The following is a 61,125-nucleotide window of genomic DNA, read 5'->3' as shown; positions in this document are numbered from 1 at the left end:
TGCCGCCAAAAAACACTTCTATGGCAGCCATATTGAAAAATGGCGATAAACTAATGTTGATCACAAATTATTATCAAGCACTCCTAGAGACTACTACTACGACTAGAGACTAGGATCAGAACAATTTATTTTCTACTGCCAACAAACGCTCGTATTATTCGCCATATTTGGAAATGGCGAAAAACCAATTTTGAGCACAAATTATTATATGGCACTTCTAGAGGCCTCGATAAAACAAACAGAGCGAGTCTCTTTCGGCAGCTATTTTTAACGGAAATAATACTTGTATGGCAGCCATATTAAAAAATGGCAAAAAAAACGTTTGACCCCAAATTATGATTAAGAACTCCTAAAGACGAAATTTATTTGAATTTCGAACATACTTTAATTTTCCGCAGAAACTGACCAAGGTGTACAATGTATTATAGTTTTTGCAGACCGTTGATCACTCGTTTACATTTTCCACAATCAGGCTTTCTCATATTTGATTCTCTGCCTTGGAGCCTATCCGCGTACAACGCTATAAATATCTTTTTTCCACCATATCGGGAAGTATGCGTTCTATTTTTCTAAGTGAGTCAGGATTTGTAGCTTTATATATACAACTAGATGGCGCGCGTTGCGCCGGCCCGCGAGGGCTTTTTTTGGGACTTGTGACTGATTGGGAGTTGGACTTCATATTTCAGTAGAGAATCCTCTTTGGTTGAGTTTGGATGGGAGGGAGCACGGTTATTGACTGCTCCAGTTGAGTTACATGTAGGGGTAGTTGGTATGTTTTCGTCACGTTGTATCCTTAAATATCTCAGAACAGATCAGTCGTATATCATTGACAGCTGCGAAGATTCAGTAAAGTCAATTTTGTATGGTGGCCATCTTGAATTCACCATATTGGAAAAATTTTGATCCCGGTAGAACCTGACCAGCGTCCTTGACAAGTTTTGTTTGAAAGCCATATACCCATCTCTGACGCTTTGACCGGGCCGTTTATCAAGAAGACCAGGTCGACTTGGATGTTGCATGTTACGCTGGGCCACTAAAGCGGCCCGCGAGAGCTATTTGTGAGGCTTGTGACTTTAAATATAGGAAAGACTTCGTCTGTCGGTTGGTGAATGCTTTGCTTTCATTAGTGATTTTTTAGTCAGGTATATTTGGGTAGGAGGGATCCAGGTATTTGGTATAATAGCGTCAAATCGTATCCTTATATACTACTCGTATATCATCAATAGTTGCGAAGATTAAGTAGTTATTTTTTTATGGAGTCCATCTTGAATCGGCCATTTTGAAAAAATATTTCAACAGCCTGTTGAAATTTTCAGTCAGCCAGTTAGCCCCTACCGCCCTCTACGATATTAGTTTGAACATAACTTACCTATCTCTAATAGTTACGGAGATATAGTCCCCCGAAATTTATATGGCGGCCATTTTGTTTTGCGAATTTCGAATATTTTTCACTATTGGTAAAAACTGCCCAGGGTGTGGACCAACATTTGGAGACCTTGGGGCCAAGACGTATACTATTACCAGGCAGCTGGGGTCCTACCTGATGCGGAGCACTTTTCGAAGGTATTGATACTTTCTGATAATAACGAAATTCACCCAACCATTATTCGTATACATCACTCTGACACACTCGCTCTTCTTTTGGAAGTAAAATGCTGGTCAAAAAGCCGAAAATTCACTTGTATGGCGGCCATCTTGGAAAATTTTCAAAAAAAAAAAGAAAAATAAAATGAAATTTTGAGTCCGCTATCTTGAAAATTTTTCTTACCTGCAGTCAGCTCGTACTATTCTGTACGACATTTGTTCGAGCGCCTCCCATCTATCTCCAATATTCGCCGAGATATGGGCCTCGAAACATAGTTAACGGTAGAAAATGTGTGGCGGCCATGTTGATCTACCTATCTCCAACAGTTTCCGAGATACTGGTCGCCGAAACTTGTATGGCGGTCATTTTGTTTTCTGGATTTTGAATTTTTTTCACTCCCCGTAGAAACGGCCCAGGGTGTGAATAATCATTTGTTTGGAGATTTTGAGCCAAGACGCATATTTTGGCCGGGCAGTTGGGGTCCGACCTGATGCGGAGCACTTTCCGAAGATTACGTTACCTTCTGATACTCATCAAACCCGTCCGACCATAATTCTCCTACGTCATTTTTACCCACCCGCCCTTTTTCTGGGAGAAAAACGACGCCAAAGGGCAGAAAATTCACATGTATGGCGGCCCTCTTGGAAAATGCGAAATCAAAATTTCGACCGCATATTCGTATTATGGGCTTCCATACACGGCCGGATGCCAAATTTCAGCCGCATCAGACGACTTTTTTTTTGGGACTTTTTTTTTGAGGCGGCTATTTTGAAAAATTTTTGTCACCGGCAGTTGGCTCCTGCCGCCCTCCATGACATTTGGTCGAGGACCCCCCGCCCATCTCTAATACTCGCCGAGCTAAGGCTCCGCCATTTGTATGGCGGCCATCTTGTTTCTTCGAATTTCGAATTTTTTTCACTTCCGGTAGAAACTGCCCAGGGTGGCGGCCATATTTAGTTTGACGACTTTGCCGGTAGGTGTTATAGGTTGGCCGCGCAGCCCAGGCCCCACCTGATGCAGTCCATTTTTTGAAGGTTTCGGATTTTTCTGGTATTCACCGGACTCATCCGACTACGACTCCCGTACATCATTTTTACCCACCACGACTCCTTCTGGGAGAACAATTGTCTAAATCACAGGATCTTCGAGTATACTTTGCAATCCAAAGTATTCGTTTGTGTTTGTACGTACTTAATAATATACATTTTTGAGACTGATTGTAGTCTGTGAAAAGTTCTACAGTGCCATCTGTTGTACAAAGTTTGTATTTATTGAATAATGCTGTCTCTTTCTTACTATATGAACATACACAAATTGTGCAATAAAATCGTGACTGACTGTTCTGGCGAATTTGCGATTCGTTGTTGGTAAATTGGTAAATTTACTTTCATAGATTGAGATTTACTTACTTTGTTTTGCCATTTGCAATTTGCGTTTGCACCCTAGAGGATGAAAAAAAAAATAAAGTAATAATTTGCACTGTGTAAGTGTTCAAAAGCTACAGAATTTGTCACATTAGAGTGGAATTAAAGACAAAATCTGTTTCGTAAGTGGAGCAGAATGCGGTGCCATTATTTAGCGTTATCAATTTCAGTTTTCATCATAAGGTAAGTTTAATTGATCATCTGAAAGTTGCTTTTAATTGTAACTTCACTTTGTCAACAATAGTTTCTATGTACCCATATTTTATGTTATAAATATGGTCTAAAGTCGATTTGTTACTTATTTGATTCTACAATATGCAGGTATGATGTGTAATTTATTAATCGAGTGTTTTCTTTTTAAGTATTGGCTATGCAGTCCCTTTAAGATCGACAGTTAGCCCTTTCAAATTTTTGCCTGAATTGAATGAACCGGATTGGGACTTGTTAATTTTCACTCAGCAATGGCCTGTAACAGTATGCAGAGAGTGGAAGGACCATGACTCTAACCACAAGTGCTCAATGCCAGACAATCCCAATGCTTGGACCATACACGGGATTTGGCCCACCAAGCTGCATACTATGGGCCCTTCTTTTTGTAATAAAACTTGGCATTTTGATCCTAATCTCATTCAACCTATAGAGAAGGAATTAAATTCGAATTGGAAGAATATTGAAAGTGGTAAGAGGAACTGACGCTAATTCTATTAACTACAATAATGTAGGGCCTACATTGTAGGTGATAGATAGGACATACATTCTTCCTTTAAATATTACGGCCCCATCAAAAAATTCAATGATTTGTCAAGTGAAAATTACTATGTAGGTAGTCTTGTAAAAATGATGGAGGTCGACTCCATTAGTAAAGCTGGTACCTTGCATTAACGACCGACAGAGAAACATTAGTATAAGGGAGCATTCATTATGCTGCATTGCAGTACACCTAGCTGTCTGCCGCTTAATGCATGTTTATGAATGTTGTCAATGAATGTATGAGCAGACTCCTAACTGCGCGGTGAACTTCCATGTAGGTAGTGAATGGGGTGTTTAAGTCTGTTTATCAATTAACTCTTAAGGACAGATATAGGTACAGACAGCAGCAGATTAAGCTACACATTGGCGGATCTTGTTTTGTTGCACTGGAGGTGATATCAAATTAAAGTGTATAGCTTGACTGTCCATGAATAGATTATTTATTATTGTGTTATCATGTAACATCATAAGCAAAAAGTTTTTTTTTTATTTATACCTTAAGGACTAACATATTATTACAATATAATATAACAATATTATAAAACACAAATTATTTATTTACACTTACTGCGATATGTCACTGTGATGTAACTTGGGACTCCGAATCATCGATACATGACACCATATACTATCCACCATATACTTGATTTGATACATTATTATTACATTACTGCAATTTGTGAAGCCATACCAAATAAAAAGGTTTTATTTTTTGAATGTCAGGTAAAAATTTTAAGTAGTCACAAATATCTTGTATGAAATTTGTTATGAAATCTGATTCAACTCACACAGACTGGTATTTACAGTAACATACAAGCATAAAAAAGTTATTAATAAGTACAATCTAACCTATCTAATCCTCATGTTACAAATTCTATTGTGCTAATATAATAATTGTTTTCCCAGAAACATCAACTTATGCCCTCTGGGCCCATGAGTGGTTGAAACATGGAACGTGCGCAGCAGTACTAGATGCTTTCAACTCTGAATTAAAATATTTCAGTAAAGGTCTAGAATGGTTTAAGAGATACAACATACAAACTACATTGGAAAGTCGCCAGGTATACCCATCTAATGACAAAAAATACTTAGTCAAAGACCTATTCAACATAATCAGCATGCATTATAAAGTCACTCCAATGATAGAATGCCGGAGGGAACATGGTAAAAATTGGCTTTCTGAAATTCGGTTTTGCTTAGATAAGAATCTTGAGTTGAAAGACTGTGATGGAGTAATGAACATGCGAACACAAACTATTGCGTATATGAATGGGTTTCATACCAAAGTGCTTACAAATTGCATTATTGATGAACCAATACTTTATCCAAAGTCTGAAGATGCTTTTCAACACAATAACAACGATTTGTATGTGCAATTTTACTTGCTAATCAGTTGGTTACAATGGTTCACATTTTAGACTACTTAAGATAAGTATAGGGTTTTTCAACAAGAACTTTGTAAATCATAATCTCAGTACAGAGTACTAAAAAACCGACCTCAAAAGTACGTGGAATTCCTTCTATTTGCTAAGTTTTATTGAAATATCCTTAAATTCGCCACTATACAGGACTTGACACTGGAGGTAATAAAAATCGGTTCTCACTACCCAAAGAATATTGAGAGAAACACACTTTGAATTGGAGAAATAGAACTAATAATAAATAAAATAATAGGAAAAATCAACCATTAAAATAATTGCTCCTTAAGAAATTTTAGGCGCTATTTATAAAAATGAATCTTCATGCGTGAACAGCCACCCTTAGAGGTGGATGATTTCCTTCAAAATGAAATGGGACCACTATGGAAGTACCCCCTTTCCAACAAAAAAAGAATCATGAAAATCGGTTTACAAATACCAGAGTTAACGCGTAACATACATAAAAAAAAACATACAGTCGAATTGAGAACCTCCTCCTTTTTTGAAGTCGGTAAAAATAAAACAATAAATTTAGATGACAATCATTCAAATTTTTATTGTATTAAAAAAAGTGAAGTTTGGCAATTATTAATGAAAAATGATATCTGATAAATGTTCACCATGACCACAGTTCCAGATATCGATTCTTTCATCAAAGTTTTTAATCACTTTGACAAAACGGTGGGTCTATTTCGTGTGCCGTTGGCATTGGACCGTTTTTTTTTTCGAAAATTCGGCTGGAAATGCGCTTACGGTCAATGGATTACGCTATCAAGAGTTGTTAACAACTCAATTATTTACGATATGGATATCACTAACATGTGGTTTCAACAAGACGGTGCCACAAGTCACACAGCCACTGAAACAATGAATTATTATTGCAAACCAAATTTCCCGATCGGATAATTTCACGAAATTCAGCCGTTAAGTGGCCAGCTCAATCATGTAATTTAACACCGCTGGATTATTTTTATGGGGTTATGTTAAAGACAGTCTATACGGAGCCAATCGAATCGATTGCAGCCTCAAAATTCGTGAAGTGATTAACGAAATAGACCCACCATTTTGTCAAAAAGTGATTAAAAACTTTGATGAAAAAATCGACATCTGTAACTGTGGTCGTTGTGGATATTTATCAGATATCATTTTTCATTTATAATTGAAAAACCTTACTTTTTTAATACAATAAAAATTTTAATCATTGTCATCTAAATTTATTGTTTTATTTGATTTACAAAACAAAGTTCTTGTTGAAAAACCCCTTATAAGTGTCAAATTGTTCAATAATGTAACATTAAAGTTGATGTCATACTTATTAATTACATTATAAGAAACATTTTTTCAATATCTGTGCCTTTTAATCAGTAGGTACAAAATGAAAAGAAACTAGTTCCTAAACTAAAAGATAATCCAGAAAAATAGAGTATATTTAATATTATAATATATATTTATGCAAAATTCAATTTCTATGTTTTCAAGAGTAAAGTTATTTTTTTTTGTGAACATAACTAGTGATTACAGAATTAGTCTGGTTCTTAAAATTTCGATTCCCGGTGCTGGGATTAGCTTGGTACTGTATGGTACTGGTATGGTTCCTAAATCCTATAACTAAAAAATACTTTGCTATGAGGATCTGATTCTGAAGTTAAAGCAACATTGTGATGCGTACTTCTTATTATGTTGTTTGTTTTTATATTTCAATGCATATTTTTACATTTTGCGCTTTTGTATTTGGCACGAAGAAAGTGTCGCCAAAGGTATGATATATCATCGAAGCCAGAGCCTCTTCAACGGCCATTGCAAATCATTATAACTCAGGACTATAAATGTAAATACATTCAGTAGCATTGTAAGGAAATCAATGAAATTTACGGAATTCACATTGGTACTTACTTTTTTAATATATGTAGTACTTCATATGATGCGTTGTAAATGATCACAAAACAGGAAAGCAACACGCGCGTTTTTCTCGGTTCGTTCATGCAAATGGGTGGTGTTTATTACTCGCAGCTCGGTATGTACGTTCCTTGCTACAACCGAGTGTACCAGGAACCTATAATATCTTTACTGGGATTGCTTGCACTTAGCCGGTACCGGGATTTTCGGAGTATTTCTTTTTTTTTAAATAAAGCCTGTAAGACTTCGGTGTCAATATTGGGTTGTGATGTCAATCACTGTAGATTATTCTACTCTATCCTGTCACCTCTTAGTGAGAGGCAAGACCTCACATACGAGTACAGAGTTTTAGCCCTCTTGACCAACAGGTCACCCAACACAACTTTTAACTCCCCAACCTGCCAAATATTCCCTAATTGAAATTGATTTGTTATAGCCACATAATGGTCAGATTCCATCACATGCAGCATATCTTCTAGTTTGTTACAAAATTTGCAAAGAGATTCCGTTGTTTTTATTACATGATAGAACTTATTTAAGGGAAGGTCGCCAACACGAAGTCTAAAAGCCAAGACCGATGCATTTCTAAAAAATGGGCTGTCCTCAAACCAAGGCTTTCGCGGTGGACGCACCTAAACAGTTTTGTACCAAATTCCTTTCACTGCATATATTTAGGGCTTGCTTTTTTTATTCTATCAAGTGACTTAACGAACAAGTCGTGCGCCTGGTGGTAAGCTACACGCTTGTCCATGACAGTTGCAGTGCCATTCAGAGCTTTAAATCGCAAAGATCTGAGGGGCACAGCCACTGTCACCCTGAGACATAAGTTGACATGTCCCATGTGCCTGTAATTTCACCAGCGTCCTTCAAAACCGGAACAGTAATGCTAACATTACTGCTTGGCGGCAGGAACAGGCAAGATGGGTGCTTTCGGAAACTGGAGATTTCCTAAAGCAAGACCTACTTGTAACGACTTTTTAACATAACAATTATGCTATATAAAAAATAATGTTATACTATAATAATAATTATATATTGCTGTAAAATAAGCAAAGATTTTGTAAAAAAATATGATGCCTGCCATGACGTATAGACGTTGCTAACAATTTTAGTCATTTCATTCATAAATCTTAATCTTAGTCAATTAAAAAAAAGTATTGATTAATTTTACACCTTTTGCTAAAGTTAGTCATAATTTAATATTAATATATATAATTTAATATACTTCCATTATAAGTTATGCTGATTTTAGAGTGCAAGGTACGCTGACCCTAGTGGTCAGATTGGAGTCTATTATTAGTAGGTATTTCTGCACTAAACATAAGCGGTGTTATCAGACACTTAGAACCAGCCTAACTGTAATTTGTGTATCCATTTTTTGTTGTTGTTTTAATAAGTTAATTTAATTTTTCTCGTGTCTGTATATACGCTCCCTTAACAGTTAACGCTTAAATTCCATTTTATACCAGTTATGAAAAGTCCAAAGCGTCAAGGCCAGTATGATGTTGACTGTTACTTTTTTGGGAGAGCTATATATTAATAATTTCTACGAAACTATTCTATTTGTAGGCATTAAACCACTATCTTGAGATGTTTTTTTATGTTTATTTATTAACATTAAATTTGTACGCATGTTTTCTATATTAAGAATTCTATTGAAGGAACAGGAAGTGCTTTAAATATAGCATTACCTAACTTTTTTAATTTAGCACAAAAAAATTATGAGGAGGCAGTTATTTACCTCGAACGATGTTTATGACATTACGCTTCCACAGAAATTGTCAATAATAAATAAAATATATAAATTGGCGTGTCTTATTTATATGAATCGCAAGTGTTTTTTTGGAATGTTAGTGTTATTGAACGCAATCGTTGTTCTCAGAAATAATAAATGAACAGTTTTTGTCGAAATGTGTCACACGCGAAATAAAATGTAATTGAAATAATCAATATACTTTTATATATTTGGTGTACATTTATTATTATATTATGACAGATTATTATAATATTATGATCTTAGGGTCGTATTCTAGAACTCTATTCAATGCTCAAGTCAGGATTGCACTGGCAACACAACCACTGGAAATACGACCCTAATGGCAGGGACTTGAGTATGATTTCTAGTACTTTGAATCATACTCAAGTTCTGACTTAAGCATTGAGTAGAGTTCTAGAATACGACCCTTTGTCACTAAGCGTTTTCTGTTAGAAGTCTATCGGTGGCGTAGCGAGTGAGGGTATTTGAAAAAGGGATAATCTGCAGCGCTAGTACGATGGGGCGAGCCTTGAGCGATATGCGAACTGTATAGAAGCGCGACATATTGCTATTCTCGCCATGTCGCTTCTTGCGCCAATCACGCTCTTGTAATGTGCTAATGTAGGAAGTGACACAGCAAATACTGTAATGCAAAACCTGTTTCATTCTATACCTACTACTAATTTGCAAGAATAAAGTTTCCATACTATTATAGGTACAGTCTAGCTTGACAGTTTGGACTTGGGACCGTTATCGTTAGCGGCATAGAGTTGTATTTAAGTCTTAAGTGTCAAGCATGTCATGCTCTTGACCATGTATATATGAGTATAATGAATTGAATCAGGTATGAAGAAATTGTATTTAAAACTATTCATAAAATAAACTTGCCCAGTGTACTTAGTACTTTTTTTAAAATAATTATAAGGGTCAAAGATAGCTGGTATAATTTTAAAAAATTATGACTCAAAGAAACTTTGTTTTTACTGAACTAACGTTTTTTTTTACTGAACTAGCAACGTTCTTCTTTGATTTGTGACAAGTGATAAATAGCATGGTTATATAATAATATGAGTACCAATGGTCGGAAAAAGGTGTTCCACATATATAAATACATATTGTATAGATGTAGCTACAAGGAGCGAAATAGAGTTGTTAAAACCACCAAATATTAATTAATTACTGTTTCGAATTCCGGATTTTCGAAAATGGTTGTCCTGCATCATAGGACAAAACTACTGACCTAAGACGTCCAAGTTGGATTTTAAAGAAATTCTAATGGTGCCATGTAAAAAATGTACTATATAACTGACCTCTAACCAGAATAGTAAGTAAAAAAGTTACGAGAATTGTCACTCTCCGCCTGTCCCTAGCTTTAAATAACGCATATTGACGGTCACCTTGATGGAACGGTGACATTTTGTAGTAGAACTTAAGAAAATAAAATATTTACAAGGGCAATTTTTGGATATCGTGATTGCGCTCTAAAAACATTTTATTTAAATTAAAAAACAGTAGAACAGAAGTTCATAAATTCGAACCACTAGCAGAAATGTTGGATTTTAAAAGGAAAATATTCACACTAGATTATTTTAATACTTTAAAAAAATACTGCTGAATGTTTAAACGAGACAAAAAGTGCCAGTTTTGACGGCACTACCCATGTATGTATCTTCACAAATAAAGTAAGGAGAGGTGTTTCTTTCGGAGAAAGTAATTAATTAATATTTGGTGGTTTTAACAACTCTATGTCACTCCATGTATCTATATTATATATGGAACATCTTTTTCCGACCATTGATGATTACATACAAAGGAAAATTTGTGATGAGAGTGCCTAAAGATATGGTCTAAGGTGTGGTGTAGTGATAAAAACACCCGGAGAAATATTATTTTTTTTTTGAAAAATATGATTTTTTCAAAATGGACATTTTTCCATGACCCAGCACCCAACACTATACCAGACACAGATCACCTAATTATTTATAGATATATATTTTGCTAATTTACTACAACGTTAAGTATCCTCTTTATTTTAAAACTATAACTATATAACAGAAATTATATTTATTTACTTGAAATAGGCATGCACACCGAATTATTACACTAAGGTAGTCAATTTTCTATAAACAATAAATATGTAAAAAGTTCGAAATTGTTTTATTCACTTCCCAAGTAATGAAAAGCATATACATACACAAAATTAATTGTACCATTATAATGTTCACGACTGTTTGTGCCCAGTCCCATATCAGTCACCTAGTCGAATCAACTTCACACTGGCATTGAGTTTTAGATATTTTACTGCCCCTTTGATACTATAATTACTGCAGAGGGTACCAGACCTATAAAGAAAAAGAAAATCGTCAAATACGTAGTACAATAACAGGTGGTGCATTTGGCAGTTTTTCTACTCGACTTGCCTGTATACAATGTTCATTGGCAACAGCTTCAAATATTAAGTACCTATACTCTATCCTAGAATCAAAGAGATTTTTTGTAAACAAAGCAATGTCATGATATGTGACTGTCAAAGTGACAGGTACAGTACGCTCGCGAGTTGAATGCAGTCGGGGGTCTGACGTGAGTAGCGGGGGGAGGTAGCGCCTCTCCTCGACATCCGCACGCCTCGCTTCGCACGCCCTCAGTGTAGTGCTGTCTTTGATATCCATCATACGCATATCGGTAGTGTACTCCAGTGGCGTCTCGTGTTATTTTTGTTTTTAAAAATGACTGATCGGAGTCCTTTATGTTCTGATATAAAAAAACGTGTCTTTATTCATCGTCAAGCACGGGAAATGGCGAAAAAAGTTCTGGATATGTGTACTCAAGAAAGGCAGAATAACTTTTTGACCTTGCCCTTAAGCGATTCTTTCGGTCGAGCGAGCGGTTATACTGGACTATCTAAAAGAACATTAGCTGGAATTAAAAAAGAAGCTAAAGAAAGAAAGAAAAAAAGCTCTTCGTTCGCCTTCTAAAAAAGGGAGATTGTATAACAAAAGCAAAAATTTAAACGTCGATGATTTTGATAGAAGTGTAATACACCAAACTATAGAATTCTATTTAACAAAAAAAAATGTCCCTACTTGTCCTAAACGTCTGGCAGCTATTAGAGAAAAAATTGAATTTCCATGAGGAGTGACAAGTTTAAGAAAATTATTAAAAGACATGGGATGTAAATGGCTAAAGTGTTATAATAAACGTCGTATTTTGGTGGAAAGACCAGCTGTCGTATTTGCTCGGTCAATATATTTGAGAAAAATACGTAAATATAGACAAGACGATCCAAATATTTTCTTTTCAGATGAAACGTGGGTTGACAATAACCTCACTTTTAAAAAATGCTGGAGAAATGAAAAGATCGGTGCAGTGTTGACGGATACCAGCTCCACAAACAGGCTCATTCTTGTTCACGCAGGATCGAGAGGTGGCTTTTTAAGCAACGCGAAGTTACTTTTTAAAGCTGGTTACTGCATCAGTGATTATACGGGCAAATGAATAGTATACATTTTGAAAAGTGGACCACTGAAATGTTGATCCCTAATCTGCCACAGAACAGCGTCCTCGTGATGGACAACGCACCATATCATAGCGTACAAGAAAATAAAGTCCCCACGAAGTCCTGCACCAAACCGGTAATGTTGGAATGGTTAAACAAAAATAATGTGGAAGCGTCACTTACAATGACAAAGGATGAGCTCTTTCATTTGATTGAGTTGCATAAACCTGAAAAATCTTTCAAAATTGACGAATTCATCAGGAGTCATGGCCATGTCGTAGTGAGACTGCCGCCATATATGTGCGACCTCAACCCAATTGAGTTGGCATGGGCAAAATTAAAAAGGATAAGTAGTAAGACGACACAATGTGAATTCCGATTTATCCTTAAAAAGACTACAAGAGGTTACGGAGCTGGCACTCGGTCAGATTACAGAGGAAGATTGGCGTGGCTTTCATTATCACGTAATCATTTTAAAGGAAAATTATTGGCAAAGAGATACATTACGTGAAGATACTATAGTTCGATTCGTGATTGAGCGAGTGACACCGATTCTGACATGACTGTCATTTTAGAATCAGATGGCGATTAAATTTCGTTGATTTTATTTCTCCTTTTAAGAAATAAATAAAGTATAAATGTGTGAAAATTAAAATTTTGTTTTATTATTATGTTAACGATATTTAAAATATTTTTAAAATATTTATACCAGTTATACCAGTTTGTTTGGGTGTGATTTATCGAGATGACTATCACTTATTACTAATTAGGGCACAGCACTAGCGCATTCCTTAGCTCTGCATTCAACTCGCGCGTACTGTACATAACAGATAATAAAAGGGTAAGACATAAAAACGTCAACAATGCACTATTGCATACGCGCAGCGAAAAAAGAACACGTTCGAATTAGGTAACGACGAGAGACAATGACGAAAAGCTGCCAAAACCAAAAATTGTTTCGAACTTCTGCTACTAGTGAGTAAAATATTTTCTACCAATGCTTCTTCATCTTTTTATAGATTTGTCAAAAAAATTGACTTCGCAAAAATAAATACGTCAAAATCAATCAAATTTTCCCTTCTATGGATTTTAGCTAGAAAATAAACCTTAACTTATGTTTTTAGACAAATTGAGTAAACTTCTATTTGGAAGGTATTTTTTTGGTGCAGTAACCCCTATGTTTACAAAAATCTCTTGGATTCTAGGTCAGAGTACAGCTTAGTAACTTGTTCTCTATTACTCATAATTATCACATTGTGAGAAAGATAAAACAAACACAAAGCTCATTAAAGTATTGTGGGCTAAAATAGATAACCAAACTGAAACTTACCCAATAGCTCCAAAGGTTTCTCATAGTCCTCGCTGGTGAATATTTTCTTTGGGAAAGTAGTCATAAGTTTGAAACTATCTTGTTGCGCGAACTCTTGAGCGTTCATTTGCAAATACAGTCTGAAAAATATATTCAAGTAGTTATAGACATTAATCAGAAACATAAAACAATAATAATAATTATCACATTTTTTCGATTTATCCTCGATATGCTACATGCTAGGTTATTAGGACAAAAATTAGATAGTTAATTATATTTATGCATGATCGACAACTGTCACTACGGATTTTTTTAGTCCCTTTAGTTTTAGAGTTATTCCGCTAAAACGAATTTGGTACTTTTCATGCGCAAAATTCAACATCTCCTGTCGCATGTCACGCGAACTTCAGGCATACATTTGTTTCACAAATTTGGGCGGAGCCAAGGTCAAAACTTTTTTGGCATGCTCCCTCTTAAAGTGATCCAGTATGCCCCAGAGATATTGGGAGATTATTTTATTGATAGGTTACAAATTATGTATTTTTATGACAAGGGCCGACTAAATAATTAATTTGTATTTGATTAGTTAAAAGTAAAAAGTATTGGTATTTAACCATGCACAATTCAATGTATTTGAAGAATGATTATCTCCATCCACTTTGATTAGTGGTGCTATACCTGACAGCAGCCAATTGCTCCTTAGCACTGAATGTATGAGCCAATGCCTTTCCATCGGGCAATCGTAGCTGGATGCGGGCCTGGTCGTATTGCGCTTTATTTGCAGCAGCGGAGGCGAGAGCTGATGCGGGATTGGACGTAGGATGTACGGGCGCGGGGATTGGCTCTTGTAACTGTGCAGTTTGTCCTGATGCAGCTAGTCTGAAATTACAAGATCAAAATTTAAGTGCAAAAAATATCCCAACATGTCAAATGTAGTCATAACAGGTAATTTAGGCATTATTATATAAATATATTATTATAACTGCCTCCGTGGCCGAATGACAATTCTCCAAAAATTCAATTCTTCAAAAAATTACTATGCTGGTCTGCCATGCCGAGCTTCCGGGTTCCATTCCCGGGAGGGAGATATATTTGTATGGCCTAATACCTACCTGTTTCTCTCGTGAGTTTGGGTTTGATTTGTGGTTTTCTATATGTGTGTCTATGTTACTTGCGATACAGGGTTTCCTTAGTGCGGGGCTATGTGTGCTTTATATAACACTATTGTACGTCTTTGAATGCTCTTGAAAATCCATTTAGTAAAATGTATTTTTTATGTGGTTGTATGTATGGGATCATCATAATTCTAATTTAAGCTATTAAAAATATAGTAAATTAAGTTTAATAAATTTGGACGTACTTTCTAGCTTGTTTATCTGCTTCAATCTGTGCTCGGACCCTCTCTCTAGCTTTCTGGTCTTCAATCTTTTCTCGACGACGTTGTTCGACTAGCTTCTTCATTTCCTGCTCTTGTAGTCTCTGGCGGGCATCTTGCATGTCTTTACCGGATTTTATGCGTAGGCGCTCTCGTTCTAGTGCCTCAGCCTGAAAAGACATATATAAAATTTAATTATTTCTTGACACCAGATATTATATTCAAGATGAAAGAATCAGGAAGATAGCATTTGGAGACTTGTAAACAATCACATTTTAGCCTTTATATGTGTGCATATAAAAATTTATTTTCGTTATATCTGTCCCACATGTATTCCATTTTATGTGATTTAGATTAAACTTTCATGAGCACTTGAGTCCACATCTGCAATGGTTTTTGAAATGTTAGATACCACTGCTGGGTACACTGCGCTGATAAGCCGAAAAGCGCTATCTCAATTGGAGTAAGTTTGGAGAAATTGACTTTCTTTTTTAAATTGTATTTTCGCACCTTCAAAAATAAATCTCTAAATTATACCTATACCTCAATTATTCATAAATTTTGCCGTTATACCTTTTTTGTGAGATACCGCTATTTTGATTATAAAGAAAGCCGCCAAATGTATTAGCAATAAGAAAAAAATGAGATATAAGAATACTTCTTAGTAGTTTTTTAAATCTTTTAAGTTAGATAGCACTATTTCTATTATACCATTAGATGCGAAATTATTATAGCTATTAAATGGCATAAAAAAAACTAAAAGAGCGTGTCTCAGATATAGTGCCTATCGGCTTAGCAGGGCGGTATAGGTCTCGTCAGTTAGATGAGCGATGAGGCCATCTTTTACAGAGTTAAAAGATATAGTCTTTCAGTGGTGTTGCAATACACTGGGTACAGCTAGTAAGAAATAAATTTAAAGTGTATGTAAAACTTATAGCTTGCTGCACTGAACGATATTGACACTTTGATTGTCTCTAGCTCTGCTATAGGCATGCTTTGCTACCTGCTTATCTTTCAATACTAATATTTATAATAACCTACACTAGGACATGACTTAATTATATTATTATATTAACAAGTATAACTTTTGATAATTAGTAAATAGTGTTACACCTCCGCTCTGATGCCAGTCATGGTCACTTACTAAAAACATTACAAAAAACTCGATGTTTATCAGAATAGTATGGAAAGAAGTGTGCTCAAAATAAAATTGAAAGGAGAAGTAAAATAAAACAATTAAAAACAATTTAAAGACTAAAAAATTTATAAATGGACAAAAGATACCATGGAATGGTATCCAAGAGAGGGGGAAAAGGAAAACTGCATGGGAAGATGATTTTTGGTTTGATGTGACATTTGATGATTATAAGTTCATTCTTGTTAATTGGTATAAAAGCTATAAATATATAAATAAAATTACAGCTTCGCTCTAGATATATTTCATTAAGTAAGTTTGCGTGATGTGATGATGAGAAATGAAGAGCCAAATATCACTGTATTAACGCGAATGAAGATATATATCATTAGTTGGTGTTTTGTAGAAAGGGCGTAAGCGAAATGTTGAAAAATCCTTTACTAAATAATATTTTTTTGTGACAAAGCTCTTTATATGAACATAGTTGCAACTTAGAACCAACCCACAAAATGTCACTCAAGATAATTAGATTTTTGTAAAAACAGTGTGAAGAAATAAATAGGTAAGTTATTTGAGATAAACAACGTGAGTTATGTGTAGCATTGAGAATGATATTATAGAGAAACTATTATATTATATAGCAATAAATAGAAAACATTATGTATCTTTTTATTTAGTTAACAAGAACCCTGTTCTAGTTTTCGTAATGAAAACGCTAAAGGTCTACAGTACTTCAGTACATGTGACATGGATCCATTTAGCATATTTTAAATAATACATTATATAGAATAGAATAGAATAGAAATCGTTTATTACTACGCCACAACAAAAATATACACAGTAATTTATTGAAGATAAACAAAAAGATGAACCTACATTAAAACAAAAAATAAAAATAAAACTAACAGGAATAAAGGAATAAAAATAAAATCATACACAACAACAAAGCAAATATTAAATATTTAACACAATTAGATTAAATGGCATGTGCGCGGCTGTGCAGTATGTAACAGGATTCCACTCAGCTATTGTCACCTCCGAGAAAAGGCTGTGACGCAGATTTTCAGTGGGCCCTAAAACTGAGTGAGTACCGGACGTGTGTGTCGCGAATATACGAGTAAACTTAAATAAATTACATAAATATTTCTATAATGTAGTGTGTTGTGTTCAGTTATATGTATAGAATACTTAAATAATGATATGTATATACAGTGATAAGTGTATGTAATGTAGTGTCCAACATTTACAACAAACAAAATAGAACTAATTTAGTTTAAAATGAAACCGATTGTAAAATTTGTCACGTGTACTACGCAAGAAGTATATGAAGTTAAGCAGCATGGTTCTTTTTAGCTATTAAAAAGTTACTTATTTAGGGTTGGTACCCTGAAGGACTTTTATTTTCTCCTTTTTGGCTTGGTATATTGCCAGAATCTTTTGTGAGCGGGTAAAGGACATGTCTGATGTTCTACCTAAATACATAACTCAATTTAATTTGAGGTGTGGGTTGGTTCTTGTTCGCATAACTATATCCAAATAAAGAAAAAAATTTTTGATTAAGAGAATTGTACAAACCTTGTCCCTCTCCTCGCGTTCTTTTCTCTTCTGCTTCATCCGCTCCTCAAGCAGCGCTAACTGCTCTTTCTTCTCTTCCTCAGTCAGTGGTTTCTTTTCCTCTGTCGACTCGGAGAAGTTGCTATGGTTAGTCTTGGCCGCGTGATATTCAACTTCCTCTTGACTCTTGAACAATTTGCCGCAATCTTCGCACTTCAAAGACTTCGCTTCAGGTACAGTCTCGCTACTGGAAGAAGACTGGGGCTGTGTTATACCTACGTCTTCGGTGCTCGAGCTAGATCCAATAGTATGTCCCGCGTCCATCGCAGGGTCATCCGCATGGGCCAACAGCCACTCCATCGCCGGTTCAACCCCCTTATAATTAGTTACCGCAAGTGCCTTTTCTCTAAAACCGGAAAACAACATTAATAACACTTAATCTTAACCTATCAACAGTGAAGTTTAGTTTTGAAGTACTTTTACTCACGCTCGTTCCTTCGGGAACCCCATTTCTATAAGTGTCTGAATTTCTGCCATCTTTCCTATCTGTTTATTGCTGTTATTCAAGTCAAAAACCAGAAAATATCATAAAATTTACTTTTGATCAGTCATCAGCTGTTTTCCTTTTTTTAATTTTTTTTGTAACAGATAATTTAATACGTGTTCGGATACAAGGAGTGCAGTATTATCCATGAGTTGGGGTTTTTCAAACAATAGCTAAAACAGATTTTAATAAACGGGCCCTTAGAGGATTGAAAAAAAAAGAACGGGCTTCAGCCTCATTGACTTTATGTAAAATTCGTAATCAAAATAATCCGTCTAAATGACGCACACAGTCTGTATTTAATATGCCAAAAAGCCAAGAACAAAAAAATTGCTGTTAGTTTGCAAAGGCGGCTTTACAGAATCAAAATATATACGTTAACATAATTTAATTTTTATACTTCCATTATAAATATTTAGTTAATTAAGAACCATGTTATCACAAAAAAGAATTAGGCGTAAAACCCTTCAAAACAGTGACCCAGGGAAAATTTTAAATCTAGTCATGAGCCTGGAAGTCGAATTATGTTCGCATTTGCAGAACAAAATCAACAGTTATGTTAGTATCTGTCTTTTTATATGTATACTGTTCAAATTCATAAATATTTCACTGTTGATAGCTGAAGTAGGTAGGTATAGACGTGTGTTTTCAATATTTATTATAACTCCTAAAAAGCTTTGCTGACGTACATGCAATGATATGGAAATGAGTTGCAATATTTGAAGTATTTAAACGTAAAATGTAAAAAAGAGGCCACAATGTCTTTGTGCCGGCCATACACGCTACGGTATACCGGAGACGTCCACCTGTGCAGAAATACCTGCGTAGCTTGTCGTAGCGTATGTGGGACTATCCGGAGAGGACTTCAGTTACTTTGGATATGGCATGGATTGAAGACGACGATGCGATAATTCCTCATGTATTTTCTTATTAGTTGAATCGGATGTTTTTATTACGCACTGCAGTATGATGCGAATGACACGACTACACTATTACCGTAGCTAGAAATCAAACAGCGCGACCTGCGCAGGCGACTGTAGTTCATGCACACACGCACAAGTTCACCGTACGGTATCACTCAAAAGAATTGGTTTTCAACCTTGCGCCGCCGCCGGTGGCCTGCGCAGGTACACAAAACTGCACAAGTCTGTTCCAACACACGTTCTGATCTGCCTACATAGGTAGACCTGAACAGGTACACCTCTCCAGTATACCGTAGCGTGTATGTCCGCCAAAAGTGTGTACAACACATTACTGTCCTGTATTAATTATTGTCTACTCCCGAATATTTGCAGTTAAAAGAAGAATGTGAGGCAGAATTGGTGCTGATGGTCGTAGTTCATAGCGAACGACTGGAAGCGTACGTCGAAGCTGTAGGAATCACACCTCTTTCACGGAAAATTAAAATAGAAGTTAGTAACGATTGTTGCTTCCTCAGTATTGTGCATAGATAAATAATTAGAAGCAGACATCCATTTAGCGTAACGAAGTAACAACGTAAACATTTTGTTTAATATCAGATTGTGTGTTTTAAGCGTGAAACACACAGAGAGCGAATCGGAGCGGACTGGGCGCGTGGTTTGTTGTCGTCCATGTAAATATAGGGAATTAGACACGCCGCGCTTCCGACCCGATACGCGCCCGACCTGCACCTGCTTTCTGTGTGTTTCACGTTTTAGAATGGACCACATATATAGAATTAGTGTATGTAATATTATTATTATTTTCTGTAATGTAAATGTAATATTATTATTAGTATTATTTTCTCTAAAGTGTAGATATACTTGCAAACAATAGCATGCAACTGGTGCTGTATGAGGAAGAAAGTCAAGTACCTAGTGATAAACACTTACCTACATTGCTGTAACCTGCAAAATGACAACTTTTCAGAAGAGAAGCTTAAAGAGTCCACGAACGAAAATATTAGTGAATTTTTTATGCTTAAACAGGCGTGTAAAATTTTACAAATTTCACATATCGTCGTCTTAGAGTGAATATCTCATATGTGATATCCATGCAATTTTTCAGGACGAAGGTAAAAATGTGGTCAATAATCTCAGTAGAGAGTACAAAAAAAGTCGACCTCAAAAGTACGTGAAATTACATATAATTACCAAGTTTTATTGAAATCGGTTACCGGAAAGTGCGCAAACCCGGATTCATCCCCTATTTCGCCACTGTACGGGACTTGACACAAGAGATAATAAAAATCGGTTCTCACTCTTCAAAGTATATTGAGAGAGGAAAACGCTTTGAATTAAAGAATAGCAAAATCAACCATTAAAATAATTATTCCTTAAACTAAAATTTAGGCGCTATTTATAAAAATTAATCTTCATGCGTACAGCCACCCTTAGGGATGGATTATTTTCTTCAAAATTATATGGGACCGCTATGGAGGTACCCTCTTTCCAATACAAAAAGAATCATGAAAATCGGTACACAAATACCGGAGTTATCGCGTAACAACATACAAAAAAAAAGATCGAATTGAAATCTCCTCCTTTTTTTGAAGTCGGTTACAATGTAGTAAACGCAATAATGTTTTAATTAGTTAAATTCTACCTCTTTCAGATACTATATTACTTTAAACTGCCTCTGTGGCCGAACGGTTACCATACCGGACTGCTACGCAGAGGTCCCAGGTTCGATCCCGGGCCGGGAGAAATATTTGTATGGCAACATTTATTTCTCCCGTGAGTTTGGATGTAATTTGTGGTTGTCTATGTGTGTGTCCATGGCACCCGCGACTCAGGGTTTCCCTAGTGCGGGGCTATGCGAGGTTTTCACTATAAGACATAGTTTCCCTGCACAGCATTAACGCCCCCCAATAGCTTCCGAGGCCCTTACCGCCCTCCAGTGGTCGCTGAAGAGTCTTAGAGGGTAAGGTAGTAGTGAGGGAGAGGTAGGGGCTCGGAAGCTATTGGGGGGCGTTAATGATTCTGTCCAGGTGCTACTAATATATATTTTTTCCTTATGATTTTTTTGTGTTAAGGTAATATAAAAAATACGTGTTTTAATAGTTGGAATGGTTGTCAATTATGTTTTGAGGCAGTGGGCGTTGAAATTTATTTATCTTGCCTAAGTGGCGTAGAACCAAAAAGTTTGAGATCGTATGCTCTGAGGCGACGATATATATAATTTGTTTCATGTATAGTTCGTTATTTACTATTTTTGTGACTTTTATTGTGATAAAAGCACTTTTGACGAGTGATCACTTATGGTTTGTAGGTCAAGGATACGATATACATATACCATTATTACCCCATCGTAGGAATTCAGTCGCGTTACTTTGGCGCTTTCCACTCGATGATGGCTGTGACTCTATTGTTTTGTAATCTGAGGCTATGACGGTATTGTTTTGCTTCTTGCAACAGGTAACACCGAATTTTGCCGAGATGTTGAAGTCGGGTATGGAACAATTCGTGTTATTAAACACTACAGGGAATGATTTTCAGGCAATAGTCAAACCTGTGAGTTATATTTTCCTATATTTGTGAGGGTGCCTTGTGCCGAGTCTAACGCACCAATCACATGCATTTTCATAGTGACTAGTTTATCTATATTAACTGACGAAGTAATTAAGTAAACTTTAACTAGTGTAAACAATCACTTAACAGCTCTTAAGTAATCATCGATTTAGTGGCCAACGAGTTAAGCAGGTTTTTCATATTTACAAAACGAACTTTGCCTAAGTGTGCGTACAGAACTGGCGAATGCACCGCGAACGTGCTGCAAGCGTACTGTTAAATACATGTTATTATACGTGTGGCGCGCGAGCGGCATGCGAACAAAACATAATCCACGCGTGCAGCTAGCGAGTCTTTCGCAAACAGGCGCATTTGCGGTGCATTCGCCAGATCTGTACGCGCCCTTAGTTGTAGCTAAAAAAGAAACCTGTATGCGCTTTAGATCCAAAGAAAGGAATAGTTTAAATTCCTATGTGTAACAAAACAATCTCGAAAACATACCTAGGAACTCAATTAGGCAAACTTCGTTTTTTTAATACGGAAAACTTGCTTAACTCGCCATTTTTGCTTAATCGAAGTCAAAGTTCGCATCGTAAATTTCAGCCTAAGTTGAATACGTATTCTCGTTAAGGAAGAAAATGGTTATTAGTAATGAAGAAAAAGTAATGGTATTCTGGTTTGTTTATAGTTTCTTCATAGTGAAACAAAATTAGATCGAAAAATTCGCTTGATGATATTGCCATTTTACGACAAACCGTTCTCCATCCTTGTGTGCGTGGTCGCTCCCAAAGTGTCGGAGGAACAAGTCGCCAATCTCACATATGAGTGTTTCTTGTACGTTGTAAATTAAATTAAAGGGTATACAAGTTAAATTGGATCCTGGCCATATTAAGGAATAACCTTAGAATAATAACGCATAGAAACCTAGTCCGCACACGCTAAGTGAGGCAAATTGAAGCGCGCCAAAAGGGCCTACACGAGCGGGCGGGCCTTCAATGCTCAAGGTCAACTTGCACCGCGAACAGATCAAGAATTTTAGCTAAAAATGACGAATTGTGCGGTAAATGAGTGTAACAATACGTCAGGCAAACATAAAATAGATACTAACATCACATTCCACAAGGAAGTAACGCGTTTCAACTTGTATTTTTATATAAATATTCACTAAATAAAATTGTTTTTTTAATTTTTTCTTCTTTTTTACAATCTATAGATAAAACTATCGTCAGCAACAATTTTATGAAAATTGGCAAATGTCATTTTGTTCAGTCTAAAAAAAAACAGACTATGCAATACTCCTTCAGAGCTTTATTAAATTCACCCAATTCCCTCCCCCACTCAAGCAGTTTCCTCGCAATCCTCTTTATTGCACTTCCTATGAAGCTCTTGTTTTCCAGCCCAACATTCTCCTTCACTTTGACATAGAGGACTCCGTTGACTCTCGAGGGATTTTTAACCATAGGATCGCTTCCGACTATTCCGGATGGCGCTGCATATTTACTGATGCTTTAAAACTTTCAGCAGTAAGTTCCGTAGGAGCAGCAGTATGGATCCCTTCTGCTAAGATAGGTTTAAGGTTCAGATGCTCATCCTACTCTTCTGTATTTACTGGTGAAGCAATCGCCTTATGTCGAGTCCCATAAACTCAATAATTCCATCATCTTTACTGATTCCAAAAGTTGCCTCCAATCCATCTTGTCAAATCCTTTCCACTCTTCCTTCCGGTTCCCAGTTATACTTAAAATTAAACAAGTCCTGTTAGACCGAAAATTAACCTACTACTAAAACTAGCCTACATAAATTTGATTTTTGCCTCACTTGTGACAGTTCGTTTGATATGAAACGATCATTCTATGCGTTATTATTCTAAGGGAATAACATAAACATTGTCATATAAACCTTAGCGTCACTATTTTAGGGTCCAAAGTAACTTGGCATTTTTATTTAATAAGGCAAAATCGACATTCCCCACGAATAAACGAGCAAAAATTTTTACACATTTTTTATCAGGCTATTTATGTTCTAAAGAGAGATGCTGATAACCTGTTATTTTTTTTAAGCGCACAGGCACTTTTATTTTTTTTTAATATAATAAAATATAACTTAGGGTCATTTTCCAGAACTCTACTCAATGCTCAAGTCAGAACTTGATTATGACTTATAGCACTAGAAATCACACTCAAATCCTGACTTGAGCATTGAGTAAAGTTCCGGAATACGACCCTTATTGAAAATATGGATTATTGCAAGTTTCGTGTAGAAATATGTTCTAAACCTGTAAATATGGAAAAATATGGAAAATAAAAGTAACTTTTTTTATTCTAAATCATTATTTATGTAGAAAACAAATTAACGAACATCAATTATTGAAATAAAATAGTAGTTAATGTGACTGTTACATAATGAAAGACATTAAAGTACCTGTGAGGGTTTATGAAACGAGCCGACAGGTGATTTTCATAAAAACATGTCAAGTGTTTTAATGCCTAATTATGTACAGTTACATACACTGCTTTATCTACACACATATTATAAGCTCTCTGTATGTGTTCGGAACCGGATATTACGACTGGCGAAATGGCGGCAAATATTTTTATTTTTAATTCATAGACAAACTAGAATCGGCCCCAACATCATATTGTTCGATATCAAGTAACGTGTGTGAATTCGATGTTCTGAAGCAATAATAACATTTTCACAGATATGAAATTTGTTTACCTTTATGCTGGTCGTAATTTGCGGTTTTTGAACACATAATAGAGAGTTTATGATATGTGTGTAGACAAAATATATGTAATTACATATTTATCCGGGCCCTAGTCATTACATTTAGCAGGCGTGTTCAATCGCAATTTGGCTGCTTGAATCTTACCTTGACATCGTGGTACAGGGTCAAGAGCACGTGAAGCTTGACACTTGAAGACTTAAAACCGACTCTATGCCACTTATGATAAGAACGGTTCAAAGTACAAAGGGTCAAGCTTGATATGCTCTTGATTTGTACCACGTAGTTAATATTTGCATTTTATTATTTTTCGTTGTACATAGATTTTTGTTTTACGAATATTTTTTTTTTTACATTCATAGGAACTTGCATCAGTTTTTGATAGATTTATGAATGGAAAATTCAAAAGTTGTAGAACCTGGTCTGTAATAAACATGTAAAGTTGTTTATGAGATTAATTTAAAATAAGTAAAGATGCATTTCGATGCCTTACTTTCTCAAGCTCGTATCTTTTGGAGTGATTATTCAGGAGATGGCAAAACTTTATATTTATTTTAAATTTCTAGCGTGTTAATTTGGATGTTTTACTTTAACGTGTGAATATGAAGGAAATGTAATGTGAAATCAGTCTGCAAAATTAGTATATACAGTCCATTATTTGCATTTCAGTAACTTTGTACTTTAAGATACGAGTTTCAGAAAGTAAGGCGACGATTTGCCTGTCTCCGCAAAAAAGGACAGATACCTACACTAAAATTAATTTTGTTACTCGTACTACCTGTTATAATTTAGTTTTGAATACTTCAGGTTCGTATGGCCTACCATGAAAAAAGCTATTGCTTATGAATACGAATGCACAATGAAACAGAAGTGCCAACATTTGCTACGTGTTGCTAAAAGGCTTTTCAGTCAGGCGAGTAGCTCATCCGAACACTAAAGGCCCATTTAGATGGAGAGAGTTTATCGTCTCGAAGATACGATTATCGGAAGTATATAAAAAACTTTCCTCGTCTAAACATTTGCGATTATCGACCGTCCACGTGAGCGATAATCGCCTCGCCTTTCAATATTGAACGTCTCCGTGTAAACAGAACTCGAAAGCAAAAATCGTACTTCGAGTTTCTGTGCCAGCCGTTACTACCACGAGTGCAGTGTGCGAGGGTGTTTTGATTATCACTGCTTTTCTAAGACAAGAATTAATGAAACGAGAACGAAAAAAATTTGGATTAAGAAATGTTATAAAATTTGAAACAAAATGTATATTTCTCTACAATTCAATGAACTTAATATTATCAGCAGTTCCAAATTTGAATGATTTTTGCGTCATTTCGATATGCCCATAGTCAATACCGCAGTAATCACTGAACTCGAATGGCGATTCTCGCACTCAAAACGATTCGAACCGATTTGTACGATAATCGTATGACCTTGAAAAAATGCCTTAAAGGCCCATTTAGATGGAGAGAGTTTCTCGCACGCTTCGTGACGAAAACTCGTACGCGATTATCGTAAGCAATAATCGCCATAAGATTATCGTATCGTAATGTTTACATTCAGGCAAGAACTAAAATCTCGCCTACGATTATGTCATACGAGATTCGCAAGCAACTTAATCGCCTCCTCGACTGTTTATACAGAGAAATATGTAGTAAGGAGATTCTTGCTTACGAGTTTTCGACTTGTCTAAACACGATCTCGTATGACATTTTTTTAAGTTCATACGATTATCGTACAAATCGGTTCGAACCGTTTTCAGTGCGAGAATTGCCATTCGAGTTCAGTGATTACTGCGGTATTGACTATGAATATATCAAAATGACGCAAAAATCATTCAAATTGGAACTGCTGATAATATTAAGTTCATTGCTCTATAGAAATATATATATATTTTTTAAATATTTTTTTTAATTTTGTAACATTTCTTAAACATTTTTTTCTTTTCGTTTCCTTCATTCTTGTCTTAGAAAAGCAGTGATAATCAAAACACCCTCGCGCATTGTACTCATGGTATAAACGGCTGGCACAAAAACTCGAAATACGATTTTTGCTTTCAAGTTCTGTTTACACGGAGACGTTCAATATGGAATTGCTTCGCTCACGTGGAAGGGCGATAATCGTGAATGTTTAGACTAGGAAAGTTTTTTTATTCTTTCGATAATCGTATCTTCGAGACGAGGAACTCTCTCCATCTAAATGGGCCTTTAATATAGCACAGTGCATAGTAATACTGAGACAAGCAATGCAATTCCCGCCTGTGCGGCGCGTTAATTCCTACATGTCGTCGTCGCTCGGAGCGTAGGGCTGTCACTAATTATTTTAGTTTATACTTACAGGTTGTAAACATAATTTAAAAAAAAAAGATATTCATCACAGTATTCTCGAGCTATACATATATAAAATCTGCATGGCGAAACGGTCTGAAAATAGTAAAAAACCAATTTATAATTAAGAAATAAAGTGCTAATTTCAAGAAATGGTCATTTCAAGAAGTGGTCAATTCAAGAAGTGGTCAATTCAAGAAGTGGTTTATTCAAGAAATGGTTAATTTGAGAAATGATCCTTTTTAATTGTGGTCATTTCTCATAGTGGCCTTAAACCGACGAAAGGGCACGGCGACGTCTCAATTCGGTTCCCATCGGAGACCATTGAGTCTTTTTCGTTTTCGTTTGTGGCGTTTATTTCATTATATGATATACTTTGATTTCAATATCTTCTAATGTAAATTGTAGATTTGCGGAATCTTTTCTTTATTAAAATTAAACTATTTCAGGTAGCATCATTAGATACGCTTCTTCAAATAGCAATGGTGCAGGCTAAGTCTTTGGTGAAAGCGGAATACTGCACTGTAAAACTTTTGGACCTGGATCGTATTGAATTGGCTGAAACTAAGCTGACGTATGTTGCTCATGAGGTGCTTATAGATAACAAATATTAAAAAATCCTGATCATGATGTTTGATTAGAATTAGAAGCCTGCATAGGAGCCTTGTCAGCCAAATTCTGGCCCCAGATCAGCCCGTTGACACATACTTATCGGGTTTTAAAGACAATGGGACAAAAATGCGAGTCCGTTCCCCGTGCAGGAGACCCGCGTCCTATTCATTTCCTATCTCTTGATTAAACGATGAAGAAAACATCACGATGAAACCTGCAAGTTGGAGGAGGATTGCAACCTTTTAAAGAAACTTGAAGTCCTCAACTCATACTGTGCCAGTGTGATCGGACCATAACTTAAGCCTGATGTTCATGTACAATACATATACGAATATGATTCATGACTTTATGAAATTTAATCAACTGATTAGTTTGATTATCTCCGTTAAAATTGACATGTTCTAGGACCCTCAACTGCTAATGCCAGTTAATGTCTATAGCGTTACTCTTCTTGTCATAAATACCAGAAATCAGTTTTTCATTTCCTCCAACATGTTCCAAAGCAGCACTTGTCAGTCTTTATTCTTCTTTATGATTTAACTTAGTTTTTTTCCTACCTATTCTGATAATATCGGACCCCTTTGCCTGTTTGTTGAAATGGAATGGGCTAACCTTCACAAAATATAAACACAAATATTTTTTCAAGGTCGAAAGGGAGGTAGAAGGTCGACGATTTCCACTAGACAGAGGCATTGCAGGCGTTGTCATTAAAACAGGCACTATAGTAAACTTGAGAAAACCAAAAGAGCACCCGGAATTTAGCCCCGAAATTGACTCCTTACCAGGAGTAGAATGCAAGTTGGTGATATTTGTTCACTTAACAATCTTATTTTACTCGATTAACTAGTTATTAGATTCTACAAAAAGTTGGATTTGTCAAATTTACCATTCGTCACAGCTGAACTGAAAATAATTTCAGTTCAGCTGTGACGAATGGAAAATTTGCAGAAATAAGTCTGCAACCGCTCTTACGTGACTCTGAGTTCTAGATTTCGAGTTTTACGTAAATAATTCATAATTTCTCTGTTTTATTAGAACTCTGCTATGCTTTCCAATTAGAGAGCAGTCTGGGATCATTGGCGTGGGACACTTGATCAACAAGGTCTGAATTATTTTTTGAATTTTCTATATCATTGAAATTGTGAGCAGTTCTAAAGCGTGAGAACTGAGGACTTAATGTAGCTTTTCCCATTATGTTATTGGTTCAGTGATTCCACTACAGGATTTATGCACTAACACAGCTTCAAAATCGCTGTGTTCGAATGTTGTCTTACGTTTCCATTGTGCATAATTTTGCTATCCTGTCGCGGCGTCATTGATGCCGCTGTCATGTTCCTCGACAACCTTTAATATTCTGAAGCAATGTGTAAGGTGGTTGATCCGTACTTCGATGTAATGGACGAAGAGATGGCGCTGGCCTTCAGCATATATTGCGGAGTGTGTATCGTGCACTCCGTGATCTACCAGAAGGTCCGCGAAGCACACATTCGCAATGCACTTGCCCATGAGCTGATCATGTATCATATGAAGGTATATAACAATTTTACTTTAGAACTTTTTCTTCTCAAATAAAGAATTGGAACGTTTTGTTGCTTTGTAGAAAAATAACTTGAAATATGAATAATGAATAACTAATGAATAACTAAAAATAATGAATAACTTTTCCATTTAATCACAAAAACCACATAACCTGGCAAACTTGGATAATTGAACTTTTTTGTACTTATAACTTTCAACTCAGTTGGTGCGACGATTCCATGGCATGGATTCCAAAACTCAAATATTTCTTGCTCTTACTGAAATCAGGTGGGTGCATCAGAAATTCAGAAGATGTTAGAGTGTACTGGGTTTCATGGCCATCCTCACATCGTGAGCCTGCATTTCAATAACAAGGCTTTGCCTAATAAGGAACTACCGTGCTACATTCTCAAGATGTTCAGCGACCTTGGATTTAACAAAAAGTGCGTGTGCTTATTATGATTGGATATTTCCCGAACTTGAGTCCATATTTAGGTACAAAATCATTATACAATCAATTTCGTATATATAGTTAATTTATTTATTCAAACTGAACACAAGATATAAAAGGCAAAATAGCATGTCTTGCAGCGGCGATGAGAGTAAATTATTCATCTCGTAGTCCTAATTTTAGGTTGATATAATAATGGACCTTTCTTGGAGCGTTCAAATTATACTTGGCCTATGATATAATAAAGCCACACGTGATCATACGCCAAGAATGCTTTTATCATATGAACCACATGAAACAAATTATCGACGCTTCAAAGGCTCAATGGCATAAGCGACACTTTTGGGTCATATTGAGTTACATATACCGTTGGAATCAGAAACATTAGCTGGTTCCAACGGTATATATAACTCAGTGTCGCCGCACTTAACGGAATTATTAAAATTAGAAATTATTGTTCTGTATGAACAAGACTTAGACATTGCTTACATCTATCCCGACGTTAAAAACAAAAAAAAATACAGTATTATATAGCTAAATAATATTTTATTTTTAAAGTGACTCGAACCATGCTTGCCTCAATTTGCAAAGCAATCATTATACCGTTTGGCCACGACACACAGTGGGCTGATTTCGAAAAGTGTGGATTTCAGGCTTGAAATTGTTAGGATCGGATACTACTAGTCAATATGATAATTTTATGTTCTTGAACTTTTTTCGTATCTTTATCTATACCAATATTATAAAGACGTAAATTTTTGTAAATTTGAATATTTGTATTTCTGGAACTACTCAACCGATTCAGAAAATTCTTTTATTAATAGAAAGTTACACCATCCCCGAGTGATATAGGCTGTTGTAATAGGATTACTATTGGAATCTCTATGCGGGGCGCAACTAGTAGTTATAGTTTTTGAGTAATAACACTTTAAAAAATGTTTGTAGAAATATTTAAGATTTGACGTAATTTATTTTTATTTCGGTATTATGCGGTACATTTTCGACACGAGAATAGGTAACACACATAAAATTAATGCCAATCAAAAAGATAATAACCTTAATAATATCAAGACGCATACCTACGAACGATCACCGTTCAAGGTAGTCAACAGTCTCATCACCCTAAAATGTCACTTGTTTTGCTAAAAAACACACGTGTAAACAATGGGGAGCTTATCATAAACCCGAACAAAAGATCAAAGTTGTTAAGAAATATGCTTAGGTATCTTTGACAATTGTCAAGTCAAGTTAGGATAATAGCAGGTAGTAATTAGGTCGGTTGGTCACTCAAAAGATCAAAGTTGTAAAGAAATATGCTTATCTTTGACAATTAATTGTGGTCAAATTAGATAAAGAGCAGGCAGTAATTAGGTCAGTTTGTTGAAAAAAAAATTCAGAGCCATATAACTATAAAATTACTGTGTCAATCGAAAATATCCACATGACAGTTTATGATTGTATTGGTGAGTAAAATCAATATCCATCATCATATTTATAAAAGGAGTTGTTTAATTTTCAAGTACCCCTATGTCCACTAGCGATCGTTTTCAGCCCATTGTGTGACGGCGTTATTAAAGTGGGTTGAAATTTGTGTTCTGTATTTAAGTTGGAACTACACGTTAAAGATCAAATTGGCTTAAAAATTTCTTAAAATGTCATTCACTAATGAGTCATACCAAAATAAATTTTACGGCTCACAGGTTAAAGATTAAGTTTTTTTAACAATTTTCTCCACATTTTTGTGTTCAGAACCAAAAGGTCGACAAAGTCGGCTTGGGGGGTCAGGTATCTTGTGTATATGACTGTACCTATTGTATACAGCGGTTTTCTTGTAAAATTTCGAGGTAAGTTTGTGTTCTTTTTTCTATCGTGAAAATTTTTGGGAATCGAATTTTCGCACCACGTACTAATAATAATCAGTGTATATCCTCAATTGCACTGTATATTTTTTCCATAGTGATTGATTGACACTTTCACTGTTCTGCGGAATAAACCAAAGACGATTTCCTTCGTAGAATTTTTAAACCTATCTCCTGAAAAGGTGTAATATTGCAGATGCAGCCTTATTACATTAAGGGTGCGATATGATTGAGCGTGAAACACATACGACAGAGCAGGTGTGGATCAGGCGCGGGTCGGGTCTAGACCGCGGCGGATCTAATTCCGTGTATTTATATGGATGACAACACACCGAGCGCGGGCACCCCGATTCCAACCCGACCCGTTAATTGACGACAATTTTATTAAAACAGATTTCATCTCAAGCTATCGAAATTGGCTTGCTTCATTCTGCACGTGCAGAAAGGCTACCGGGATGTGCCTTACCATAATTGGCACCACGCTTTTAACGTCGCGCAGTGGGCGTACGCCGCACTCGTCAACTATAAACTCGCCCAGCTTGGATACTTGACGTAAATAGCAATTATACTATTTGGTATATATTCTATGACTATATAGGGTTGTTTGTTAATTACTAACAACCTCGCAGCACTATTCGCACTGCTATTACAATAATGTTGTAACCTTTGTTGTAACTAAAAATATGTGTTTAAGAATATATTGCACTGTTAAGACAATAGTGTATTAGCAGTATTAGCTCAAAAAGTACGTATGAAGTATTATTTCAGAATCGATGAAATACGAATTCCATCCCATGATTTTTTTATTATATTATATTAAATATTATAATAAATAAGAAGTCAATTCTCCACAGTTTGTAGATAAAAGTACAGTGAGTGTTAAAATTTGCGATATTATTGAATGTATAAAATATAGGTTATAATCAATAATAAAGGTAACTTTTGTCATACCCTTTGAAGCTCAACAACGTCTGTGAAGCTTTAAAGTGTATTTTTTTCCTGCTGCCCTTCATGCCAGTTCATGCCAATTTTTTGGGTAATTATTTTTACTTCATCATCTTTGGTCTTCTACTATTGCATAAATAAAAATTTTGATACTCGAATTCCCAAAATCCAAAAGAAGTAAATGAAGCGGAGGGCAGTCGATAGGTAACAATAATCGGAGTCAAGGACCTAACTATACATGTGACCACAATTAATAAGTAATTCTTAAATAGTTATATAGATTGAAATTAAAGCTAACCTACGAGTACAAACAACACATGTATCTGCTTAATGTGTATAATATGTACATAGGTTCCTAAACTCGAAAATAATGTAATCGAAAGTAAGTCGAGAAATATAATGAGTTATAAATGTAATAGTAATTTGTTTTTATAATCAGACAGAGAGTTTTTGTACGAAAGTAAACTCTGATTAATTATTCAAAGTCATGTAACAAAACTTATTGTTTATGATATTAGTAACATAGTCCTGCGAGGTTGTACATATAATATGATCAGCTACATAAGATATATAATGGATAATTGTTAACATAAACATCAATAAATATTTTGAATGGCTTTTTTATGACACTACACCACTGCGACATGATACCATAATTGTCAGTCCGAAGTTCCGTGACTTGATGAAATATTCGCCTCATGCGTCATTTAACGTAGCCAAGGTATGATTATTCTTCCCAAACAATAAAGTAAAGTACCTGTAATGTTTGCAGTGATCTGCAAGCCTTCATGTATGTGTTAGCTGCACTAGTTCATGATCTGGATCACCGCGGCACTACGAACAGCTTCCAGATCCAAGGACGTAAGTGTACATAAAAATTTAGAATAAATAATATGATTAATAAATAATGCGACATCTCTAGCCGGGGCAAGGGTAGGGTAGGGCTAGGGGCGGGGGCGGGGGTAGCTGTAAAGGTATCTAACTGGGTGACGAAATATCAAAGATTTCTCATAGATGGCGCAACGGCTGAAAAGTCGTTACGGAACCAAATACAAAGATACGACTCAAGCACATAGAAAAATTCGTGAGGTCCGCTGGTTCGTTCCGTGGCTTAGTTGGTATAGTGGCACGGTATGCTAGACGATGTCGGTTCGAATCCGGTCGGATCGAAGAAATTTTTTTGAGTGTTCGATCTTTGTATTATTAGTTTTAACAACCTAGTGGAGTAATTTCATATAAAAATAATTGGATTCAATCAGTTCATTCAAAATTTAAATAAATAATGCTTTTAGCCTTGGTAGTCGTAGGGTGCATTTGTTCGACACGAATTTTATCTCGCTCACGCCAACCAGCGACTGCGTGCATCCAACTGTCATGGCAAAGTACGCTCTATATTTAGCTTTTACGTTTTAACTTAAATCAGCCGCACGGGCGTCCAAATTTAAATGTTGTTGCCTAGTAAATAGAATTCATATTCGCCATTAATGTACTGGAAAGCGTGGTAACTGGGCGGTCGCTGACATACCCCCGAGTAGAGATCGTAGGTACGAATCCAGGCTCTCTCCTCTGAGTTTTTCGCAATTTATGTGCGAGATTTAATTTGAAATTTACCATGAGCTTTTCGGTGAAGAAAAACGTCGTGGCGAAATCTATCGAAGCACGTTTTAACCCTCAGAAAATGTGAAAAGTCCCCAACCCGCGTTGTGCCAGCGTGGCGGACTGTGGCCTAAACCCGCGCCTCAGAGGAAACTCGTGTCTAGCAGTGAGACGTATAAACGGGTTAATGAATATTATAAAATGCTGTACAGTTCTAGCATGTCCCATAGGGAGGCACGAATCACCATCACAATCAAGGGGGTTTAAACCGTTGACACATTGAGGATTGGAGTCTTCCCATAAATTCCGAAGGCTATCTTTTACATCATACTTGTATATCTACGATATTATATCTGTTAAAACTTTCTCCTACGGTTTTCTAACCCTAAGAAACAAATTCATACACGATTGTTTTACAGAGACAAACCTAGCAGCGTTATATTCGAGCGAGGGTAGTGTTATGGAGAGACACCACCTATCGCAAGCCATGTGTATTCTCAACACAGAAGGCTGCGATATCCTCGAGTCTCTTCCTAGACGTGACTATGATCGAGCTCTTGTGATACTTAGGGACTACGTGCTGGCTACCGATATAGCTAATTACTTCAAGTTAGTAATTTGTATTAGTTTAGTGAGCTAAGCAGTGTTATAGAATATGTAGTTGACATTACTGAAAAAAACAACAGAATCAAATGCAAAAATAATCTGAGGGGCACTGCCACTGCGCCCGTCACCCTGAGACATAAGTTGACCAGTCCCATGCGTTTGTAGTTTCACCAGCACCTTTCCCCTTCCAAACCGGAATGCAGTAATGCTGACATTACTGGCGGCAGAAATAGGTAAGTTGGCAGTACTTGACTTAAGTTGCGTATTAATTATTGAAACTATGCACTACCCATAAATATAGATATTATTTTTAATGTACTGGCTTTACTTGAAGAATTCTGCCAATGTCTAGTCAGTAGTGGAAGTGAAACTTATTTTTTAATTCTTTTTGTTTTACTACTTAATACTGCTCTTTAAGTCTATTCCGGCTTTTTCTTTTATCCTCGGAATTTCGATCTCGAAAATTTGGATTCTCGATAATTTTTTGGTATTTTTGAGACTTGAATCACTTAATTACCTATTTTATTCTGGCTCATTATAATTCATCGGCTGAATTTGAAAACCTCCGTAACTCCGAAGAAATACCTTTTTTACTCTTCAAGCGCAATGTCGGATAATACTTTCAAACGCGTTTCGCGTTGCAAGCAAGAAGCTTATACATATAAAATTCATGTAGTTGCTTCATTTCAAAAATTAACTGAAATAAAAAAACTAAACTTAAAATTATCTCTTATCAAAATGCGCGATACACGCGCGCGTTTACGCGCAGATGACGCGCGTCGACAGCTTGTGCATAGGCTGTAAATGCCTATAAATATGGGTATCTACTTTTGAAACAGTCTCGAATGTCTCGTATTTCCCGGGATTTTCGAGATCGCACCGAGTCTCGGTATTTATTTTTTGCAGCGAGAAATTTTCACATCTTCGATTATCGATATTTCGATCATTCTACGACTACCTAATTTCCCTGGCAATTTGTATATGTATATTGTATTTAATATTAAAGTATATTATCGTGAAATTATTAAACAATATTTCACGATACGTCACTCGAACATTAAATAATATTGGGCGATAAAAAAGGAACACTTAAATAATAAAAATTGCCATGGAAATTAGGTACTGAACGCTAGTCCGAGAATTACCGCTTTATGTTCGACCAAATTTTCAAACTTAACTTTTATCAAACTGCAGGAATTTAAAAGACTACAAATCGATCGCCCTCAATTTCATTAAAAACAACCGTGCACACAATTCTGCCCTGATGGCATTGTTGATGAACGGAGCTGATCTTTCCGATCAGCTTAAGGACTGGGGGAGCGTGAAGAAGACTGCTGTTAGTAATAATTATTTTCGTCGTACAACTCACACAGTACGTACAAACGTAGAATAAAAATAAACAACGAGTATCAACAAAAAAATATTTAAAATTTTTATATTTAATATTTTTATGGTTCAATTTACATTGTTGCCAATGAAAGTGGAAGCGAATATTTGTAACGGAATTGTACAGTCGATTAAGATACGCGACTCTCTAGCCGACCTTTTGCTTCTAAGAGCCTTCGTATGCAGTCTACAGAAAAGTGTTAAAGGAAATTCCTTTGTGGTTGACTATTCTGTAAGTATACGTTAAATATCAAATTGGCTAAAGAAGTTTCATAGGGTGCGTACCCACGGCCCGTGATCTCAAGCTCGTCGATTTGTACAAGCGTGCTCGCGAAACAAGACGGCCTCGGGCGGAAGCGTCCAGAGCTAAGCTGTGTGCGTATTTTATATTGCGTAACAATATAAACACTACGGCACAGAGAAAAATAGTGACTTTTTGTGTGCAGTACTACTAAGTATTGTCCGCGAATGGCTTAAGGAAGTATACGTTAATGATCACTTGGTCACGTGATAACTCCTGCGCACCTGTTCAAACTCAAAATTGTTCCTGACCCTGCATGCTCATGTGGGGTCTATGGGGATCTAAACCATATCTTCATCTGCCCCTCAATTGACCACGATACTTTCATATCCGAACTCCTGGCAATCAGTGTCCCACTCCCCACCTCCATAACAAGTTTATTATATTTATGCCACAAAGATGTTTATAATGTTCTGGCCTTATTTATCAAAAATAATAATATCAAGCTTTGATATGTATGTCGATATATAATAATAGCTACCCACCTTTCCAATCCTTTTTCATCCAAATTCCGTACCTCTTCCATAATCTGTAAATCTGTTTTCCCAATCCTTCCACTGGCTAAATGCAAAGGTAAAGCCATTAATAATAATAAAAAATCAAATTGACTTAAAGAACTTTCTTAAAACGTTATTGACGTATGATGCAATAAGAAGTCATACCAAAATGCATTTTACGGCTTACAGGTTAAAGGTTAAGTTTGTTAATACTTTTATTCACTCTTATCTACCCAGAACCAGAAGGTTTGGGCCGGTGGGGGTCGGATATCTTAGGGCGTCGACTGTACATGGTATAATAAACATTGTCAAGGGTAACGTAGATTCATTTTTTGTATTTACATTACATATTACAATTTACATTGTATTTTTTTCGTAAAGGCCTCAGTACTTACGGAATTTTTCAAGCAAGGCGATATAGAGAAGAGCCGCGGTGAGCTGCCGGTCATGATGATGGATCGCGATAAATGTTTCATACCGGTTCTCGAGTGTAACTTCCTCAAGACCACATGTATACCGCTTTTCGAGTGAGTTTTGCCTTCGTGCGAATTGTGTTCACTTTACCCCATTTCTTTTAAAGAATAAATGCGCATTTGATCTCCACCTCACCTCATGGAAATTGTACATGCTCCATCGTCGACCTACCATCTAAATAAATAAAGTGGGGAAGGTCCGTTTCTACGTAATAAGCTAATTGTGGCTGAGGCCAGTCTAATTCGGCCAAGTTCTCAGATGACTGTCGTCAGACAGTATGAAAAAAACTAAATAATGCCTATTCATTCTCGCCTTCAAAAGGTGCAAGTTATAGCGTTCAGGGAATTAGTCTGAAGGCAAGTTATTCCACTCCATAGCCGTTCGCCATTTAAATGTGGAAGCGGAACGCTGTATTTTGTATTGTAGATACGATTTTTTTACATTATCTCGCATTGTATTTATTAGTCAATTTATAATTTTTGATGTTACGCAGAACGTTTTCAAAAATGATTCCAAAGGCGGCGCCTTGTATTAAGATACTCGAAAATCATATTGAAAGATGGGACGCTGCTATCCCAATTTTCGCAGAGGTACGTGTAATCAGTGAATTAATTATTGAAGATTAAATTTCCTTACTCATTTTATTAAAAAAAATTACAGAACACTATTTTCTAATTATCTCCGCAACCTCCATGCTTCGGCTGTCGTCGGATTTCTATCAGTTGCCTTTTGCGCATACCGGACTAGTATTGTGAAAAACTGTTTTTCTTTCTGAGGTGGAAAAAAACATGAAAAAATAATTTTTTTTTTTCTAGAGTATGTTTTTTTCTAACAGTTTGAAAAAAAATATGACAGGACATATTTCTTAGATTTAATTTGGCATTACACTACCTCTTTTGTTAATATTATTGTTCCTTCATAAATTGCCCAAAATAAATGGACAACACTCACTGACTTTTATATCTATGGACGGGAAATTCCCCAAGAAATACAAAGTTTTTAATTTGTTTGAGTGCAGAGCAACGAATTCTTGTCGAGTGTCACGTGATCATTAAATTGCTAATTCAAATTCAGTATTCAAACTTAGTATTTTCCTTTCATCTTTCAAACGTCAATATCATTTGTCACCTGTCAGAAGACAGGTTCCCTGTATCTCCAACGGTTTCTGATTGTCCCATACTGTCCAAGTTAAAAAAAATACACTGTATATAAATTTTCTACTAAGGTACCAATGACAGCAGGCCTCACAGTACTAATGAGCCCAGAACTGGACAACCTGATTGAACTGCAGCTTAAGGAAAAGGAGCGCCTGGCGCGCGAAGCTGAGGAACTGGCTAGATTGGCTCTAGAGGAAGAAGCAGAACAAGAAGACTGAAACATTTAAGCATTTTATAGTCCAACCAACTTATCTGGGATACTGATTAGCGATGAAAGAGACTCAGTCTTTTAAGGCGTTTTATAACGACTCGAGTCCATTTTACAGGACTTGACTCTAAAATTAAGAATGGAGATTCGAGTTTTTATTAATAAGACTCAGTCATTATACTAAAAGACTTAAAAGACATAAACAACTTATACGACTTAAGCGAAATGAACGACTTAAACGACTCGAGTTGTTTGCAAGGGACTTATACCTATTTTATGTCTTATAAAAACCGAAGTTTATAAATAAAAATGACGTAGTATGTAGTAAATAATCACGTTTATTTACTTATAATAAAAATTAGGATTCAAAGAGCGATTTAAGCAATAGGTACAAGATTTTAAGACCTAATTATATAATGATTACAAACAATATTTTTCTGCGAGTAAATTAAAATAATGAAATACAACCAATATTTAAAAGTCTATGGAAATCCAGGTCTAACGTGCTTTTTTATTTTGTGTAATATTGGTCTGTAACCACTTTTCTTATTATGAAGTCCTGGTACTTTTGTTTAAACTTCTTAAGAAACCCGTGGACAGAGTTGTAAGATACAATTTATCTGTAATACATAGAACAAATATATACATAAAAATCGCGCCTGTCGCCCATTCAGGGGTAGGCAGAGACTGTGGACCTCCACTTAATACGTTCATCAAATAGTATGTTTCATTCATCATTATGGTCAAACGACAGTATCAGACACTATAATTTGATAAAATACTTTGACTGTTGGGTTCCGTATCTATTAATTTTTGTATTAAAGAAACAAATAATTCCCAAAAAAACAAATTCTTGAATTGGTTACAATTAACTGACTTCTTTGAACAAAGCTACGTTAACGTTATCCATCAATCGTAAAATAAATATCTTGTGGGTAGAAATAAAATCACGCCATACGGCTCATGACTCGCGACTCCCGAGGCTAGGGCGCCAGTCGTTTAGACATTTTAGTCCTATAAGTCTTTTAAGCTTCCTAATGTTAAAAGGCTGCGACTCGAATTAGTCTTCAGTTTTAGTATAATGATTTAGGATTATGACTCAAGACTTGAGCATTAAAAGACTAGACTAGTCGTGAGGCGTTAAAAATTAGTCGAGGTTTTTTAAAAGGCCTTAAAAGACTGAGTCTCTTTCATCGCTAATACTGATACAGCAAAAAATTTACTCATATATTTTCAGTTACTATACTTCGTTTTTTTATAATTAGAAAAAAAACGCAAACAAAAAAGCAGTGGTCGTAAACTTCAGACAACAAGTTACAGTAAAGGAAATCACCGCGAGTATTGACGTCATACGACATTTATAAATGACACGATAACACCTCATCATTTTATATAAAATTTTCTGTTTATTGTTTGTAACCACTGTTTCTTCAAGTCTTTTATAGTGCAATTTTTTTAAATTTATTAAGTCTGTACCTAAAGATGACAGTTTTCATTTTATCTTGAGTTAAATTGTTAAAAGTTGTAAGTTATTAAATTGCTTTGCTTACAAAATTAGAGAATGAAATGGCGCTTGATAAGACTCAAACTTTCCGTTTAATGTTAAATAAAACGAAGTATAGATTTACTGCATAAATACTATTGACATTACTCATATTAAAGGTAAGTAATGATGTGGTTGTCCAACATGTCGTGCTGGTCGATTATTCTCTCGTGAATACGAGGCCTTATGAATCCACTGCAAGATATAGATGTCTGCAGGTATTGTAGTACACATTTAATTATGTTTGTATAAATCTATATTCACTTAGTTTATTTTGAAAACTGATTTTACAAATTTGTTGATTAATCTATTTGATAAAAATAAAAAACAACCAAACATTGTCTATTGTTTATTTTATTCGGTAATAATAATTGTAAAATTTGTATATATTTAACATTTGTAAATCAATTAAGTACCTATCGAGTGTAGAGTAAGTTATGTGAATCAAGTGCAACCTAGTTTCTATTTATTACATTTCTAATTAGGCTGGTCTAAACTAATATCATATTCGAAATTTTTCTTTTTAATAATAATAATAAACGGTTCACTTTGAACTTTATTTAACATTAATTGTCTAGTATTACATGTGGTGTGGTGCGAGTGACTATAGATATTGTTTTTTTTAGAATCACCGTGTATAATAATTTAGATGTAAATAACATTATGTAACACGAGTTTTTCTGGGATCATTTTCTAATTAGTTCTTACAAAAAAAACCAGAAACTTTGTTTTTGTGGCTAGCACAACGAAAAGTTAAAATTTGTACGCAAAGAAATTAAGGAAACGTACAAATTTTCAGGTTTGTTTTTATTTAAAGCCAAAAAACGAACACTATATTTTAACCAAAATTCAACACATTGATAAAGAACCTAGAAAAGAAGGGTGGCGACATACCGTGTATTTTGTAACCCATTGTTTTTGACGACGTGCTGTAAGGAGATCTATCAATACTTGTGATAGTTATCATTGCATCAAAAAAGCTAATTGGGTACAGCCTGTAGAAGCTGGAGTTATAAAGTCGATATAGGTTATATTTATATATTGTCCTGTGTTTCGCTTTATAATGTTTGTTCACAGTAACTAGTTTTTAGTTCGTTCTCAAAAATAATAAAGAACATGCTGAATATTCCCAAATCTGCCAAACTCTGCCACATATAATACAACGTTAACATGTTCTGCCGCAATGAAAATGATTAAATATTATATCTGCCCAAATTGCAGAAATCTGCTAAAATTGGTCACACTGTTCTCAATCTCAATGTGACATTGACATTGGCAAGAGGCCTCTCGTTAAAACGTTCCTTTGCTAACTTGCTTAACTCTCATTTACCTAAATATTGTCTAAACATTTTTTGTCACATTATCTTTCATTTTATGTCATTTGATTAAGTATTTCATAGCAATAATGTTTTATGTGTGTACTATAAAATAACCGATACTTTAGGTTGGTAAACATTCAATCATGCTTAAAAAGAAACAATCTATAGTCGAACTGAATCAATTGCGTTGTGTTCTTGCATTTATTTTAAAATACATTGTTTTACAATTTCTTTATTCCCGACTTCTAAAAATATACCAAAATATATTGATAACTAGGCATAAATTTAAATCATACTAGCTAAGTCCCTTCGTTGATTTTATAATTATGGGGTCAGCTTTCGCCATCCTTTTTTGTGAGATTGTGTAAATACCCACTATGTAGCCATTAATACCACTGTGACAGCCACAAAAAGCAAAGTTTCATCAACTCTTTTCTACATACTTGCTGTTCAATTAAACAGAATTCAATACCGTCAAACTCGAAACAGAGAATGTTTTACAAAATTTGTTACTACGTGTGTCATTTGTGTTTAAAAATAATGTCAGCCAATGAAATGTTACCAACTACCCATTAGATTCGTATCGCGTATTACGATCGCGTTGTACGCGAAGGTTGAAGAAGTTGTGGTGTTTTCAATAATCAGTAATTTGTTCTAGCCTCACTGTTTACAACTATCTTCGGTGATTACACCAGTAATATCACAATTATTTCACTGGTTCCCGACTCGTATCACAGAAAGGAATGTTTCACATGCCTTTGGTATTATTAAATAAATTCATAATTTAATACATACTTAGGGTATGTACGTGAGTAAATATAATTGGTTTAACTAACGAAACGCTTCACTATGACGCGAAGGAATGTCCTAAAAATTAAAACATCTTTGGTCAAAGTATAAAACTTTTAAAATAAGTTACACCACTTTTAGCGTGTCACCACACCTTATCGACACTGAATCGCATTACGCCGGTCAGAAAAATCTTTATGTCCATGAAATAAGAGCGATTATGACGTTTTGCGTTTCGCACCAGCGATCCGGGCGGAAGCGAAACGCGTAAGGCCTAGTTCCCACTAAAGATCGGCGAATTTGCCGGGAACCCGGCACTCCGACTAAGATCACATTAAGCCGGATCTCGTAAGAAAACCGGAGACTAAAGTGCTCACCTCAGTTGAATTCAGACCACTGCGCACGATAGACGACGAAATTGTGGTGTTGTGGTGTATTTGTAAGATACAGAAGGCTAAGAAGAAGAGAAAGGAAACATTGGGTACATCCTACTTTACGGGAAAGATTTTTAATGGGCCAACTGAGAAGTGACGAGTCAATCAAAGTTTTTCAATTATTTTCGAATGACAGCATCCTCTTTTCTTTTTTGACGACTTTCGTCGTCATTCACATTACTCCGATCCGGGCGTTCCGCGATGACAAACGCTCCGGCAACAATGCCGAGCTTCGGCATTTTTGCCGGGTCCGGCGTAATGTGAATAGCTTCATGTAATTTGTACAGCCCCTAGCCTTTCCGGCAGTTTTACCGATCAGGCAAATTCGCCGGTCCCGCATTATAGGAACAAGGCCTAACGTCTTTGTCGCTCTTACTGCATGGATATAAAGGTTTTCATGACCAGGTCAGGGCGATTCCCTGTGAATAAATATGATGAGTCCCTTAGTGGTCGTAAAAAGGAACGTAATAAACAAATTAAAATCACCTGTCTAAGTTACTATTGATTGAATATTAGCGCGCGCAATTAAACTCCTAAAGCCTCGTGAACATCAAAATATACATAATATGTGAAGTAATTCGGAACCAGGCAATATTATTCATATGATCACGTAAACGCCCAGTGTACATTCTAATGATTTTATATAACCATATGGTATCTAGAAAAACACGTTACTCATTCAAAACTGAAGGCGTACTTGCTTGGGTCAGAAGTATGTAATTATATTTAGTACATTTTAATGTGTATTGGACCTTTAGCGCTTTTCTCATTGTTGCTGGGTCCTAGGAGGTTAAGATCGAAGTTGCAAGCGCCATGTTTGAGTGCAAAAAACTTATTTTAAGATTAATTTTAAGTTAAAATTAAGTGTGCGCCCGCAGTAGCAAATAAATAAAAAAAAAAATCTTATTTTAAACCGTTCTCTTTGGGCTGGAGTAACTCGTCGATGAACTCCTCCACCATCTTTTCCAGCTTTGCTTTTGTGTCTGCTTGGCTCCTGTAAATATGGTTTATATTAAAAATCATTACTATGTTCAAAAAACTGAAAATGATTTCTCAAATAAATCCAGTAGTTGGAAAACTTTGCAACACAATTCACATTTTGAATTAACAAGTGACAAGTTAACATTACCAGGCGAAGTTTGTTAGATTTTTCTATTGTTTGCCTATGTTATAAGATTCTGGTACACCTATAGTAATATTTTCATTGATATGTATATTTATATAGAGTTACGCAACCCACAGGTGTGGGTTAGTTACCCTAGATAAACAAATAAAATTATTCGAACTAATATTATAAATGGAAAAGTAACTTTGTTACGTTTTCACGCCTAAATCGCTGAACCAATTTTGATGAATTTTGGTATAGAGTATGTAACCAGAAATAGAGACAAAATGTCATTTAATTTGTTTGAAAACCATTCTGCCGAATCATTACGGTAACAACTGCGCTCCGATTGGCCAGCCCGAATTCGAAACAATTGATGGGTGTCGTCAATTGTTTGACTTCGAATCGATCAGTTTAACTTAAGCTTTGCTAATGGACGATAATTGAAAAATTACATATTAATATATAATTACCGATGAAATGTGATTCCGTTTGTTTTTTGTTGATGTTTTGTTGTTTTTCCCACACCACCGAACGGAATAGCCCCCCATAGTTAGAGATATTATCTTTATCACAATATGTACAGAATATTTTTTTAATATACGGAGACACACAGGTTAGTTGTTGGCGCTGTATTTTTTCAGCTTTCTAATTTGTGATTTCAGTGCAAACGAGAACTGATATTTGAAATGATATAAGGCCCATTCCCCTGATGAGTTGCCATGGATGGATTATTTCGTCTCTATTTCTGGTTATATACTCCATGGTATAGACATAGATTGAACCTAGGAAAAGGACATAGGCTACTTTTTGTCACAAAAATAAATCTTAAAGGTGGTGATTACAGGGATGAAAGTTTGTAAGAGAGCTTTGCTGCGAACTAGTCTGTTCCAGTCCATTTTAAACGAAATGTAAACAAATCGGTTTGGTTGAATTTCTACAGTAATCGCTGAATACACCGAATAAGTAACACTTTCACGTATATTCCGAAGATTTTGACTTGATATCTCATCACTTTTTCCAACAATATTCGTATAGATAACGTCGTGAAATCGTTTTTGAAAAATGGTAGTCAAAAAGTGGGGATATTCTTTAATTAATGATGTATGAATATACATTCACTCACACATAAATAATCTATGGTTGCATAGTGAAATACGGAAAAAAACATTAAGTTCATTCAATTAAAATTTTGGTAATCGATTAGTAAATCGAAAATTTCAATCGAATCGAACGAGTATAGTAAGTGCAAGGATTTGAAGGAGGATTTAAATTGTTAATACAAAGATCGAATACCCAGACAAAATCCTTCGATCCGGCCGAATTGGAACCGACGTCTTCTAGCATATTGTGCCAGATGCTATACCAACTAAGCCACGGAACGAGCGAGCGAACCTCACGAATTTTTCTATGTGTTTGTTGTCGTGTCTTTGTATTTGGTTTTTTCAGTAACTTTTTAGCCGTAGCGACATCCATGAGAAATCTTAAGTATTTCGTCACCCAGTTAGATACCTTTACAGCTACCAGCCCTGGCTATCTCTAGACATCTCTGTCGCTATTCATTGTATTTAAATTTTTATTGAATTAATATTCAATTATTTTTTATGTGAAATTACTCCACTAGTTTGTTATAATTATTAATACAAAGATCGAACACTCCGAAAAAATTCATTCGATCCGGCCGGATTCGAACCGACGTCTATTAGCATACCGTGGCAGACGCTATACCAACTAAGCCACGGAGGATTTAAAATTACGATTTCGGAAATTTTAAATATGCTTTTATAGGTTATGTAATGAAAACTACTATAGTCCATTTGTTTAGGCACTGAACTAAATGTAAACAATCTTGATACATCTTTTTATTCAAAACACATGCTTTACAAATCAATTGGCATAAAAGTAGACATGAAATTTCATATGAAGCTAAATATTTGTATTTGAAGGTAAGTAAAAATCATTTTATAAATGTATATTTCGTTAAATAGACGTCTCTAAATTGTTTACATATAGTTAAGTATCTAAACGAATGGACTATAGCATGACTCAATTAAACAAATCGATTCATTCAATTAATGAATTGATTTGTAGTTGACAGTAAAATGGACCATCACTAAACCGTCTGTGGTCGGGTCAGTGACTTGTTTGTTTACTTTTTGTTTAAAATGGATTGAAATGAAATATTATAGTTTGCTTTATATGAGCCAATACTCACTTGCAGGTAGGAGCGTTACAAATGAGTTCGGTGTAGTACTTGATCTTGGGCTCGGTGCCGCTTGTGCGGATGGTGACGCCGAGTCCGTTGCTGCAGCGCAGCATTATCATCTCACCACTCGTGTAGTCACGGTCTAAGCCCGTGCCTAGTACGTCTGAAATTTAGCAACTTTATAACTGCCTCTGTAGCTGAACGGTTACCATGCTGGACTGCCACACAGAGGTCCCGGATATTACGGGGCTGTGTGTAAAACAATCATGTTATAAATAATTGTATTTTTATTTTATAAATAAGACCGTCAAAGTTTGTGTAATTATATCTATTTGCCAAGTTTTTTTGAAATCGGTTAGTGGAAAGTGGTAGAAATTCATTAAACCGGATTCATCCCCTAATTTGCCACCCTTAGAGGTGGAATATTTCCTAAAACTCGAATGGGACTACTACTGAGTTACTACACTAAAAATGTCGGTGTACTGGCGCAACATAGACACAAAAAAAGCATACGGTCGAAATGAGAACCATCTCCTTTTTTTGAAGTCGTTTAAAATATAACTCAGTGAGTGAACGGTGACTATTCATATCCAAATTAAAAAAACGCCGAAAAAGCTAGCTTCCAAGCAATTTCAATTTCTTAATAGGGTAATAAAACCATTAACACTTATTTTACTTAAAACGCACATGGACTTAATGATCATGGTCCATCGTACGAGTCATGGGTTAATGTAACGTACGAGTTTAAATTTGAGTCAGGAGAGGGAGGATGTAAATAAATATCTGGGGGTATACTCACTCAAATGAAGCGCATCTCCAGTAGCAGACTGTTCTGGATATTTGACGCCAGCTGTCAAGTCATTAACGTAAACGATTTCGTAACCAGCTACGTGCTTTGGGTACTGAAAGAATATGTACAAATTTTACTGAATTTACCATACAGACAGAATACAACACTTATGAATTAATGGACGTTTTTAATAAATTATTTGTTTAAATTCATAATTATAATTTAAAAAACCGAACTTAATAATTCCAATGTAAAGGTGCCTTCAAATTCGACGTTGCTGACGCCACTGTGGCGCCACTTCTGCAGACTAGATACTGTATAAAAATTTGCAGTAGCGCGGCTGCGGCGCTAAAGCTTCTACAAGCGTGTAATTTGAAAGCTTTTAATGGTGTTGCGCAAGTTGCGCTAGCATGACACGAGGTTTGGTCAATTGCCATTATGTGTATGTTATTGAACAATCAAGAACTGCAAGTTTAACATTGCAATCTTAGGCCTTAGACTAAGTAGGATTTATGTGAAAGGATATCATAAGACTTGTGTAAAATTGTTAACACTCGAAATGAAAAGTAACAGTAAATAAGCAAAGGAAGGTACGTGATACCAAAAAATATTGATACTTTTTCCGTTCGTTCCTTTAGTTAAAAAATAAATAAGAACATAGTCATTGGCTCAAAAGCTATTTGTGAGGAGCCATTAAATTTATAAATGAAAACAAATGTATTAAATAATATACGTACAACTCCCGGTCCACCGTAATTCCGGATCCGTCTGAAGATCTTGTGTATAGTCGCGGGCTCATGACAGATAAAGTACGCGTTGTGAGATACGTGATAGCCGAATTCTTTGTAAAGAGCTTGTAGTTGGTCTACTAGGCAGGAGCCATTGGTGTACAGGTGGGACGCTAGCGAAGCTACCTGGAGGCGATAAATAAACATCGATACCTCCAATGAACTTTACGCCAACAGAATTTTTGGACATGTTCTGTTTTTATTTTGTTTTATGGTTCTTTTTTTTTCCACAAAATTCGTTTTTTTGTTTTTTTCCTTTCGCATTTTGTTTTTTGTTTCTTTATTTTTTTCACGAATCACGGCTGTTTACAAAAATAACAGAAAACTACCAAAAACTAAAGTTGGCGTAGTCTTCATTATATGATATGATAGATAGATCACTAATGGATACGATATGAGAACCGCGAAGTACAATACTGTTTGACATTCTCCAACCAATTACCTGTACAGGTACATATTGATAATATGTTTAACAAGTTTTAAAAAAGTAATACAAATAGCGTTGCCAATGCCAATTGTTCAAAAACTCTAAAACTCAAGGTTAAAATCCCCAAATTTGGGGAGAGCAAAGTTCATATTCCCCACAAATTAAGAAACTCAAAATGTAACCATCTATTACGTTTGCTGTGAACGTAAAATGTAAAGCAAATTATAAATTAATGAGTTAAGTTTAGACCTAAATTTAATATTTGAAGTTGACAAATGGCAAGTGCTTGGCTGTGTTTAGCAATAGCTGATATCGTTTTTCTTCATACTGGGGACTGGCCTAAGCGGGAGGAAGGATTGCGCACTCAACACGCACTAACTGGTAATTTTAGAATTCAGAACCAAGTACTCTGATCCTACCGAATAATTGTATATAAGCGGCTTGATAATAATTCTATATTATTATGTATAATTATGTCGCTATACTGCCTGTATATTATCCTTAATGCTTCTTAAGGCTGCTGCATATGTCCAGAAACATCCGTCCTATTTTGAAATCGCAAATAAAAGAATCCATAGAAATTTAAGACATGGGCATAGAATGGTTTACTCTGGCAATGATACGAGGGTCATTTGAAAAGTTCTTAGCCTGACATAGTTAGGGTCATCGATTTTTTTCATAACTACCTTCATTTTGTAGCTTAATTATTCAGTAACAAGTATGCACAGTTTAGTTAAGTCACAATTATTCGTTGCTCGTTAACACGTAATACTGTAAGTCAAGTCAGAGCTATTTTTGAAAATGGATAAAATTGAACATCGTGCAGTGATCAAATACTTGTATTTGAAAGGTTTGACTCCAAAAGCTATACATGAAGACATGTCTGCTACTTTGGGTGAGTCTGCTCCTTCGTATGCGACTATAAAAAACTGGGTGGCAGAGTTCAAACGTGGTCGAGAGACCATTCAAGATGAGCCCCGTAGTGGCCGGCCTTCAACTGCTTCCACCGATGAAAACAAAGAAAAAATCTGTGATTTAATTTTATCTGATCGAAGATTGACTGTCGAGGAGATAGCTAAGACTATAGGCATCTCTTCTGAGCGAACACACCATATAATTACTGCTGACCTTGGATTTTCTAAGGTGTCTGCGCGGTGGGTACCGCGGCTGCTTTCAGTGGAACAAAAACGCAACCGACTCACAACTTCCCGCGACTGTTTGGAGTTATATGAAGCTGACCCACTAGAATTCATTGAAAGATTTGTAACCATGGATGAAACTTGGGTTCACCACAATACACCTGAGACAAAAGAACAGTCGAAACAATGGAAAAGAGTAGGATCACCCACCCCAAAGAAGGCAAAGGTGATTTTGTCGGCCGGCAAAGTCATGGCATCGGTTTTCTGGGATGCAAAGGGTATAATTTTGGTGGATTACTTAAAAAAAGGTGAAACAATAAACTCCGATTATTATTGCAGCCTATTGCGTCGTTTGAAAGAAGAAATTAAAGAAAAACGTCCAGGTTTATTGAGGAGAAAGGTCTTGTTTCATCAGGACAACGCGCGCGTTCACACCTCTGTGCAATCCATGGCAGAAATCCATCAGTGTGGCTTTGAATTGTTACCTCATCCCCCATATTCGCCGGATTTAGCACCGTCCGACTTTTATCTATTCCCAAAGCTAAAGAAATTTTTAGGTGGTAAACATTTTCATACAAATGAAGAGGTCGTAGCCGCAGTAGATGCATATTTTGAGGAGTTGGAGGAAGATTTTTTTAAAACAGGTATCGAAGCCTTACCGGGTCGATGGAAAAAGTGTTTTGAGCTCGGGGGAGAGTATGTTGAAAAATAAAAATAAAATCAAAATCATGTGGTTTCATTAAATACGTCAGGCTAAGAACTTTTCAAATGACCCTCGTACCTCAGCATTTTACCACAGAAGCTTTAACGTAATGTCGGTTAAGATATACAACAGCATCCCGAATGAATTTAAAAAATTCGAGTACGTAAAATTTTAAAATGCTCTTAGTAAATGGTTGAGTACAAAACTTTTTGACGACAATGACAAATTTGGTGACTAGCGATGTGACATGTTTATTAATAATTGTTTCTTTTCTTTCATATTGTAATTCAATTTAATTTTAATCTGTGACATTTAATAATATTGTATACCTTATCTGGTAACTTATACAGCACAAACCAATGTAATATTTTAAGACCATATGTAATTACCATACCCTACCATAACGTATAGTTATGCAATAAATGTATTCTTATTCTATAAGTCGGGGATGTGCGATGCAATGTCAAAAAAAATATCGATATCTAAATTTGTATTAAATTGATATTCAATTATTTTTTGTGACATTACTCCACTAGTTTGTTATAATTATTAATACAAAGATTTCGAACTTTGTATTAATAATTAAATATCGATATCGTTCATGATAGTGTTTGACAGGCGTTAACGTCAAAAAAATGTCCTGAAAAATATTATTTTTTCAAAATGGAAATTTTCCCATGAACCAACACTAGTTGTGAGTTGTTTTGAGGAGAATTGACAATTGTATAGAGGAGCGATTGTATATAGGAGAACCGATGAAACCTTTTCTATATTTATTTACACGATATAAGGGAATATCTTTACTTCTGAGTGACCAATCTATCGTTTTAATAAAAAGTGCGGGTTGTGGTAATATATTTATCTGCCTGAAATCTTTCTATTCTATTCGTTTCTCTATTCTATTATATTCCTTCGTTTTTCTATTCTATTCTTTCTAATCGAAGAAGTGCCTTACTTGAACAGCGGCGGAGATGCCATCTTTGTCCGGCACGCGCGGATGGCACATATAGCCGATCGCTTCTTCAAATGCGAATAGTGGAAGCTTGCCTTCTTCCAAAAGAAGCAGTGTTGTATTACCTGTAATTATTTATTTTATTATTGATTCCGATTAACCACATCGATAAATATAATAATAATTGCATAAACTGCGATCGATTTGGTTAATCGAAGTTAGCAACCATCACGCGAAATTGATAAATACCTCTAAAGTTATAAACACGAATCTAAGCAAAAAAAGCAAACCCCACCTTCACTAACAGTTGCCGAGATAATGAAGAAAAAATGGCGGTTAACTTGTTTTAAATTTCGAAATTAACGAGAAAAAATGGCGGTCATTTGGTTTTCGAAAATTTCGAAATTTAAGCTGCCAGGTTTCAAATCGTACATACTAACTCCGAAACTTACACAACTCAGTATTTTCAAATTTATTCATTTGTACCAGGCAACTATGACCCATATAACACATAATTCTAAATAAGACTAACCAACATGCAATAAAAAAATAAAAATTAAATAACTAATTTAGTGTGTGGTGTGCGAAATTAATTATAATATTAATTTGAGTGGCATATCTTTAAATCGGTCATTCGCAGACTAGTGTTCACTACTTAATTGTATTCACTACCGTAGCAATTTTTATTATTTAAATATTCAAGTATACGTGTATAATATTTCACAATACAATACTCGAGAATTAAATATATTGCACGACAACAAATCGAACAAATAAAAAAGCCTTTATTACTACTGGTGTTAGTCGACATTTACAATTATTACTAGTTACATTTATATGTTCTTAGCTACATTTATATACTATACATATATGTTACTTTTGCGTATTATACGTACGTTATACTATTAGTACAAAAATCGAATAATGAAATAATAAAAATTGCCACGGAAATTAGGTAGTGAATACTAATCGAGAATGACAGAGATAGAGAGTGTTTAAAATAAAACTTTTATGAGTCAAAACTAGTTGTTGTTTGCAACGAGAGATAGATCCAATCAAAAGTAATTTAAAACTTCCATTACTCACCCATCCATTTAAATCCAGTTAAAGTCTCAACAAAGTAGCCTTTGTCTTGGACAATGGTCCGCAGCATCTTAGAGCTGACGATGCTGGCGATCATGTAAACTTTTTCATCTGACCCACTAGAAGAATGCAGGTGTAAAAGCCACCAGCCTAGTAAAGCACCCATCTCGTTGCCGGTGAAAACTTTCCATTCCTTGGTACTATAACAAAATTAACTGATTTTTAACTTCACTTTATCATCAACCCATTTACACGTTCTACTTCTAGGCACGGGTCCCTTCTCTGGCAAGAGTTTTAAGCCATAGCCCGCCACGCTAGCCCAATGCGGGTTGATAACTTCACACGTTTTCTGATGGTTGTGAATCTTCTTCTACGTGCCGGTTTACGGTTACTTCACCAAAAAGTTCATGGTAAATATCGCACATAAATTTCGAAAAACTCAGAGAACCGAACTCATTATTTATTACTATTTGTAATAAACGCAGAGTACTTTCTAATAAAGTTATTAAAAAAAAAACTTGAGACTTCTTTTTCTACAAATACGAGAATATTATGGTGAGAAATAAACCCGAACACTACATACCAAATAGGAACACTATAAAATACTTCCTGTAAAAGCAGTTCAATATTTAGTCGTTATTGAAAACTATTGTAAAACTAAATTTAAAAGTAATGTAACGAACAAGTATAATAATACTAGGCGACCCCGCGACAATAAATATGTATGTCCAAAAGTAAATAACTATTTTGGTAACAGAAGAAATAGATATTTTTTGTCAATTATATTAAATAATTTAGATTTTTTGAGAGGCAGAGAATTGTTAAGTATATTTGCTTTGAAGAAAAAATTTAAATTTATACTTCTTGAAAGCATGTAGTAAATTTAGGGAAATTCTACACTGGTTTTGATAAATCTTCTTGTACTAGGTATACTATAGTTTTGTGATTGTGAGTGTAACCTCGCCAACAAACTGCATTCGTCACGACAGTCAGGGGGTCTACTCCAGTCATCGAGTATATAACCAGAAATAGAGACGAAATAAGGGCCATACATTCCTGATAACTCGTCAGTGATACATCATTTATAAATATCAACTCTCGTTTGCACTGCAATTACAAATTAGAAAGCTGAAATAGCACTAACAACTGGTCTGTGTACACGTCTCCGTATATTCCAAAAATATTCTGTATTTATTGTAATAAAGATAATAAATATCTCTAACAATGGCGTGCTGTTCCATTCAGTGGTGTGGGGAAAAACAGCAAAACATCTAATTACAAAACAAACGGAAACAAATTTCATCGGTAATTAAATATGTAATTTTACAATTTTCGTCGACAATTGACGACACCCGTCAATTGTTTCGAACTCGGGCTGGCCAATCGGAGCGCAGTTGTCACAGTAATGACATGGCAGAATAGTTTTGAAACAAATTAAATGACATTTCGTCTCTATTTCTGGTTATATACTCGATGACTCCCGTTTTCCGCCCGAAACCATTATTGTCAAATAAGTAATAGTCTACCAAAAAAAGGCGCATGATGCGAATAAAGCTGCATACTTGACATTATCTTAATTTGGTCGAGTATTACTTATTTGACAGTCATTGTTTCTCATTTATAAGTCAAACTGTGCGTCCTCTATGAATGCGGCAGATACATTAATGGTGAATTTTTAAATTTACAAAATTCTCTGAGAATCGCGAATGCGTGTGTCAACATTTGACTACATTTTGAATAAAATATCACCTAAAATCATTAGAGAAGGTACAAAACTAGTATTAGTCCTGGTTTAGATTGAATCGCACTTAGAAACATTTCAGTATTTACTGCCATTTTATGCATTTCATGCGAACGATAAAACTAAACTCCAGGTCGATTCACAATCTTACGCTAACTCTGTCTTCGACCGTTTCGATTAGATATCGTACGATTTCTTTACATTTCTATATACAACCGAACCGATAACCGAATCGAACGTAAAACTGTCGTATTCGAAACCGAACCGAAATGACGTCACACCCGTATGATTACTCGTACTTCTCGACCGACAAAAAGTTACCGAACGTCCTATTGTTTACAAAGCAACAATGAAATATGGAAATATTTCATTATTTTAAATAAAATATGGTTTTTGTTAAATTTTATTAATTTATTTTAATGCGAGACTAATGCATTCCTATACTTTAAGCATTTGAATTCTTAAAAATGTATATAAAAGGATTTAATTTTTCTTATAATCTATATTCGCCGACTAAGTCCGTAAACGTTGTTGGATAACGATATCGTATCCGAATCCGAATCGAACGTTTTAACTCGAATGTTCCGAATAGCTCGGAAAGCGCCCTTCAATTCTAGAACGATATCCAATCAAACGATTCGGTTAAGATATCGAAGAGTTCTGAATCGGGGCCTGGTTTGATACCCTCGCCACACTAGGCTCTGACTAGGCTCGTAGTGTGGCCATAATGTGCGGATAGGAACGTTTAAAAACTACGCGCCCTATCTCGCTCACTGGTCACTACACTATGGACGGAAACGGCGGTTTCATATGTTTAATCTTCGCGTCGGTCGCGCAACCGCACTAGGCTGGCAATGTGGACGCACTCAACAAGAAAGTTATTCTTAACATGCTACCTGAGATTATATTCGGCGACGGCGAGTCTATCAGCGTCCGGGTCGTTCACAAGCACTAGCCGCACGCCGCGCTGCTCGGCAAGCCTCTGGCTCAGTTTTAGGCATTCTACTTCCTCAGGGTTCGGGAACGTCACTGTTGAGAAGTCAGGATCCGGATCTTGTTGTTCTTTCACACTTATTGGAACCTAGAAACAAGCATTGTATCCAATATAGCATGTATGGTGTATGTTGTGAAAAAGTTCGTGCAGGGATTACTGACACCATTCCTATTTATGCCGCCAAGCCGTAATGTGAGCATTACTGCGTTCCGGTTCGGAAGGGTAAGGGTGCTGGGGTAAATACTGGCACACAGGATTTGTAACTTTATGTCGCAGGGTGACGATCGCAGTGGCAGTGCCCACTAGACGTATGATGCGTGTACGATCTGTCTGCACAATTTAGTCAGGAGAAGTCGTCTGCTCGCGTCGGAGGTTTAGTGAGGACTGCCCTCGTTGTCTTTTGTCAAAGAAAGAATGGTCGGTCGTCGTCTTTTGTCCAAAGAAAGTCGGTCTAATTTTGAATTCCTGTCAGTCTAATAACTCTGGCTTTGTGGCCTGTCAGGTCATCCATGGAAGCTGGACATTGGTCATCTTTGGAGGCTGGACGCGACAATGCGAATGAAGCTTCACACTTGAAATGCTTTTTAATTTGGTAGAGTATTATAGTATATTTTACAGTAATTGTTTCGGATGGATGTCGGACAGAGAACGAGGGTAGACCTCCAGATCTTTACGATCTAAATCTTTAAGTCGTTTTGCAACTGTTATGCCAGTGTGGCTTACCACCAGGCGACGACGATTCACTCATTTCATTCACTCATTTTCTTATTTAACCTTTATTGTACACAAAACAGTGCAAATGGCGAACTTAACGCCATTAGGCATAGGGATACATTACGATTCGATTTTTATGAAGATCGGTTCAAAAATTAGAAGTAAAATTACAGGTGTTTTTTTTTTCACATTTGACGGGTTGGATTCCCGGTTCAGACAGGCGATTATTTAAAAATCTTTAAATGCAGTTCAAATAATTTTCAAAATAAAAATGAAATCTTCTTTCAGCAAAATGGCCACCTTGGATTTAATTGACAAGCGTGTCAAGAGGCTTGTATAGGTGACTCAGAATTCGTAGAGGCGAAGCTGCAAAGCCTTGAACACCGTCGTAAAGTTGCCTGCTTATCGGGATTCTACAGGACATATCACGAGCGCTTCGCTTCCACATTTATATGGCGAACGACTATGGAGTAGAATTCCCTGCCTGCAGACTTGTTTCCTGAACGTTACATCTTAGACCTTTTCAAAACGAGAGTGAACAGGCATTATTCAGGTGTGCATGCTCCATCGTCACTTTCCATTAGGTGAGATGGAAGTCAAATGCGCACTTGGGTTTTAATTAAAATAAATAAAATTCTAACTACGGTATTAAGGTACTTTCGCTCCGTGTGACATAGCCGTGAGACGCCTTGTATAATTTACACAAATAACTATACAATACAATATATAACATTCAAAACACGACTAACTTACAAGGCATCACATGAATGTACCAAATATGTATTGTATACTCTGTATCCTTCATGTGAAATGCAAATAAATGAATATGAATACGTTATTTGATCCAAAACTATATCCTTAAACACACGTAAGTATTGATTGAATCTCACCTTCAAGTTGGCGGTTTCAAATGCTTCTACTACATAATTATAGCCCACTCCATGCATGGCACTGTATATGGTATCGATGTTGGCCTTCTTATTTACATCTAGAAGCTTCTGCGGTAAAATTTCATGGATATATTCCATATATTTGGATGTTACTTCTTTTTGACAATCTTTTACAAGCTCGTGGGATCTGATTTCGTCTATGTTCCAGTGATCATCTGGAATTCTGATAAAGACTTATTTTAGTTTATCATCACCATCATCAATACATTTCCACGTCCCGCTGCTGGGCACGGGTCTCCTCTCAGGCGAGTTAAGACCATAGTCCGCAACGCTAGCCCAATGCGGGTTGGGGACTTCACACGTTTTGCGAGGGTTGTGAACCTTCTTCGACGTGCAAGTTTCATCACGATGTTTTCCTTCATCGGAAAAATTAGTAAAAGTAAGTCAAACCAATTAGGCTACGACGGCTTGTACTGTAATGAGCTGTTCCCAAATATCTAAAGCCGTATCGTTATTCCTTACTCCATATACTTAACGTGACCGCTATTTTTTCCCCTCAGAGCGGGACGCCTGTAAAAATTGTTGTTTTAAAAATAAAAGACATGTTTATGATAGCTAAGAAATGGTTAATGATAAAAAAGATATAAATTGGTTAATGTATCAAAATTTAAAAAAAATTACGTATCTTCTGTAGTCTGGTGCTCGATGTCTGGTTGGCCGGCTCTATTATTTTTTTTAATATTTATTGTTACGTGCGTTCTATTTTCTATAGCGGGATATTTTTAGGTATTTCGGGGACAGCGGGACACGAAGCCTAAAAGCGGGACGTATGGTCACGTTAGTCATACTACTAATTCAAATAATCTTTATAACACTAACGTAATAGTAATTAGTGCAATATCTCGTCCGTCAAATGACGGACGGATAAAATTATCAGTGTATGTTCGACCTTAACCCGTATTATATAATCGTTATTTGTTTAACGAATGCGACAATTGACTTTCGAGCATTAAATATCTATTTTTAAACCGATCATTTTGAGGAGAGCTCGTGAACGGTTAAGAGATATAACTGTTTTTAAGATAGTTAAAGTGAAATGGGGTTGACTACTCATTCAGATACATCATGACCGTTGACCTCAATTTTTTTTAATTATACTTTTAAAAATGTTTCGATTTGCTATTGACTCGATTCACTTGAAAATCACATTGAAATAAAATCGAGACATATAATCGTTAGATCGTATGCACTTTAGTCGATTTTCATAAAAGTCGTATCGTAATGTGCACCCTTATTATAACAATGTTTAATAATAATGTTTATTTCACAAAATAGTTTACAACATAATAATGACATCCCTGACTCCGTGTCCTCTCCCAAAAATTGACAAGTCTTAGTCTATTTCATGAAAAAAATTATAGAATTTATTATAATTACAGTACTATTTGTCACACAATGTTGATGTACAACTCCGTGGTATACATCAAATATGATGATGGACTACATTCGTGGTCGAGTGACTTGCATACCAGTTTTCATGGTATCGCCATCTCTGAGGTCCCGGATTCGATAACTGACGGGGACAATGTAGAAAAACTGGCTTTTCCTATATTGTCTCGGTTCTGGGTTTTTGTGGTAACGTAGTTGTTTTAGATTTCCAAAAAAACATGTGTGATGTTTTCCAATATTTATTTATTTATACACTCGGTACTGCAACTTCCCTCCGAATGTATATTAATTTAAATGATACATTTATGTGCAGTAAGTGTGGTTACAGAGATGTAATATACATATTTATAATAATAGTTTCTCACACCAAGCTGGTTATAGCATGCAAATATACATTAACTTTAATGTTAACGTAAAATATTTCAACTATCAATTTACATTTTAAATATCTACAATATATTTTTGCGGTTCAGGAAGTGTACTTTAAAAAACAAAATACAACTAGTAGGTACTCACTCTAAGCAATGCAGTATCTCGTCGAGAATTTCATCATCGTGTGGCGTGATGATCTGGGATCCATTTCCCCAATATACTTTGTAACCATTATCCTCCTTGGGGTTGTGAGATGCCGTCACCATAACGCCGGCTGCGGCCTCGTATAGAATCGTTGCAAATGACACGAATGGTGTAGGACATACAACTGAGAATATGTTCACGGGGATGTTTGCTGTTATAAATACTTTCGCAGTCAGTTCGGCAAATCTATGGACGAAAATTATTATTCGGAGTCAACAAACAAATATTTCGCAATTTCAGAAAACAATGCTTTTCAACAAACCACTACAATTAACCTCTGCTCTGGGATCTAATACAGTTCTCCGTCTGACGTCGGTCCGAAACAATTACTGACAACTAAGTTCTTCTTCTTCTTTTAAATGTTATGGCTCCATCGAAATAATCAATGATTTTGCCAATGTCAAGTAAAAATAACTATGTACGGTAGTTTAGTATTATTATAAAAATTATACAAAAAATATGGCGATTTCGCCAATGTCCTGTGAGAATTTGGAAAACTGTTCAATGTTAATAATCGATTAAGTTAAAAGACGCATAATGCGAATGAAGCTTCATATTTGACATTGTTCATTTGATAGCCGACCGTCTCCAGCTACTTGGAATGGACCTGTCGTCCAATCTGAACTGCGGCAGATACATTGAATCCATGGCCAAAAATGCAGCCAAGATGCTTGGCATCCTTTCCAAGGTGAAGCATAACTTCACACCGGGACAGTTGCTTCAGCTATACCATGCACAAGTCCGGTCGTGTATGGAGTACTGCTGCCACTTATGGGATGGCTCTGGCTAAATACCAACTGGCCAGCTTGGATTGAATCGAATCGATTCAACTTACCAAGAGGCTTATAGGTGACTCGAAATTAATAGAGGCGAAGCTGCAGAGCCTTTAACACCGCCGTAAAGTTGCCTGCTTATCAGTATTCTATAGGTTAAATCACGGAGAGTGCGATGGAATGGCATAATTTGATCCGCCTTCCCCTTTCCATCATCGGGGGACTAGACCTGGGGTTCTATCCCTATGTTGTGGATATTCCCAGGATTCGCACGAAGCGTTTCGCTTCCACATTTATATGACGAGCGGCTAGAGAGTGGAATTCCCTACCTGCAAACTTGTTCCCCGAACGCTATAACTTGGGCCTTTTCAAGGCGAGAGGCATGCACACTTAAATAATGACTATTCAGGCATTATTTAAGTGTGCATGCTACATCGTCGACCTCACCATCACTTTCCATCAGGTGAGATGGAGGATAACTGCGCACTTATTTTTTATAAAGAAGTCTTTTGACTTTACCGAGTATTACGTATTTGACAGTAATTATGTCGGACAGAGAACGGAGTAGACCCCATTCAGTGTTTTGGTCAATGAGACCACAAATTGCGATGCTCTGAGGTTGGTCCCTAGAGCATTGCAATTTATACCTTGTTACAATTGGAATAGCATAAAATATACAATGATAAATTTAATGTCCTCTGCCTTTCCGTCCGCCGATTTGCCCTGAGCCTCATTCCTATACTTTTATTTGATTTGTACATTAGGAATATTGATAGTGAAAATCGACAATGCCTATCTTAACTCAGTCGATAGTTCATTGTATTTCCTGTACTATGATATAAAAAGTTAAAATATAAAGTATTAGTATAAAAACTAACAACGTAGAAACTGTGTATTCGTATTCTATGTATTAGTAATTACTACCATGTGCGCAACCGCTTATTTATTTTCTTCTGTACCAAAAGTCATATTTTAAATAACACAGTCATTTTCACTGCTTAATAGTCGGTATTGTTGTTTAGATTGCATTTAGAACTCATTGTGAGTCGGTTCTAAATAGCTACACTTATGGAAAAACACGTCATAAAACATACGCAATTATTGACATTGCTCTAGGATTTACTTTACTAGAGTATTTGAGGACAACTTAGAATTTTCCGAACCCGTTTATTAAACATTTTTTTCAGTGATAATACGTTTATAAATGTCTGTTTAAGACTGTCATGTCAAGCGAGTTTAAGAACGTAATATCATAACGAGCTCGTCCAGGGAAGTACCGCCACCTTACCTATTTCTGCCTCCAAGCAGTAGTAATTTTGAAGGGTAAGGGTGCTGGTAAAATTACAGTCACATGGGACTTGTCAACTTATGTCTCGGGGTGACGCGCACGGTGCTCCTCAAATCTTTGCGATTTAAAGCTCTGAGTGGCGCTGTATTTGCTATGGACAGGCGTGTCGCTTACCACCAGGCGCACGAACTGTTCATCCCTACACTTAGGATCATAAAAAGGAAAATTGAAAGTGGCGAAAATAGAATATTAGTCTTTTCACATGAAAGTGAGTAAAATAAGATTGATAATTTTATTTGTTATTTACAGACAGAAAATAAAGCCTTATTGCGACGGCAAAAACGATTTGTTAGTAAATAGATCACACGTACATAGATCAGTTGTCAGTTGTGATGAAACTTGGCAATATAAATACAAATATAACAACATAAGAAAAGTGGTAATTTTTGTTAGAACAAGATGTTTAGAAAAACTATCTTGACTGTGTTCAATGTTCTATAATGGTCTATGATTATTCAACAGTCACGATTTTGCGTACTTCATACGTTAAATAGTCCTAAACAACACTTTACTGTCCAATGACTGTGTAGATAACCTTCCTTATCCTGCTATAGTTACGTGATGATAAGGAAAAAACATACAGGGTGACCAGTTAAGTCTGGTTACGCAGGGGATGCACGACTTATGGGAACTGCAAGCAAATAATAATGCATAAGGCAAAAATATAGAAATTTGCGTTTCAAGTAGTTATGGTTTGAAAGAGGATGTAGTAAAAGAAATAGAAAATAATTTGTTGAGGTGGTTTGGGCATATTTTGCAGATGAATGAATATAGATTAATGAAAGAAATATAAAGAGCTAACGTGGAAGGCATCATTAGAAGGGCATGGCCATGAAGAACATTCTCTGATCAAATAATAATAACGCACACACTCAACATACATAAGTACACTCATAAATGGAGTGTCCTTAAAAAGGCTGGAGTATAACAGTGCCTGTATGAAGAGAATGATGAATATAAATGAAGAAAGAGAAGTTTGTCAGAATCAGGACGG

At 35.8% G+C, this 61,125-nt stretch overlaps 4 protein-coding genes across 4 annotated transcripts in view; 2 read left to right on the top strand and 2 right to left on the bottom strand.

Annotated features, from left to right (window-relative positions):
* The first annotated feature begins 3,079 nt into the window (after window positions 1–3,079).
* On the top strand, window positions 3,080–5,256 carry LOC113226849 (ribonuclease Oy). Its single transcript, XM_026459627.1, has 3 exons — window positions 3,080–3,192; window positions 3,372–3,688; window positions 4,666–5,256. Exons 1-3 carry the CDS (start codon window positions 3,146–3,148, stop codon window positions 5,175–5,177), a joined length of 876 nt encoding a protein of 291 aa, XP_026315412.1. The 5' UTR covers window positions 3,080–3,145; the 3' UTR covers window positions 5,178–5,256.
* A 5,719-nt stretch (window positions 5,257–10,975) lies between these two features.
* LOC113226866 (UBX domain-containing protein 1) lies at window positions 10,976–18,329 on the bottom strand. Its single transcript, XM_026459653.1, has 6 exons — window positions 18,186–18,329; window positions 17,720–18,104; window positions 14,995–15,179; window positions 14,313–14,513; window positions 13,656–13,774; window positions 10,976–11,171 (listed from the first exon to the last, which is right to left on the bottom strand). Exons 1-6 carry the CDS (start codon window positions 18,233–18,235, stop codon window positions 11,128–11,130), a joined length of 984 nt encoding a protein of 327 aa, XP_026315438.1. The 5' UTR covers window positions 18,236–18,329; the 3' UTR covers window positions 10,976–11,127.
* A 345-nt stretch (window positions 18,330–18,674) lies between these two features.
* On the top strand, window positions 18,675–38,418 carry LOC113227072 (cGMP-dependent 3',5'-cyclic phosphodiesterase-like). The gene is made up of 17 exons (XM_026459945.1): window positions 18,675–18,800; window positions 19,538–19,654; window positions 21,620–21,715; window positions 22,401–22,546; window positions 25,245–25,350; window positions 27,208–27,348; window positions 28,017–28,168; window positions 28,406–28,472; window positions 28,742–28,900; window positions 29,177–29,331; window positions 31,592–31,750; window positions 32,916–33,004; window positions 34,159–34,348; window positions 35,540–35,681; window positions 36,911–37,056; window positions 37,497–37,593; window positions 38,229–38,418. The coding sequence occupies exons 1-17, from the start codon at window positions 18,675–18,677 to the stop codon at window positions 38,376–38,378; spliced, it is 2,238 nt and encodes a 745-aa protein (XP_026315730.1). The 3' UTR covers window positions 38,379–38,418.
* Window positions 38,419–43,310: 4,892 nt separating this feature from the next.
* Window positions 43,311–61,125, bottom strand: part of LOC113226868 (glucose 1,6-bisphosphate synthase) — a 20,956-nt gene continuing 3,141 nt past the window's right edge. The window contains exons 4-12 of the mRNA XM_026459656.1: window positions 57,951–58,196; window positions 55,986–56,208; window positions 54,284–54,468; window positions 51,650–51,846; window positions 50,567–50,688; window positions 47,292–47,468; window positions 46,564–46,666; window positions 45,774–45,927; window positions 43,311–43,447 (exon numbers count right to left, since the gene is read on the bottom strand). Of these exons, the coding sequence (XP_026315441.1) occupies window positions 43,357–43,447; window positions 45,774–45,927; window positions 46,564–46,666; window positions 47,292–47,468; window positions 50,567–50,688; window positions 51,650–51,846; window positions 54,284–54,468; window positions 55,986–56,208; window positions 57,951–58,196 (1,498 nt within the window). The 3' untranslated portion in view covers window positions 43,311–43,356. The remainder of the gene's footprint in view (window positions 43,448–45,773; window positions 45,928–46,563; window positions 46,667–47,291; window positions 47,469–50,566; window positions 50,689–51,649; window positions 51,847–54,283; window positions 54,469–55,985; window positions 56,209–57,950; window positions 58,197–61,125) is intronic.

Source organism: Hyposmocoma kahamanoa, unplaced genomic scaffold, assembly GCF_003589595.1.
Source record: "Hyposmocoma kahamanoa isolate Upper Pololo Valley unplaced genomic scaffold, ASM358959v1 202, whole genome shotgun sequence".
NCBI classification, from domain to species: domain Eukaryota; kingdom Metazoa; phylum Arthropoda; class Insecta; order Lepidoptera; family Cosmopterigidae; genus Hyposmocoma; species Hyposmocoma kahamanoa.
Note: the sequence above shows the minus strand (reverse complement) of the source record. Positions and strands in the feature narration are given on the sequence as shown.

Bases quoted from the DNA above. Each gene is read 5' to 3' on its own strand.
- LOC113226849 (XM_026459627.1), top strand. From the start codon at position 3,146: ATGCGGTGCCATTATTTAGCGTTATCAATTTCAGTTTTCATCATAAG. The intron at 3,193-3,371 runs GTAAGTTTAATT...TTTCTTTTTAAG, and splicing joins ATTTCAGTTTTCATCATAAG to TATTGGCTATGCAGTCCCTT. The intron at 3,689-4,665 runs GTAAGAGGAACT...TTGTTTTCCCAG, and splicing joins TTGGAAGAATATTGAAAGTG to AAACATCAACTTATGCCCTC.
- LOC113226866 (XM_026459653.1), bottom strand. From the start codon at position 18,235: ATGGCAGAAATTCAGACACTTATAGAAATGGGGTTCCCGAAGGAACGA. The intron at 15,180-17,719 runs GTTTGTACAATT...ATGTCTTTTCAG, and splicing joins AACGCGAGGAGAGGGACAAG to GCTGAGGCACTAGAACGAGA. The intron at 14,514-14,994 runs GTACGTCCAAAT...TTGTAATTTCAG, and splicing joins GCAGATAAACAAGCTAGAAA to ACTAGCTGCATCAGGACAAA.
- LOC113227072 (XM_026459945.1), top strand. From the start codon at position 18,675: ATGTTATCACAAAAAAGAATTAGGCGTAAAACCCTTCAAAACAGTGAC. The intron at 28,169-28,405 runs GTTGGTGATATT...CTGTTTTATTAG, and splicing joins TTACCAGGAGTAGAATGCAA to AACTCTGCTATGCTTTCCAA. The intron at 37,057-37,496 runs GTGAGTTTTGCC...GATGTTACGCAG, and splicing joins ACATGTATACCGCTTTTCGA to AACGTTTTCAAAAATGATTC.